Source organism: Xiphophorus hellerii, chromosome 24, assembly GCF_003331165.1.
Source record: "Xiphophorus hellerii strain 12219 chromosome 24, Xiphophorus_hellerii-4.1, whole genome shotgun sequence".
Classification (NCBI taxonomy): Eukaryota; Metazoa; Chordata; class Actinopteri; order Cyprinodontiformes; family Poeciliidae; genus Xiphophorus; species Xiphophorus hellerii.
In genome coordinates this window covers 12908973-12975853 of record NC_045695.1, presented here as the reverse complement: position 1 = coordinate 12975853, position 66881 = coordinate 12908973, and the positions used below count along the sequence as shown (strand labels likewise).

The 66881-nt window shown below is 40.1% G+C and overlaps 2 protein-coding genes and 1 long non-coding RNA gene across 3 annotated transcripts; all 3 read left to right on the top strand.

The window, feature by feature from the left end:
* The first annotated feature begins 6634 nt into the window (after window positions 1-6634).
* LOC116715951 (trifunctional purine biosynthetic protein adenosine-3-like) lies at window positions 6635-14276 on the top strand. The gene is made up of 7 exons (XM_032556726.1): window positions 6635-6653; window positions 12660-12704; window positions 12885-12975; window positions 13332-13404; window positions 13485-13634; window positions 13755-13850; window positions 13921-14276. The coding sequence occupies exons 5-7, from the start codon at window positions 13490-13492 to the stop codon at window positions 13962-13964; spliced, it is 285 nt and encodes a 94-aa protein (XP_032412617.1). The 5' UTR covers window positions 6635-6653; window positions 12660-12704; window positions 12885-12975; window positions 13332-13404; window positions 13485-13489; the 3' UTR covers window positions 13965-14276.
* A 7188-nt stretch (window positions 14277-21464) lies between these two features.
* LOC116715981 (uncharacterized) lies at window positions 21465-23246 on the top strand. Its single transcript, XR_004338317.1, has 3 exons — window positions 21465-21508; window positions 22494-22667; window positions 23204-23246. It is a non-coding gene; the product is annotated as an uncharacterized LOC116715981 (long non-coding RNA).
* Window positions 23247-52677: 29431 nt separating this feature from the next.
* Window positions 52678-62796, top strand: LOC116715918 (integral membrane protein GPR180-like). The gene is made up of 10 exons (XM_032556680.1): window positions 52678-52778; window positions 59814-59960; window positions 60036-60130; window positions 60223-60328; window positions 60440-60620; window positions 60948-60997; window positions 61102-61259; window positions 61426-61623; window positions 61699-61776; window positions 61858-62796. Exons 2-10 carry the CDS (start codon window positions 59900-59902, stop codon window positions 62011-62013), a joined length of 1083 nt encoding a protein of 360 aa, XP_032412571.1. The 5' UTR covers window positions 52678-52778; window positions 59814-59899; the 3' UTR covers window positions 62014-62796.
* Window positions 62797-66881: the final 4085 nt, after the last annotated feature.

Here is a 66881-nt window from a genome sequence, read left to right as displayed (position 1 = left end):
TGGTAGAACTTTATTAACAAAAACTGAATCCTTATCCAGGCTGACGTTTCCTGCATATTCCTTAGCCGTCCCTCCAAATATCATAAAACAGATTAACAGAATTAATTTTAACTTTATTTGGAAAAACAAGCACCATTACATCAGAAAAAGTGATTTGCTAAAAAAATTGAGGAAGGTGGTATCAAGGCAATCGATTTTGAAATTATGAAGGGTACTTTAAAAATTAGATGGCTTCAGTCCTTTTTAAAAAACGGTGATCTTATTTGGTTTGTTATACCGTCGTTTGTATTTCAAAAAGTTGGAGGTATTGAGCTGTTATTGAAATGTGATTTTGAATTATCAAAACTCCCTACAACTCTCTAATTTCCACCAACAGGTTTTGTTACAGTGGAAGTTAATGTTTAAATAACTTCAGTCTGTGGAACAACAGAGCCATTCTATGTGTAGAAATCTATTTTCTAGAAGATTGGTGGAATAAACAAATCTGGTCAATTACTCATTTACTGGATGGAAATGGTGAAATTCTAAGTTTGGAGGAATTTAACAGGAAGTATGGAGCTGATTGTTCACTAACAATTTATAAGAAAGTTTTACGTAGTATCCCTAATGTCCTCATTCAGTCACTTAAAAACAATTTACCTAATTTCTTTATAAGACTTCATAAGATTCAAATTGAGCATGTGGACATTAGAGATAATAAATGCAATAACAAGTTTTTGAATCAGTAATTCTATAAATATTATGTACCCAGGAGAACAAAAAGCACAGTTCTCTTACAAAATTTTAACAAATCTATGATAGTCAAAATTAGGACAAATTATTTGAAATTCCCAATTCCTCCTAAATATAAAGAATTACATTTTAAAATATAAATACATATATCCTTCAAATGAGTTCTTAGAGAGATTTAGGTTTAATGTTGAGAATTGTGGTTTTTGTAAAACTCAATTGGAAACAACTAAACATTTGTTTTATGAATGTAAAAGAAGTATTAAACTTATGGGATCAACTTCGAAACTTTCTGTCTTCTAACAAAATAAATGTGGATTTTATTTCCTTACAAAACATTAAATTCGGTTTATCTATCAAAGAAAATTTTTGTCTACATGCTCCACTGTTTCACCAGCAGGAAGTCAGAGGTGATCAAGACGTTTCTGGGAGAAAAATACAGAGAAACATCTCTAGATGAGTTCATGAAGAAAGTCATGGAGAAATCCCTCAGCAGTAAAAATGGCCACCTGGACCTGTTTGTCCGCTTCCTTCATGGTCTCACTGTGGAGTCCAACCAGAGACTCTTAGAAGATCTGCTGGGTCAGACAGAGAACAGTCCAGAAACCATCCAGAGAATCATCACCAACCTGAAGGAGATGAACACTGATAGAATCTCTACTGACAGAAGCATCAACATCTTCTACTGTCTGGTGGAGATGAACGACGTCTCATTTTATCAGGAGATCCAACGGCTGCTGGATTCAGGGAAGCAGCTCTCAGAGACTGACTGTTCAGCTCTGGCCTTCATGCTGCAGATGTCAGAGGTTCTGGATGAGTTGGACCTGGAGAAGTACAACACATCAATATGGACGACTGAGACTGGTTCCAGCTGTGAGGAACTGCAGAAAGGCTCGGTGAGTCCAGATGTTTTCATTGTGTGAATGCTGATTCAGCTCTATTGTCCTCCTGTTTCTTCTTCTTCTTCAAGTTGCTTCTGGATGTTTTTGGTCTTTAACTTCTTCCTTCATCCTCTGGACTATTTCAGCCATTCAACCATCTAAACATTCAGCTCATCCAGGACAGCTGCAGCTTCTGGTTTTAGACATTTTGATCATTTTAAAAATATTTATCTTTTTATCAGTTTTCATGTTTAAATGAATAGAAAACCCTGAACTCTAGAAAAAAATCTATTTTGTCTGAAAGATCCAATCAGCCAGAGAGACTTTTACACTTTAAACTCCTCTTCACTCATTGAGCCGCTACTCCTTTTAGGATCTTTGTCTTTTTTTAAATTATAAAATCACTGTTTAGGTTTGATGGACACTTTAAAATAACCCAATAATTGCTGCTGTTGTCATGGAAACCAGTTAGAAACTTAGTGAACCAACTTTTCTCCTCCCACTAGTTTCCTCTGAGTTTGTAAATGAGAGCAAAATGTGGTGATTGTTGTCTGGCTCCAGAAAAAGTCCTAGTTTCTGTCAGATCCTCCCAAAGCTCTGAGAACTCTGCTTCCAGAGCTGGAACCATTTTCCTCATCAACTCTTCATCTGCAGCTTTTGTTGAAGCTGTTAGCCATGAAGACCTGGAGAGACATGAGCTTCAACTCTTTAGACATCCCAGCCTCTTCTAGTTACTGGAGAACTTTCACTGCTTCACCATGAAAAATGCTGCTGGACCCAAACGCTCTGTTTTGGTCTTCAGCTCTTTAAGAGTTTAGCAACAATTTCTTAACATCCAAACCTTTGTTCCTCTGAGCCACACGGTCTAGTCCAAGTCCGAGCTGTGAGCAGTTCCTCCTCCTCTCCATCATCTCCAGTAGTTTCCTTCATCAGCTCAGTCAGCCTCTTCATCAGCTGCTTCAGCTCCTTTGAGGCTCTGATGCTGCAGCTCCATCAGATGCTGCAGAGAAAACTGAACTTTCCTTCACAGATGATAGAAGATCTTCAACATCTGACTGCAGCTGAAGGTCTGAGGACATGAAGCCTGGACCAGAACCAGAACCAGAACCTGGACTTTAACCAGGAACTGCACAGATTCTCTGTGGGGTCAAACTCAGTAAATTGAAGATCAGATGTTGATCAGATGATGACATCACTGTTATCATATTTTAGTCTGTTTATGATCCAGATTGATTTCATTAGAACTGAATTTATTTCTTCTCTAATCACAGACTTGGTGGCTGTTGGCTCCAAAAGGCTGAATGTGAAGTTTTGGCCTCGGCTCTGAAGTCCAACCCAGATCTGACTGAACTGGAAATAAATCAGATCACATAATGAAGGTGGAGACTCTGATCTGAAGCCTCTGGTTGAGATCCTGGAGAGTTCAGTCAGTAAAGTGAAGAATCTGAGGTTTGTTTTCTTTATTTATACAATAAAATCATTCATTTATACTTTAAACATTAGTTTAATTAATGCTTTTATTCTAATATATTTTTTATAACAACCTGTTTAAATGTCAGAATAAAATCTCTAAAACTTTTTACCTTAATATTATTTTTTTCTTTTCAGACTTTGAGATTATTGAACTTTGTTTTTCAGTTTTTTACTTTAAAATGTTTTTTACTGATGAACAAAATGAGTAAAATAATTCAAATGATGTAAATTAATGATGGAGATGTTTCAGTTTGGTTTGGTAAAGATTCAGATTGTTTTATTTCTCATTTCTGATTCTCATCTTTACATCCAGAATGAAATGTTGTTCCTCCAGAGTCGAGCCACAAACACTGACAAGTTCAAATCATCATTAATGACCAAATCTAAGAAATGACTGATTGTAGAAAAGCAAATCTAGATGAAATGAATGAAAGTGAGGTTTGCAGCAGCAGCAGGTTCCTCAGCTTTGTCCTGAAGCTGTGGTTCTGTTGGGCCGGGTCAGAGAGGAACCGTCCTCTTCAGTCTGACAGCTGTCAGTCGGTTGGAGCCTCGTCTCTGTGATGATGCTTCATCAGGTCACGTCTCCTTAGGAAATAATGGCCTCCATTGGCTTTCAGCAGCTTTAATAAGAACCCAAGGCCATTAATGAAGAAACTGAGTGGTTCTGATCCAGTTACCAAGTCGGGTCTCCAGCTGATGATCAGGAACCAGCAGAAATAGCTCAACTCATCCAGGCTGATAGAAAACTTTGAGTTTTTATTGATCAAATGTTCTGGTTCTGCTGGTTTGGACTCTTTAAACCAGTTTGACTGGATCAGATGTTAGAATCAGTTCATCATGTTTCTTTTACATTCAGGGAAATTAATTTTCTACATTTTTATTATTTATTTGTTCATGTTTCAGTTTTAACCTGCATCCTGTTGGCTTCAGCTCACATCTTTTATTCTTTATTCAGATTGATGACTGCAGTTTGTCAGAGACCAGCTGGACTTCTCTGTTCTCAGCTCTGAAGTCCAACCGACCCATCTGACAAACTGGAGCTGAGCGAACCAACCTGGAAGATTCTGGAGTGAAGGAGCTCTGTGGTTTTCTACAGACTGAAGGCTGCAGACTGACATGATTGAGTTTTAATTATATAATTATTGATATTTCTGTGAATAATTATATATAATTGATCATAAATCAAATTAATTTCTTCTGTTCTAATAAATATTTTCTGAGTTTGTTCCTGGACTTGGATCCAGAGTTTAATTTAGTCCCTCTGTGTAACTGAGTTGGACCTGCTGATCTGAGGTCAGAACAGGACAGCATTCGGACCCCCAGTGTGTAGAAATCCCCCTCATGTGAAGCAGGTCAAAGGTCATTCAACCCAGTCTAGAAAAGTGAATTCCTGGAATCTGACAGGAACAAATCAATAATCAATGATTGATGCTTCAACACTTTGATCAGAACCTGGAATGATTTTACTGACTAAAATCCTCCAACACAACATGACCCAGTACCAGGTTCTGGTTCTGGTTCTGGTTCTGAAGTCAGCAGGTCTTTATTGAAGCAGCAGCTTGTTGGCATTAATATTGATGAGAATCTTTAACTGGTTCTGTTGGACTGGTTAACCTGCATCCTGTTGGCTTCAGCTCACATCTTTTATTCTTTATTCAGATTGAGACTGCAGTTTGTCAAAGATCAGCTGTGATTATTTGGCCTCAACTCTGAAGTCCAACCCGACCCGTCTGACAAACTGGACCTGAGGAAACAACCTGAAGGATTCAGATGTTCAGCAGCTGAAGAATCTTGTAAAGACTTTAAGTAAGTAAATGTTTGTAGTGAGTCCAGCTCCTGTCAGCATATTGAACTAAACCCAGTTAGCATCAAAGCAAAGATCCAGTGTTCCCAGTAAAGCTGCAGCTTCTCAGTGGGAGGAGAATGGTTCAGGCTTCCTGATTGGACACAGAGACAGCAATCAGCCAATCAGAGGAGCAGCAGCTTGCTGTGTTCCTGCGTTTGTGTTGGTGTGAAGATGAGTGTTGTTGCTGTGTCCATGTCTCCAGGAAGTCCAGCTGGACTCCAGCGTCCAGCCGTCCAACATGTCTAGAGACAGTGGTCCTCATCCATCAAACTGTGGCAGCAGCAGATCTGATCTCAGATCTGTTTGTTCTCTCAGTTCAACAGGAAACAACTGATCAGGTTCATCTTGGTCACAGCTCTGAGATCAGTCTGACTGCAGCCTGGAAACCATCTAGTGGATGTGCTGCGTCACTGACTGCTGCTGGAGAGAGGCTGGAAACACTCACTGATCTGCTCTCTCCTTCCTTCTTCTCTCTGCAGGTTCTGATCTCTGTGAAGTAGAAAATGGTCTCAGTGTCCTGCTGATCCTCAGAGGTTGAAGCTGCAGCAGTTTGAGTCTAAAGAGACTCTGACTGGATCATGATGATGACCTCTGACCTCCAAGGTTTTCCTCCGTTTATTTTCTCATGTCTGTCATTTAGTGTCTGATATTGTTTGTCTCTTTGGATCAATAAAGATCCAATTCAAACTGGGCTCCATTTAGAGGCTTCATGGAGTTTTGATCTGAACTGGATTCAACTGGAAAGTTGATCTTTTTTCTCTCTGATTCATTTTCATCCTGGAACCAGAAATGGTCTGAGAATGGAAACATGGGAATCATTTTCAGTTCAGCTTTGAAGCCATGAAAGACACTTCAAACCTCTTTTCTCTGCTGCTTCTTCCTTCTGCTGACATGAAAATGTTCCTCAAAGCTCCACAGATAAAAAGATGCTTTACTGGAAACTGCAGAGAAACTTCAGCTTCCATCAGAGAAACCAGTTTAACCAGTTTAGAACTGGATGTCCTACAGAAACTCTGATCTTAGAGCAGTTTTCAGGAACATGTGGAACCTGGAAAAAAAAGATTTTATATATTTTATGTTCATTGTAAAAGCTAAATCTTGAAGTTTTACGTCATCATTGATTCTCAGCTTTAATTTCTCTCAGTTTGTTTTGGTTTTTACTTTTTTAACTCCATATTTCATGTTTTGAGTTTTCTAGAGAACTTCAGGCTCTTTACTGTGATTTTACTGATTTATTCAAACCTCAGAGAATCACTGGGATAATGTGCTGATTGGTTCATGTTTGATTTTCATAATTCTTCTAATGCAATGTGGGTTGCTGGATGTTTAACGACCAAATAAAGTTTTTAAAAAATCTTTGTGTATTTTTTATGCAGCTGACTGTGTACACATATAATAACTAAACCTTCATTTTAATCCTCCAGGCCATTTTTGCTGTATTATAAGTTTTCACATTTAGTTTCACAGCTTAAATTAGTAAAAGCAGAAACATCTCAAGTTGATTTCAGCTTTAAGCTACTAATTTAGCCAGCAGTTTATTTTTGCAGTATTCAGACTGAAGATGTTTTTTTAATAAAACAGATGAGAATCAATCTTTTCAATCAAAACTCGATTAATTAAATCAGCTATTGAATTAGAATAATAACTTGTATAAAACTGCCATTTCTGTCTGGTTAATGGTGCAGCAGATCCTGCAGGGGGCGCTCTGGGGCCTCAGTGTTCAGGTCGGTTACAGTCACATCTCCCAGACTCCTGAATCTTCTGGTTCCTTCCTGAAATGATTTCCTGCAATAAAATGTTGGTTGGAAATGAGCAGAAAACTGAGAAAAACCTGAAAAAGTTCAAATCTGACCTAAAGTTTTACAGCTCAACTCATACAAAGGAAAACATGAAAATAAAGGTGTTATTGTCACCTGGAAGGAGGCGGAGCCTCAGCTGGGTCAGGGGCGGAGCCTCAGGTGTGTCAGCTCTAGTCAGGTTTGGATCAGAACCGGTTCAGACTCCATGCAGCAGCAGAGCAGAGTCTGTATATTTTTGTTATTTAATAAATTATCTTAAGAAAACGAAATTGATAGAAAGGATATAAGGTTTCTTTTATTTTATTTTTTTGGGGGGTTTGGGGGAAAATATATGTAGCATCCCGATCCACACTCCATTCCAGTTCATGGCGGTAATGCACATCAATAAGTTGCTTGCCAACCGCCAAAGAAGAAGAAGAAGAAGAAGAAGAGCAGCGTCTGGATCAGGTGAGTGTTCACTTCTTGTTTTGCTGATGTTTTATTTACAATGTTTCAATGTGAAATTAATCCACAGCATAAACAACTAAGCAGGTGTAAGTGAACCAGGGTGTGATATTATTTAAAACATTGTGGTTGCAAGGAAGTAAATTTGGTAAGACTTTATTTGAAGGGGTGCACGTAAAAAGGACATAGGATTCTTTATAAATGTTGTCATGAAATGTCATTTTGTAAATAATGACAATTTTTTCATACAGGGTTTACACTTTTAATTGACTTTTTATGTAATGTTTTAGTGTAAGTGTGCATAAAAATCTCATTATTTACCAAAAAATTGACAAAGTTTACACTTTTACTGTGTGGATTATTGAACAAAACTATAAAGCTGCCCTTAGATCAAATATAACTCGGATTAAATTAATGAATGAAATATAAAATCAGTATTCCTGGATGTAGAAAATGTTTCTGTAAGGATGCTGTTGTGACCTCACACCACTAGGGGCGCTAGCGGCCGCGCTGTTTCTCTTCTCTCTTGGAATGGGCTCTTTGCACCTCAGCTTCCGCGTTCGGGGAAAAGCGGCTCAATCTTTTCCGATCTTTTGCAAAAGGCTCTTTCCACTGGGTGTTTGCAGGGCTTGTCCAAGGTAACAATTAATGATGTACATCGATCCGAAGCCCCGACAATAAGCTGGAGAAAGGTTTTAAGATGTTCGCCTCGTTATACGGAGATACGAAGGTGGGTTTTACTTTCTTTAAACTTCGTGGCTAACATTAGCTTTAGCTTATGCTAGACATTTTTCTTGTTAAAATGTGCTATTTAAGTATCTAAACATTTTTCATCCATTCTAACGGACAATGTTTTTACCTTGTTTTCAAGTACATTACGTGCGTTTATTGTCGTTAGTGTCAGAGACCAAGTAACGGGGGATTTTATGGTTCAGGCTTTTTGCTTCTGAAGCCTGAGGAACAACAAGCCCATAGCTTAACAGTAGAGCAGCTCTGGTGTCGGAGTTCTAGTTCAGCTGACTGTTCAGGTTCAAAGTTGTTGCTTTTAGAAAAATATGGCCGTGTTCAAAGGTCTCCGTGTTATTTCGCTTTATTAGTTTTGCATGTTTCTTGTGAAGCAGGACGGTGTTTACAGCAGTGTGTACAGGCGGATCAGTAGCTCGGCTGTCTGGCTCTGGTCTGCTCTCTCGTTCCCATAAACTCTTTCAGGCTGAATACAGAAGTGATTCCATGGAAATAACACAGGAAGCTCCTTTACCTTCTGCTCTTGACACCACTTTGTTAAAAAATGTAAATTCTGTTGCGACACCTCCAGGCACTGCAACCATCTTCTGATGTCTATTTATTTCTCATTTTTGTACTATTTATTTCTTTATCTTTGTATATTATGTATATACACATAACCTGCATCTTAACTCCAGTCGAGCAAATCTCAATCTCGTTGTAATCTGTTGATGACAATGACAATAAATCTTATCTTATCTTATCTTAAAGTTGTAGAAGTTGATCCGGAGTGAAGTGAAGCCTGTAAACTTTGCTGTGCGGCGTTAGCTTTAACTAGTAGCAACGAATATTTACAAGCCACCGTCTTCTTAATTCAGGATCGCTTGGAAATCCATGAAACCTTAAAAGCCCATTATATTTGGAAGACAATAATGTTCATAGTATTTTTTTATTTGCGTCTGAAATAAGACTTTGTCCTTTCTAGCTGTCATGGTAACTCAAAGCGGAAAAAAGAGAGCCGCATTTGCGCATGCGGTTGTGACGTCAGCGCAGCAGGCGCAAAGAGCCCATAGAAGTAGCGAGCATGTTACCGTGTACAGTGCGCATGCTCACTGAGCATTGTTGTTGTATTCAGCTGGTGGTTGTCATTCTGGCGAAAAGTGGAGAAAAATATCAAGTGAAACGGAGAAAAAGCCGAACGGATTGAAATATTTTACAGAAACGACAGTAGGTGGCGCTGTTTTCGCTTCATAACTAACAGTGGCGCTTAATTTTATTTAAAATTAGAGCAAGTTGATCGTTTCTCCGCAGGTGGAGCGCTCGGATGGAGGCAGAGCCGGAGGACCAGGAGGAGGAAGAGGCGGCTGCCGCCATGCTGTGGTCCATCCAGGAGGCTCTGGAGAGGCAGACAGCCAGAGATCGGAGCGTCGGCCTGCGGGGCCACAGCGGTGGTGGACGTCCTGAAGGCCCTCGGAGTGGATGTTGCGCCGGAAGAAGCTGACCGCTGCGTCCAGACCCGCCTGAGGAGGAACGAGTCTCCGCTGCCAGACTACCTGCTGTCCCGCAGCGAAGCAGGTGAGCTGCGGCCATGTTTATATTATGGGATGTTGGTGCGTGAAGAATAGTTTTGACATGTTTGCCAGCGAAATAATGTGCAGCTGTTTATTTCTATGAGACTAGAACGGATAGCAGTGACAGAAAATGTATTTTTGGTCATCATTTTCTGTATTTAAAAGCTGTTGATTGTGTTGGAGTACAGAGAGTAGAATGTAAATGGGCAAGTTTTAATTTGTAAATAATTTGAAGGGATCTGGATGAAGTATTTTTGTTCATATGACATCCGATCTTAATTGAGTTTCTCGTTTTTTTCTCTTAAAAAATGTCCAATGACAAGAGATATTTGTCTGGGAAGTTAGAGTGGGGTTACAAGAATATTCTTTTAATTTTATTTCTGAAAGTCCTCATAATAGTATTTGAAAAAAATTCAAAATTGTACTTGATAAAATATGAGCAAAAGTCGTTTTAATTAGGAAAAAAAGCTTGTAGTTATTAACATGTTATGATGTCTGTCATTAAAACAAACTAAATGAATTTTAGAGTTCTTCTGATATGATGGTGATGGTTAAAAAAACATCTGTAAAACTAATACCAAAGTAAAATTTCACATTTCTCATTTAAACCATTTTATTTTTTCTGTAGAAATTTTAAAGAAATTACTACAATTCTTGCTATAGAAAAGAAGTCACAGCTTCAACCTAATATTTTAATGTAGATCTGAATTCAAAGTCAAAATAAGTCGAACCAAGATGGCCGCCCTGACATCACTCTGAATGTTCTAAACACAAGGAGTGAATTAGTTAAAAAATAATGTAGATGTTCCATGAATTAATCTGTAGTGTGAATCTTTTTCTTGTTGCCGTTAGCGACCGGTCATGTTTACCTTCGTCCAGGTGCGACTCACGCTCAGCTGATCCGAGGCGCTCAGGAGGCCAGCGGCGGGAAGGCCGTCGGCCGCTTCTTCCACCTTTATCCACGGCGGCGCGTCAGGTTGGTTTCCTGGCTCGCACGCTGGATCAGGAAGGGCGCCGTTCCCGTGGCGACCATGAACATGCAGGTGGCCGTGCCCGACGGCGAGGAGGTGCCCGACGCTTGGCACCATCAGCTCATATTTGGAGTGGCGCCCAGAGCCGTTTTTATGACCAACCCTTTGGATGTAGGTGTGTAAGCCAGAAGATTTATGGTTTATTTTACCATATTGTACCAAAGCAGTCAACCTGTTGGTTTAGTTATTGGTTATTTTACTCTTAATTGCACTTACTGAACAAATGAAAGTTGTTTTTACATGCTGGGTGTCTTTAAGTGAGCTGTACTGGCGCAGAGTTGTCACATAAAATAGGATTTCAATACGTTTATCTCTGATTTTTGTTTCTAAATGGTTCAAGTCAAATCAGAATTGTTTTTCTGTATCAGAATTGAAAGAAGGGGATGAGCGCATCTCTGTTTTGTCATCTACTTTATCTGAACATAAAGAAGTTTGGTTCTGTTCTCTCTTTCAGTCGGTGAGGTCGAAGTTCACCAGCGACTCTGCAGCCAGTCGGTGCTGCTGGTTCGTCGGGAAGACGTTCTGCAGAGATTAACGCCCGACGGTCCGCCGTCCGACCTCTCCCAGATTCAGTCGGACCCGCGCTGGTGGCAGCTGGACGTCGAGGGTGAGGCGGCGACCTTCCTCACCCACCTGACGCCGACCTCTGACCTGGTTTGATTCTGGTTTTCTCTCCAGGTCAAGTGAGGCGGATGATGTTAGAGGAAGAGCTGGAGGACGGGCCCAGGACGGCTCACGTCAGCATCCCCGCGGCGTACAGTTCAGGGGTCACGCTGTTTGCGCTGACGGGTTCAGACGTGGCTCAGCAGCTCCTCAAGGCTCCTGAACTTCCTCTGCTGTGACGACGGAAAAACCGACTGGAGAAACGCTGGAAAGGAAAGCAGCTCTCTGATTGTTCTCCTCCAGTCAGCTGGAACGCTGATTATCTCAGTTCATTTATTTATTTCAGAAGCAATAAAAGCTTCAACTCCATCTTAGTTATGAGACTGAAATATGGAGTTGGAGTTAGTGAGCTTCGGTTCATTTTCTGCTCCGTTTCTTCCACTAAAGATGTAGAAATGTCGCATCTTTTGCTGTTTCTCCATCATGTTTTACATGTAATATTGTTACAATACTAATAATAAATGTTTTTGTGGAAATGTTCTGTGTTTCTTTAAAAAGTTCAAATATTAATGTTCAATGTGTAACTAAAATATAAACTCTCAAATGCTAAAAGCAGAAATATTTAAGTATACATGTTATTTATTTTAAATGTATAAGTTTGGAATCAGAGAGGAATTATCAAGCACTAAAAGCCAGAATACAGTTTCCAAATAATAAAATGTGTGGAGTCAAAATGAAAACAGTTGTGAAGTTTTACCATAATGAGCATTTGTAGGAGAAAAGGGGGAAGTTTGCAACTGAATAAGTAGGTTGCTTATACAAGTTAAAAATGTATATAGTTCTTAAAGAGATTTTAGGAAACGTTCCAAAAACGTTCCTGAAGATCAGCTGCATTTCTTTTTAGGGAACGATTCTCATGTTCAGGACCTGGCACTGCTTCAACATGTCTGAAGTAAAAATAAAGTATTTAGTGTGAAGGCTATAAGTGAAATAGATCTGATAATGTAGAATGACGTGCAGGTTCTTATGAAGTCAAAAAAGGTGTGCTGGTTATTTAATTTAATGTAGTGAAGCATTTAGGAAATAACAGATACGTTGAGGAATGAAGACATTTTTTCACAAAGGTAATCCTGGCAGCGAAGAAAAACGATGTGAAAGATGAATGAAGAAGATAAGATGGGATTTTGGAGGAATTGAAACGAAGGAAAGAATTATTAGAGTATGAAAATACTGCAAATGCAGTTAAATCATTACTGAAAGTACGTTTGTAAAATATTGTTGGATGAAATCCTCCTAAAAAAACTTCTAGAAGTAATGTTGTTAGTAACTTAAATCTGATAACAAAACTTCTTCCCTTTGCTGTTTGCTGGCCATAGATTTTAAACCACATCTATGGTAGTGAAATAGTTAAAATCCTATTTTAGCTCTAACGATGATTGAAGCTTCATTATTGCTTTAGAAAGTGTATTAAAGGTAAATGTTAACTATTTATTTTACAGTTTAGCTCAGCTGTAAAGGAACTACGTCTCCCGTGATGCTTTGCGCTTTCTCTCCCAAAGGAAGTAGTGGAATCCAAAAAGTGTTCCTCCCATCATTTGGTGAAGGTAAGACTCCACACGTGTCGACGGTTTTAGCTTCTCTGTTCTCTCTCTCTTTTTTTCGTTAGTAATTTAGTTTTTGTGCAAACTTTGCATGTTTTTCTCACTGTGACTCCACGCAGTGTGTGTGTGTGTGTGTGTGTGTGTGTGTGTTAATGTTTAGTTGCGTCACATGTGTCCCCGCAGCTTCCACGGAGGGTCAGTCCACCCACGGAGAGCGGGGAAAGCACAGCAGGCGAAACGGGCTGCGAGTAATTCTTGGTTCATAACAACAGAGGTTGGTAAATGTTGTGCATGTCGACGTCTTTTTGCTGCTAGATTCACTTTAAAGTCAACAATATTTAGAAAAGAAACGCTTAAAAGTGATGGATGCAAATAAAACCTTCATTATTTTCTAGCGGCATTTTAAATCTGCTCCCAGCTTATTATATGTACTTTTCTATCAGTTGGTTTCAGGAGGTCACATGAGCCCAGTGACTCCAATCAGAGTTGAACATGTTCAGCCAGGGTCCAACACTGGACTCTCTGTTATCCCAGAGATTGGCCCGTTTATCTTTACTCTGTTTCTGCAGTAATCTGGGGCTCCACATCAATGCCGATTGTGTTAAAAGTCCAGTTTCGTTTTTCTTCCAGCTCATTGGTTTGATCTCTACGATTTCATCGGACCTCCATCCCCTGGAAAAGGTCACGGCTCTTCCTGCTAAAGGTCAGCGCTTGCATAATTGCACGGTGGCTTCACACGGTGAGAGGAAATCCTCCTTTAAGTCGAATCTCTTGTGGTTCCAGTTGCGATGGCGGAGCGGGTTCTGGTGGTAGGAGGCGGGGGACGGGAACACGCGCTGGCCTGGAAGCTGGCCCAGTCGCCCCGGGTCCAGCAGGTTCTGGTGGCTCCCGGAAACGCAGGAACCGCCAGCTGCGGCAAGATCAGCAACTCTGGTACCTGAGGGGCTGTTGGACCTGCTAACTGCTCAACATAGGATGTATTTTAGCTGAAATCACTTGACAGAATTGAAAACCAGAGGTGAGCATCTGTAGCTTTCTGTTGCGTTTCTGCAGAGGTGTCGGTGAGCAACCACAGCATCCTGGCTCAGTTCTGTAAGGACCACCACGTCGGTTTGGTCGTAGTCGGACCCGAGGCGCCGCTGGCAGCAGGTGGAGTCGATTCCAGTTTCTTATTTTGGGATCGAACCTCAGGCGGTTCTGACCCGTATCGTCTCTGCAGGTATGGTGGACGATCTGACGGCGGATCTTTTCTTATTTCTGTAGACAGTCTTTAAAAACAGATAAAAGTATTTAAATGACATTAACAGCAGCAGCATAATATTGTATGTGTAATGCATTTATTTACAGATTAATTCAGTTCTACAAAAGACTGCAATTAACTAAGTAATATTAAGTACTAATAATTTAAACTTTATTAACTTTTTATATTTAATTTTTCTCTATTAGCCCCTTTCATCCTGCTTGATGCTCCTATCGCAGGTGATTGAATTTTATTTCAAACACATTTTTATTATTTATATTTTTTCAGGCCTTGAGTCTCAAAATTTCCCACAGTGAATCGTTTTTTGGAGGATTTTTATAGAATAAGTTTTATTTTCCATGTACTAACCCTGCAGTGACTCTTATTTAACATTAATGTAAGCTGATTTGATTTGGCCTGATAAAAGTGAAAATGAGATCAAATAAACTGTAATTAATATGAAGAGGAATATCTGTAGTTGCGATAGTTCACCACCAGAGGGCAGTGAGCGCTCATAGTCCTCCATCAAACGCCTGTTAAACTGCAGTTTGTTCTGCTGGTTTTCTGCTGAATCCATGAAAAAAGCTGCTCAGCTTCAGATCTGCTTCACTAACAGCAAAACAGAAATACTGAAGCTTTTCCATCTTCACTCTAGTTTTTTCACTCTGTTAAATCTAACTGAACTATTAATGTTTATTCAGATGAATCAAACTTTGGCTCTAGAGGAAAACACAAGTTACGTGACTTCCTGTGGAAAAAGAAACTGAAACCAACTTTGGTCTCCTTCAGATCAGCCTCCATTTTGAGCTGCAGGATGGAAATAACTTGCTGACTTGTTACTAGAGGTAAGTGTTGCCGCTCCGGGTCCCTCCGTGTCTCTCGGCTCTCTGGAGCCTTTCTAACCGATGAACCCACCGAGGCTTCCCGGGGCCTCAGTCACCTCGGCCTGGGTCGCTCGGCTCTCATAGGGCCTGGTCCCCGCAGCAGCGCTCTGTTTACTTTATTGAAGGCCTGATCTAGAAAGGAATTAGATCAAATGAAAAACTTTATTGTGAGACGTTGCTGCTTATAAAGTGATGCTAAGTGAGGTTACATTATGCGACTATAAGGAACAAAAAGAGAAATATTGAACACACTATAAACACACAGCTCAGTTACTGCGCAGTTAACCTGGTGAATGATCAGCTATGATCTACCATGACAGCAGCATCTAAAGCTGATCTGTTTGTGTGGAGCAATAATGAACTTTTCAGATTTAATCTAAATAAACTGAGAACTTAATGTAACTTTTACAGTCCATCAGTTCTTGCTGCAGCGACTCTCTCTGGTGTTTTAACCTAAAAACCAGAACTAAAACATTGTAAACTAGTTTCTCTGCTTGTTGAAATCAGCAGGAAGTGAATCACATCACTCCGTACCTCATCAGTCTGGGGTTCAGCAGAAACTGATGTTTCTCTTGTCTGTGGATCAGAACCGGCTTTAAGCCGTCCACAGATTTCCTCTCTTCCTCCTCACTGAGTTTGATCTTTTTCCAGGTTTTCCTCTTGTTGCTCCTTTCAGCAGGAAGAAACTCTTTGTCTCTCAAAGCTCTGCTGGAAAAATGCATCCAGATCCAGACTGACTCTTACCTGAAAGGTTGCTGTGTTTAGCAATCAGTATCTGCAAAATCGGAATCGATCAGCCAGAAAACTGCAGTCGGTTCAACCCTAAAAATAACAAAACTTTTAAATGGAGCAATAATAATAAAATAAATAATTTCACAAACGTTTTAGATCAGTTGTAACAAACTAGTTTCTAACTAAAAGAGTTGCATTAATGTGTCTCTTTATTTTGAAGTTCAATCAGATCAATAGACTAAATATGTTTCAGGCCTCGCTGAGTGTTTGGGGGCTTCATCCCCCTATTGAAGCAGCTGTTTACCCATGATTCCTTGCAGTGGGTCCAGCTGGTACCTCAGCTGGATGCTGTGGTCCCTGAAAGCTGCTTTGTGTCTGTTGAGCTGAGAGGAAATCCTGCTGAGCTGCACACAGAGGCTGACATGTTGCTGAGATCCCAGCTGGACCCGGTTCTGTCTGGAGGAGAGCTGTGGACCCGACCTGAGCTGCTGCTCCCTCAGAACCTTCTGCTCACTGACTCCCTCCATACAGAGCTACAATAGAGTCATGATGCGTTCAAGTCCACTGGGAGCTAAATAAGTTCACTAGTTCATAGGAAATGTTCACTCATTCATTCAAATGATTCACTCTGATCCTCTGAACACATGATGGGAACCAGCTTTCTGCTTCACAGGACAGTTACTGGAACCGGATCACTGGACTGACTGGTTCTGGTTTCTCTCTCCAAAAGGCCAGAAGATGGAAGATCAGGACAGAGCAGAACCTCCATCCTCCATCAGTCCATCTATGAGGAGTGACCGGTCCAAAGATTGGACTCCAGAGTTCAGTAATGAACCTGAACCATCAGACAGAAAGTAAGAAACCATTTTCTAACTGATTCATGTGAATCTATAGAGATAAAATCTAAATGATATTAACTGGTTGATCTCAGTGTTTTAATTAACAGTAACTTAATTTTCTTACTTCTTAATTTAAAGTTGGACATGAAGGATGTTGGTCAGTAAACCAGAGTTTGAATGAAAGTCTGAATGAATCAATGATGAAAATGTTGCATGAAAACAAAAACAACCAACAATGTGAGGAGCAACGACTCAGATTGTCTCTAAACCCAGTGAAGCACTGGAGCTTCCAGACTGGGAACACTGGTATCAGTCATGATACCAGATATGATACAATGAAGAACTTCAAACCAGAGATCATCAACGATCTCAGGTTCTGTTCTGACCCAGTTCTGGTCTCTAGTTTGTGGTGGACCTTCATGAACATGTTCAGCTCCAGCCTGTTGATAGTGAAATATTTCACTGATGAAGAAATGTCTTTACAGGAGCTGTGAGTGTGAAGAAAGACCCAGAACAGGAGCTGAACGGCCGACAGCCAATCAGAGCAGCTGTTCTCCAGGTGAGACTGAACTCCTCCAATCAGAGCCTCCTGTCGTCTCTGTTGGACCAGATCCACGTCTTTAGTTGAGATTTGGAAATTTAAGGTTTAAAAGTCTTTTAGTGATCAATTATTTCAGCTGGTGTAACTGGAACTTATGTGCTGGTGATGATAAAGAAAGGAGAAAAAAAGTGATGAAAATGTTTGTTAATCAGTCAATATTTTCATCACAATATTCACCAATAATATTGAGAGTTAACAGCTCCTTGATGACCTTCTATCAGATCGCGTCTTTAAACATTCAGAGATAGAAGGTAAACTTGAGAAGAACCAGAGCAGACAAGGACTGCAACAAATAGATGCTGTGATGAAGAAGAACAGAGAGCCTGCAGATTGATGGTCAAACATCTTCAGCACATGGATGAATTGAAGGTTTCAATTAATTTCCGTTTTTGGGATTGCTTTTTCTTATATTGTGCCTCCATATCTGGCTTGTCTTTATTTATTATCGTAGCTGCTTCAGGTTTGCTTTTGTTACATTGTGCAGCCGTGTTTCCTGGCCTATTCGCTCGTCGGTTTACGGGTCAAGAGTGGCGATTTCAGCTCGACCTGACCGAGTCCTGTGAGCGTGAGATGCTGGGTGTCTGGGGTCACTCTGGAGGCTATATGTGCAGCAGCCTCTTGGTCATCCCCAAATACCTTTGCTGGGTTTTACAGGGTTAACTGGGCCACCTTTCACCTGGGATCCTATCCCAGCGCTCATCATCATCCCAGTGAGGTGGGCATGTTTTCGGGGTTGTTTCTTTTCTGTGTGTGATTTCTCAGGACTCTGTCGGTAATCGTCATCCAGTGCTTTAATCACCGCCTCTGGCGGTCAGTAGGGATGAAATAGAACAAAAGTTTTGACTGTAACTACGGTTCTATGAATCCCGGATGACCGCCAGAGCGCTCGGTCCCTCAGAATCATCGTGTTTCACGAGAAGATTAAGGGACTGAGCTGTCATTGTCACGTGACTATATAGACTTACTGGTGTCACCGGGGGTCACATGTGACCATGTTGGTATAAGATTCTCGACCTGTGCAAGAGAGATCATTCAGTGCTTTAAGCACCGCCTCTGGCGGTCATCTGGGATTCATCGAACCGTAGTTACAGTCGTGACTTTTGTTATTCTTACCATGCAGAGTTTTTATAAAATTTGGGCTTTTTATTTATTGATTTACTTTTTTTTCATCCATTAAAGCTGATGCACAAATTGTCTCTGAGAATATCAAAAAATTATTGTTTTCCTTATGTTCAGCTGAAATGTCTCCTCTCCTGTCTTTGTCTCTTTCTTCAGATTTTGATATTCGGTGTCAGAGTGACCATAAAGCGTCTCTGAAGAAGAAGTTCCAGAGTCTCTCTGAAGGCGTCGCTGAACCTGGAAATCAAACCGTTCTGAACCAGATCTACACAGAGCTCCACATCACAGAGGGGTTAACTAGAGAGGTCAACCAGGAACATGAGGTCAGACACATTGAAACAGCATCCAGGAAACAAGAAACAATCAGAAGAGAAGACATCTTTAAAGTCCCACCTGGAAGAGATCAACCAATCAGAACAGTGATGACCATGGGAGTGGCTGGCATTGGGAAAACACTGTTAACACAGAAGTTCACTCTGGACTGGGCTGAAGGCAAAACCAACCAGAACATTGATTTCATATTTCCATTCACTTTCAGAGAGCTGAATATGTTGAAAGAAGAAAAGTTCAACTTATTAGGACTGATTCATAAATTATTTTCTAAAACCAAAGAAATCAGCAGCTTTGAAACGTTCCAGGTTCTGTTCATCTTTGATGGTCTGGATGAAAGTCGATTTACTCTGGATTTCAAGAACAATCCGATCCTGACTGATGTTACAGAGTCCAGCTCAGTGGATGTTCTGGTGACAAACCTCATCAGGAGGAAACTGCTTCCCTCTGCTCTCCTCTGGATAACCACACGACCTGCAGCAGCCAATCAGATCCCTGCTGAGTGTGTTGGCATGGCAACAGAGGTCAGAGGGTTCACTGACCCCCAGAAGGAGGAGTACTTCAGGAAGAGATTCAGAGATGATGAAGAGAAGGCCAGCAGGATCATCTCCCACATCCAGAAATCAAAAAGTCTCCACATCATGTGTCACATCCCAGTTTTCTGCTGGATCACTGCTAAAGTTCTGGAGGATGTGATGAAGACCAGAGAGGGAGAAAAACTGCCAAAGACTCTGACTGAGATGTACATAGCATTCCTGGAGGTTAACTTCGCAATCAAGAAGGAAAAGTATGATGGAGGAAAAAAGACAAGATCAATCTGGAGTCCAGATAACAAGAAGCTGATTGAGTCTCTAGGAAAACTGGCTTTTGAGCAGCTGCTGGAGGGAAACCTGATCTTCTATGACGAAGAGCTCAAAAAGTGCGGCATCAACATCAAAGATGCTGCGTTGTTCTCAGGAGTGTTCACTGAAATGTTTAAAAGAGAGAGAGGGACGTGCGACATCTCCGTCTACTCCTTTGTTCATCTGAGCATCCAGGAGTTTCTGGCTGCAGTCTACATGCTCCACTGTTTCACCAGCAGGAAGTCAGAGGTGATCAAGACGTTTCTGGGAGAAGAATACAGAGAAACATCTCTAGATGAGTTCATGAAGAAAGTCATGGAGAAATCCCTCAGCAGTAAAAATGGCCACCTGGACCTGTTTGTCCGCTTCCTTCATGGTCTCACTGTGGAGTCCAACCAGAGACTCTTAGAAGATCTGCTGGGTCAGACAGAGAACAGTCCAGAAACCATCCAGAGAATCATCACCAACCTGAAGGAGATGAACACTAAAATGAACACTATAACAATCTCTCCTTTCTCAGATATAATGAACACTGATAGAATCTCTCCTGACAGAAGCATCAACATCTTCTACTGTCTGGTGGAGATGAACGACGTCTCATTTTATCAGGAGATCCAACGGCTGCTGGATTCAGGGAAGGAGCTCTCAGAGACTGACTGTTCAGCTCTGGCCTTCATGCTGCAGATGTCAGAGGTTCTGGATGAGTTGGACCTGGAGAAGTACAAAACATCAGAATCAGGACGACGGAGACTGGTTCCAGCTGTGAGGAACTGCAGAAAGGCTCGGTGAGTCCAGATGTTTTCATTGTGTGAATGCTGATTCAGCTCTATTGTCCTCCTGTTTCTTCTTCTTCTTCAAGTTGCTTCTGGATGTTTTTGGTCTTTAACTTCTTCCTTCATCCTCTGGACTATTTCAGCCATTCAACCATCTAAACATTCAGCTCATCCAGGACAGCTGCAGCTTCTGGTTTTAGACATTTTGATCATTTTAAAAATATTTACCTTTTTATCAGTTTTCTTGTTTAAATGAATAGAAAACCCTGAACTCTAGAAAAAAATCTATTTTGTCTGAAAGATCCAATCAGCCAGAGAGACTTTTACACTTTAAACTCCTCTTCACTCATTGAGCCGCTACTCCTTTTAGGATCTTTGTCTTTTTTTATAAAATCACTGTTTAGGTTTGATGGACACTTTAAAATAACCCCAATAATTGCTGCTGTTGTCATGGAAACCAGTTAGAAACTTAGTGAACCAACTTTTCCTCCTCCCACTAGTTTCCTCTGAGTTTGTAAATGAGAGCAAAATGTGGTGATTGTTGTCTGGCTCCAGAAAAAGTCCTAGTTTCTGTCAGATCCTCCCAAAGCTCTGAGAACTCTGCTTCCAGAGCTGGAACCATTTTCCTCATCAACTCTTCATCTGCAGCTTTTGTTGAAGCTGTTAGCCATGAAGACCTGGAGAGACATGAGCTTCAACTCTTTAGACATCCCAGCCTCTTCTAGTTACTGGAGAACTTTCACTGCTTCACCATGAAAAATGCTGCTGGACCCAAACGCTCTGTTTTGGTCTTCAGCTCTTTAAGAGTTTAGCAACAATTTCTTCTAACATCCAAACCTTTGTTCCTCTGAGCCACACGGTCTAGTCCAAGTCCGAGCTGTGAGCAGTTCCTCCTCCTCTCCATCATCTCCAGTAGTTTCCTTCATCAGCTCAGTCAGCCTCTTCATCAGCTGCTTCAGCTCCTTTGAGGCTCTGATGCTGCAGCTCCATCAGATGCTGCAGAGAAAACTGAACTTTCCTTCACAGATGATAGAAGATCTTCAACATCTGACTGCAGCTGAAGGTCTGAGGACATGAAGCCTGGACCAGAACCAGAACCAGAACCTGGACTTTAACCAGGAACTGCACAGATTCTCTGTGGGGTCAAACTCAGTAAATTGAAGATCAGATGTTGATCAGATGATGACATCACTGTTATCATATTTTAGTCTGTTTATGATCCAGATTGATTTCATTAGAACTGAATTTATTTCTTCTCTAATCACAGACTTGGTGACGGTTTGCTCCTAATGGATGAATGTGAAGTTTTGGCCTCGGCTCTGAAGTCCAACCCAGATCTGACTGAACTGGAAATAAATCAGATCAACATACATGAAGGTGGAGACTCTGATCTGAAGCCTCAGCTTGAGATCCTGGAGAGTTCAGTCAGTAAAGTGAAGATTCTGAGGTTTGTTTTCTTTATTTATACAATAAAATCATTCATTTATACTTTAAACATTAGTTTAATTAATGCTTTTATTCTAATATATTTCATTTTAAAACATGTTTAAATGTCAGAATAAAATCTCTAAAACTTTTTACCTTATATATATATTTTTTTCTTATTTCAGACTTTGAGATTATTGAACTTTGTTTTTCAGTTTTTTACTTTAAAATGTTTTTAACTGATGAACAAAATGAGTAAAATAATTCAAATGATGTAAATGAATGATGGAGATGTTTCAGTTTGGTTTGGTAAAGATTCAGATTGTTTTATTTCTCATTTCTGATTCTCATCTTTACATCCAGAATGAAATGTTGTTCCTCCAGAGTCGAGCCACAAACACTGACAAGTTCAAATCATCATTAATGACCAAATCTAAGAAATGACTGATTGTAGAAAAGCAAATCTAGATGAAATGAATGAAAGTGAGGTTTGCAGCAGCAGCAGGTTCCTCAGCTTTGTCCTGAAGCTGTGGTTCTGTTGGGCCGGGTCAGAGAGGAACCGTCCTCTTCAGTCTGACAGCTGTCAGTCGGTTGGAGCCTCGTCTCTGTGATGATGCTTCATCAGGTCACGTCTCCTTAGGAAATAATGGCCTCCATTGGCTTTCAGCAGCTTTAATAAGAACCCAAGGCCATTAATGAAGAAACTGAGTGGTTCTGATCCAGTTACCAAGTCGGGTCTCCAGCTGATGATCAGGAACCAGCAGAAATAGCTCAACTCATCCAGGCTGATAGAAAACTTTGAGTTTCTTTATTGATCAAATGTTCTGGTTCTGCTGGTTTGGACTCTTTAAACCAGTTTGACTGGATCAGATGTTAGAATCAGTTCATCATGTTTCTTTTACATTCAGGGAAATTAATTTTCTACATTTTTATTATTTATTTGTTCATGTTTCAGTTTTAACCTGCATCCTGTTGGCTTCAGCTCACATCTTTTATTCTTTATTCAGATTGAGGGACTGCAGTTTGTCAGAGACCAGCTGGACTTCTCTGTTCTCAGCTCTGAGGTCCAAACTGACCCATCTGACAAAACTGGAGCTGGACGGAACCAACCTGGGAGATTCTGGAGTGAAGGAGCTCTGTGGTTTTCTACAGACTGAAGGCTGCAGACTGAAGACATTGAAGTATGTAATTATATAATTATTGATATTTCTGTGAATAATTATATATAATTGATCATAAATCAAATTAATTTCTTCTGTTCTAATAAATATTTTCTGAGTTTGTTCCTGGACTTGGATCCAGAGTTTAATTTAGTCCCTCTGTGTAACTGAGTTGGACCTGCTGATCTGAGGTCAGAACAGGACAGCATTCGGACCCCCAGTGTGTAGAAATCCCCCTCATGTGAAGCAGGTCAAAGGTCATTCAACCCAGTCTAGAAAAGTGAATTCCTGGAATCTGACAGGAACAAATCAATGATTGATGATTGATGCTTCAACACTTTGATCAGAACCTGGAATGATTTTACTGACTAAAATCCTCCAACACAACATGACCCAGTACCAGGTTCTGGTTCTGGTTCTGGTTCTGAAGTCAGCAGGTCTTTATTGAAGCAGCAGCTTGTTGGCATTAATATTGATGAGAATCTTTATCTGGTTCTGTTGGACTGGTTAACCTGCATCCTGTTGGCTTCAGCTCACATCTTTTATTCTTTATTCAGATTGATGGACTGCAGTTTGTCAGAGACCAGCTGGACTTCTCTGTTCTCAGCTCTGAAGTCCAACCCGACCCACCTGACAGAACTGGACCTGAGCGAAACCAACCTGGAAGATTCTGGAGTGAAGGAGCTCTGTGGTTTTCTACAGACTGAAGGCTGCAGACTGGAGACATTGAGGTATTTTAATTCTATAATTATTGATATTTCTGTGAATAATTATATATAATTGATCATAAATCAAATTAATTTCTTCTGTTCTAATAAATATTTTCTGAGTTTGTTCCTGGACTTGGATCCAGAGTTTAATTTAGTCCCTCTGTGTAACTGAGTTGGACCTGCTGATCTGAGGTCAGAACAGGACAGCATTCGGACCCCCAGTGTGTAGAAATCCCCCTCATGTGAAGCAGGTCAAAGGTCATTCAACCCAGTCTAGAAAAGTGAATTCCTGGAATCTGACAGGAACAAATCTATAATCAATGACTGATGCTTCAACACTTTGATCAGAACCTGGAATGATTTTACTGACTAAAATCCTCCAACACAACATGACCCAGTACCAGGTTCTGGTTCTGGTTCTGGTTCTGAAGTCAGCAGGTCTTTATTGAAGCAGCAGCTTGTTGGCATTAATATTGATGAGAATCTTTAACTGGTTCTGTTGGACTGGTTAACCTGCATCCTGTTGGCTTCAGCTCACATCTTTTATTCTTTATTCAGATGGCAGTTCTGCAGTTTGTCAAAGATCAGCTGTGATTATTTGGCCTCAACTCTGAAGTCCAACCCGACCCGTCTGACAAAACTGGACCTGAGAGGAAACAACCTGAAGGATTCAGATGTTCAGCAGCTGAAGAATCTTGTAAAGACTGTAAAGTAAGTAAATGTTTGTAGTGAGTCCAGCTGCTGTCAGCATATTGAACTAAACCCAGTTAGCATCAAAGCAAAGATCCAGTGTTCCCAGTAAAGCTGCAGCTTCTCAGTGGGAGGAGAATGGTTCAGGCTTCCTGATTGGACACAGAGACAGCAATCAGCCAATCAGAGGAGCAGCAGCTTGCTGTGTTCCTGCGTTTGTGTTGGTGTGAAGATGAGTGTTGTTGCTGTGTCCATGTCTCCAGGAAGTCCAGCTGGACTCCAGCGTCCAGCCGTCCAACATGTCTAGAGACAGTGGTCCTCATCCATCAAACTGTGGCAGCAGCAGATCTGATCTCAGATCTGTTTGTTCTCTCAGTTCAACAGGAAACAACTGATCAGGTTCATCTTGGTCACAGCTCTGAGATCAGTCTGACTGCAGCCTGGAAACCGTCTAGTGGATGTGCTGCGTCACTGACTGCTGCTGGAGAGAGGCTGGAAACACTCACTGATCTGCTCTCTCCTTCCTTCTTCTCTCTGCAGGTTCTGATCTCTGTGAAGTAGAAAATGGTCTCAGTGTCCTGCTGATCCTCAGAGGTTGAAGCTGCAGCAGTTTGAGTCTAAAGAGACTCTGACTGGATCACGATGATGACCTCTGACCTCCAAGGTTTTCCTCCTGTTTATTTTCTCATGTCTGTCATTTAGTGTCTGATATTGTTTGTCTCTTTGGATCAATAAAGATCCAATTCAAACTGGGCTCCATTTAGAGGCTTCATGGAGTTTTGATCTGAACTGGATTCAACTGGAAAGTTGATCTTTTTTCTCTCTGATTCATTTTCATCCTGGAACCAGAAATGGTCTGAGAATGGAAACATGGGAATCATTTTCAGTTCAGCTTTGAAGCCATGAAAGACACTTCAAACCTCTTTTCTCTGCTGCTTCTTCCTTCTGCTGACATGAAAATGTTCCTCAAAGCTCCACAGATAAAAAGATGCTTTACTGGAAACTGCAGAGAAACTTCAGCTTCCATCACAGAAACCAGTTTAACCAGTTTAGAACTGGATGTCCTACAGAAACTCTGATCTTAGAGCAGTTTTCAGGAACATGTGGAACCTGGAAAAAAAAGATTTTATATATTTTATGTTCGTTGTAAAAACTAAATCTTGAAGTTTTACGTCATCATTGATTCTCAGCTTTAATTTCTCTCAGTTTGTTTTGGTTTTTACTTTTTTAACTCCATATTTCATGTTTTGAGTTTTCTAGAGAACTTCAGGCTCTTTACTGTGATTTTACTGATTTATTCAAACCTCAGAGAATCACTGGGATAATGTGCTGATTGGTTCATGTTTGATTTTCATAATTCTTCTAATGCAATGTGGGTTGCTGGATGTTTAACGACCAAATAAAGTTTTTAAAAAATCTTTGTGTATTTTTTATGCAGCTGACTGTGTACACATATAATAACTAAACCTTCATTTTAATCCTCCATGCCATTTTTGCTGTATTTTAAGTTTTCACATTTAGTTTCACAGCTTAAATTAGTAAAAGCAGAAACATCTCAAGTTGATTTCAGCTTTAAGCTACTAATTTAGCCAGCAGTTTATTTTTGCAGTATTCAGACTGAAGATGTTTTTTAATAAAACAGATGAGAATCAATCTTTTCAATCAAAACTCGATTAATTAAATCAGCTATTGAATTAGAATAATAACTTGTATAAAACTGCCATTTCTGTCTGGTTAATGGTGCAGCAGATCCTGCAGGGGGCGCTGTGGGGCCTCAGTGTTCAGGTCGGTTACAGTCACATCTCCCAGACTCCTGAATCTTCTGGTTCCTTCCTGAAATGATTTCCTGCAATAAAATGTTGGTTGGAAATGAGCAGAAAACTGAGAAAAACCTGAAAAAGTTCAAATCTGACCTAAAGTTTTACAGCTCAACTCACTGAGAAAACAAAGAGAGGAAACATGGAAGGAAAGGAATTTAATATCACCTGGAAGGGGGCGGAGCCTCAGGTGAGTGAAGGGGCGGGGCCTCAGCTCTAGTCAGGTTTGGATCAGAACCGGTTCAGACTCCATGCAGCAGCAGAGCAGAGTCTGGATCAGGTGAGTTTTCACTTCTTCTTGTTTTCCTCTCTGGGTTTTCTCTCTGTGGAGGAACCAGAACTCGGCCCGGTTCTCCTTCAGAGCCAAGTTGCTGGCTTCATGGAGCTGTGGTTCTGGTCGGGTTCTGGTTTCCTGCTGATCAGAACTAACAAACTGACAGCAGATTTCTACAAGCTCTCTTAAAGCTGCAGTTTCCTGTTGCTGAGCTGAACTGGTTCCAGTATCTTTACTGGTTCTGCTGCTCTTCCTCCTGCTTCATTTTGCGTGTCGGTTTTCACAATAAAAGCGTGATGAGCCGCTGCTTCATGGGTTATTGTATTTGATCGCATCAGAGGAATATTTGTCTTCATCAGTGGCCGAAATAAAAGGAACCTTTTATAGTTCATGTGTATTAATGATTTTGATGATGGCTTCACAAATGTAATGTTTGTTACCAGTTTTCTCAATGGTTGATTATTTTGTGACTTTATATTTGTGTGTTTTTATTATGTAAAACACTTTGACTGCATTGTTGCTGAAATGTGCTACACAAATAAACCTGATTGAAAAGGAGCCAGCAAGAAGAAAAAAATCAGGGAAAACTTGATATGTTCGCTCACAAGATTCTTCAAAAACAATAATTAAACCCTTCACCTCCAAAATTCTCATCTTCTTGAAATTATTTCCACTATTTCTTTGCTCTGCAAAAATATATCAGTCTTGCACAGCAGAAACGACTTAAAGCTGCTGGAAAAGTAAAATTCTGGCTGATGAGTAAAAATATAAGGGATCAGATCAGAGAGCCAATAGAAATCCAAGAAAAAGAACTTTTGAAGAATTTTAGTTTTTCAGGAGGCAAATCAAAACTCAAAGAAAACTGTTTGCCCCAACAAGCGCTGCACTCCGAATCCACTAAAACAAATATTTATTGTCAAATCAGTCAGTGACAAAAGAAAACAGCCACTGACCGTCAACATATATCAGGATTGACTACAAATTATTGTAATAACTAATAAAGATGAGTTAAATAGGATTTAATTGACTCTCCTGTTACTAAACGTGAGTTTGACAAGAACTTTGACAATATTGCATTTACTAATTGTTTTTAAATATGTCTATCTGAGTGACAAGGCTGCCACAGTTTCACCAGCAGATGTCACTAGTGAGAAATGAATGAAGCATCGAGTTATGAACTTTTGGGCAAAGCAATGGGCCGGGAAGCTTCATTGCTTCATGAGGCTTCATTTGACCATCACTACTCTTTAGACACTTTGTCTCATGCAGAGCAACAACCAGCCTCTGATGACATCACTAGAGGCGACCAATCAGAGGCCTTCAGGTCACATGATGGAGGTTTTTGTGTCCACACAATGAAAGGTCATCTTTGTAAATCATGTCAGTGGTTTTATCGTGTCGGCGACACTTTAAGTTTTTTGCCAACTTCCATAAAAATAGAAAAAGAAGAAAAAAGTGCAGATGTGCTTCGTCTGCAGAGGATTCTTCAGGTCAGAGGTCACATCTAATTAGAAACATTTCTCTCCTAGATTCATATGGAGGAAACTAGAAAGAACAAGAGACTCTGCAGCTGCAGCAGGAATGAGAAGCAAAGAATCTGGTTCAGCCTGTCAGTGGCGACGGGATTAAAACTTTCTGCAGTTTTTGCTGTCAGGAGTTTCCAGTTGGACATGGAGGTGAGAACGATTCATCTCAGCCGCTTCACTGAAGCTCAATGGGTTTTTCAGCTACAATGCAGCTTGATGCTGCTTTAGTTTTTCATTCTGGTTTGAAGTTTTGCTTTTAAAACATCTTCTGTTCTCTGAGGCCACCAGCTGGAAACATGGCAGGAGAAAAATCTGAACATTGTGTGGATTAAATCCCTGGTTTTATTCCAGAATGTTACATGGAATAACAGGAACAGGATTAAATCATGTTCTGGCTTCATGGCTTTAAAACACTTTTCTCTTTTTATTGGCTTTTTATTTTGTTTTTATTACAAATTCAGATTCTTTTTTGTCATTATTATGAAGTATTAATTTAATTTAAAAAGCTTTAAAGAGCATGTTAATGGGGCAAAATGTCCTTTTATTTATATAAGTGATTTACTTTTGTGTGTTTTTGTCAGGCAGAAATTTATTTATACCCCCTTAGGGTCCAACAGGTTAAAGGATTTGTAAAATCATTTTTATTCGACATTTTATCGACTTTGTTAGGAACTTTCTGGTGTCTGAATAGAAGTTGATTGGATCATGGAAATAACTGTTTGAAATGCATCACTTTGTGTAAAAGTGATGCATAAGAGTTTGAGTTTTGTAAGATATCCGGTGACATAACACTTAATAAACGTAAACATGCGGCAAGTAGTTTTTTGGGTTTTTTTAACCTTTGTCAAACAGCAGAGGGCGCTGCTGCATTCATATTTACTCAATGGGTGTAATTCATATTCCTTTATTTAATCAGGTAAACCCCGTTGAGATCTAGATCTCATTTTCAAGAGGGACCTGAGCAAAAAATTTGCAATACATAGCAACCTGGTTACAAGATAAAAACAATTAATACATATGCACAAGTATAAAACAATAAAAACAATGACACTGTTTCATAGAATCTTGTTGCCTATCTTTAATTTTTTTTTTAATGTCTCTTCTCTACCGGAAAACAAGCCATTTAAAGGTGGGATGTTCTCACAATCTGTGAAAAATAAAAATGAATAAAAACCAGAAAATCCTGGGAGTTTGTCTTTGAATGTGAAGATTCGACATGAAGATGACAGAAAAAGAGCTACAGAAAATAAAACAATTGAAATCTGTATTGCTTTAAATGAACCCTTAGCTTTTTCTTTATCTTGAATATGTTTATCTGTATTTGTTTTTTCTTGAGGCAGAACAAATGAGGCATAACTCTGTCGTTATACAGTGTGTCTGCGAATAAAGTAAAAAAAAAAAACAACATCCGCCCCCCCTCTCCCTCCCCCTCACCCAACAGACTTCTTGTGGCTTTGACGTGAAGCTGTGATGTCACTCATCCTGTCTGTGACATCACAGCCGCCTGTCTTTGTATTCCCAGGTTCCACAGAGAAATTCATTTGCAGTCTTCAATCTCAAACAAAACTGAACGATGGCGGGACGAAATGTATTGATGGAGAACGTGGAAAGTTTGGAGAAGAGCTGCCGGAAGCTTACAAAAGAGAACAAGAAGCTTCAGAAAACTGTCGAAAATCTGAGGCTGAAGATTGAGAGACTGAATGCCAGGAAAAAAGATACCTGGCAGGTAGAGAATGAAAGGCTGATCAACAAAAATGATTATTTGAAAAAACAATTCAGCACTTTGAACAGTGAATTGGACGAGGCTAAAGCGACAGTTGAACAACTGCAATCAGAAAGCAAAGCCTTGTCAACCCATAATAGGAAGATACAATGGGGAACAATGGTCGATAAAAGAAACTTTAACAATTCAATAAAAGAGAAATCGCAACAGTTGTACTGGATCGGCAAGGTGAACGAAGAGCTCACTCAAGAAATTGCTGGACTTAAATTAAAGATGGACAGACTTAAAGCCAGGGAAGAAAATTTAAAGGCTGACAAAGAAAAGATGGACCAAACAGAGACTCAGACCCCGGATGAAGAAACTAAAGAAGAGAAATCAAATATATTTCAGATAATTGGGAGAACGTTCATCAAAATGTATCAATCAGGGACTTTGAGGTATTGGGTGCCACCCTGGATATTTTAATTTCGAAAAAACATTAAATAACGACCACAAAAGCAGGGCTAGACTCAGATGAAGCTTGAGAGCAGAGGCAGAAATCTGCGGCTTCCAGAGGGAGGAACGGACATCAGAAGACCGTGACCACCGCAGGCTCCTAGGAGTCTCACAGATCCTTTCCAGGACTGTGTCTCCGACCCGCCTGCTGGAAACTATCCGTCGGACAGTCGAACCTCGGATTCAGGAAGAGCAGTGTGGTTTTCGTCCTGGTCGTGGAACACTGGACCAGCTCTACACCCTGCAGGGTCCTGGAGGGTGCACGGGAGTTCGCCCAACTAGTCTACATGTGTTTTGTGGACTTGGAGAAGGCGTTCGACCGTGTCCCTCGGGGAGCCCTGTGGGGGGTTCTCCGGGAGTATGGGGTACCGGGCCCTTTGATACGGGCTGTCAGGTCCCTGTATGACCGGTGTCAGAGTCTGGTCCGCATTGCCGGCAGTAAGTCGGGCTCGTTTCCGGTGAGAGTTGGACTCCGCCAGGGCTGAGCTTTGTCACCGATTCTGTTCATCACTTTCATGGACAGAATTTCTAGGCGCAGCCAAGGTGTTGAGGGGATCCGATTTGGTGGCCTTAGGATCTCATCTCTGCTTTTTGCGGACGATGTGGTCCTTTTGGCTTCATCAGGCCGTGATCTGCAGCTCTCGCTGGAGCGGTTCGCAGCCGAGTGTGAAGCGGCCGGGATGAGGATCAGTGCCTCCAAATCCGAGGCCATTTTTTTGAGCCGGAAAAGGGTAGAGTGCCTTCTCCGGGTCAGGGGGTTTGTCCTGCCTCAAGTGGAGGAGTTCAAGTATCTCGGGATCTTGTTCACGAATGGGGGAAGAAGGGAGCGGGAGATCGACAGGCGGATTGGCGCAGCGTCTGCCGTCAAGCGGGCGCTGTACCGGTCCGTCGTGGTGAAGAAAGAGCTGAGCCAAAAAGCGAAGCTCTCGCTTTACCGGTCGATCTACGTTCCCACCCTCATCTATGGTCATGAGCTTTGGGTCGTGACCGAAAGAACGAGATCGCGGATACAAGCGGCAGAAATGGGTTTTCTCCGTAGGGTGTCTGGGCTTTCCCTTAGAGACAGGGTGAGAAGCTCAGTCATCCGGGAGGGACTCAGTGTAGAGCCGCTGCTCCTTCACATCCAGAGGAGCCAGTTGAGGCTCGGGCATCTGGTCAGGATGCCTCCTGGACGCCTCCCTGGTGAGGTGCTCCGGGCACGTCCCACCGGGAGGAGGCCCCGGGGAAGACCCAGGACACGCTGGAGGGACTATGTCTCTCAGCTGGCCTGGGAACGCCTCGGGATTCCCCCGGAGGAGCTGGAAGAAGTGGCCGGGGAGAGGGAAGTCTGGGCCTCCCTTCTGAAGCTGCTACCCCCGCGACCCGACCCCGGATAAGCGGAAGAAGATGGATGGATGGATAAATTGCTCCTTCGAAGCCGGAGTCCGATACGCCTGCTGGAAACCAACGGCTGACGGGACGTCCGTGAAGGGGGGACATGTGAGTAGCGTTTAAATTAAAAAGTGAGCGAACGATTGAGGGTCTTTGGGGTGTAAAACCCCATGAATCCTAGGCACTGATAGGAAACAGAAGGACGGCGGAGTCCGCGTAAACTGAAAAACCTTAAAAAGCTTTAAAGAGCATGTTAATGGGGCAAAATGTCATTTTACTCTGTTGTGGTGAAAAAACTTGAGCTAAAATGAGACATGATAGCAGCTCTATAGATTCAGAGCCAAACACTAAAACTTCCTCCGGATCTGTAGCATTAAATCCACTTCAGAACAGATCCAGACGTCCTGAGCAGATCCTCCAGAGAAAAGAAACACAAGATTTGAACTTGGATCATTTGTGACTCAGCTGCTTGGATGTGTGTTTGGCTTTGAAAGGTTTTGTTGTGAAGCAGAAAGTTGATGAAGTTCACAGTGAAGACGACTTCAGTCCACCTGAAACCTGGTTTCACTCAAACCGTCTGATTCACTTTAAGGACGGGAAGTTTCTGATGCAACAGGAAGGAACAAAAGGTCAAAGTTGAAATGAAACAAAGATAAACTCCATGTTGCTCACAGATCTGATGGGATCAGTTTGCACAGCTGATGTTCAAGTAGAACAGTTTTGTTTTCCAGCTTTTGTTGACGGATGAAAATTTACATTAGAAGATGAGATAATAACCGACTTTCTTTGGTTTATTTGTGTGGATTTAAAGTTGTACAACTTTAAAGAAAAGCAGTAAAACCTTGAGGAGGAACCTGAGCAGGTTCTGACAGACCAAACACTGAGAGGAACCAGAGTTTGCATCGTCAAAGTGACGACTGTGAAATCATCTGAATCTTGTGACTCGTTTCCCATCAAATCCCAGACAGGAGAAGCAAAGCCTCACGTCTCCAACATGAAGATGGAACAGGATGCAGGACTTCCACCGAGCGTCACGTCACTCACAGCAGATCAGGAGTCTGGCTCTTCACCTCGACACTACCTCAAACCTGGGACAGCGAGGGGTTAAAGGTCATCTCCAGCACCTTAAACGTGCAACATTTCACTTCATATGAGAGCGTCTCAGTTTAGAGGCCAAAACCAGCCAAGAAGCTTCAGAGTTTTCCTGCAACGTAGCGCTGGTCTATTGGCCTCAGTGAGGCTGGTTTTACTGAAGATGTGTTCAGGGCAGCAGGAAAATTCAGCGCTAATACGGACGGGACCAACGACTCCACCTATAATGATGCTTGGATATGAATTTATATGTTCAGATCTACATGAGATGAAACAGTCGATTTTCATCACATATCAGCACATTCTCCATCGGTCACCCTGCTGTCTTTCTGGATTTATTCATTATTTACATCATCAATGGAAATTGTTCAACCAAATATTTATCTTTATTTTAATTTAATTCAGATCAAGTCAGCTTACATTACTGTCGTTAAATAAGAGTCACTGCAGGATTTTATTCAGTCTGACCAGAAAAATCTTCCTGTAAGAGTTTAACACAGCAGCTGCATTTTATTATTTTTAAACTGTTTTTATTACATATATAACTCCAAAAAGTGAATTAAAAAATGTCAGGATAATATGTGAGTCAGTAAATTGTCAATATGACTCAGGAAGACTGTTAGTTTTTCTCTAAACTCCACATTAAGTGGATATTAAATGTAAACAATGCAGCATTATCAGGACTGTAGTTCCCTCTATGGCCACCAGAGGGCGGAAATTCCCCGCTCTGAATATAGAAATGAGTTTGTAGAGCTGCAGCTGGTTTCTGACTTCTGTTAAGTTGATCACGTTTTGTCGAGGAAAATTATTGATTTTGGTGCTTAATGCAGTTAATTTTACGCATGTGTAAAAGGGTATGTTTGATACTCTTGTTTTGAACCGGACAGACAGGGGTTAGAATGCAGATCACTAAATGGGGCCGCTTGCAGCCCGGCCAGAACACAGAAACATAAATTAACATTCTTGCAGGCAGTTGGGGAGAACTGCTGGAGGCCAGCATCTGCGATGGTGTAAAACTAATGCAAAATAGAAGATTGAAACCCCGTAACATTTAACTTCTAAGTATTAATACCATGTTTACTGAAGATTGTATTATCTCATTTAAAAACTATTAAAGGATGAATGTATTTGAAAACTGTATTATCTGTGACGATATTAGAAGCAAATGGAAATTGTTTGAATGAAAATGTTTTTTTTTACTATTAGAAAATGGCTCAGGAATTATACTTTATTTTGTCCTGTGGATTTTATGTATTATTTTGGCAGAACTTAATCTTTTGGGGGGCTGAATGTTCAAAAGCAAAACTGGGGTTTGTAAAGATAACATTTTTTGAAAATTACCAGATGCAAGTCTCTTCGAGAACGTTAGGAGAGATAATGGAAGAGACGTCAGATTTATGGGTGTCTGCGAAATCTTATCTTAAGACTCTCGGCGCCGGGGACATTCGTACCTGGTATCGTCCAAGATTAACTGGTCCGCCTTTGTCTCTCGACAGAAACCAGACGCCTTTGGAACTTCGTTGTAAATTGGGAGACTTCTCAAGTTTCCTGTAGTTCCTACGGGAGTTTCTAATTGGTTAAAGAGCGGAACGCCTTAGTTGAATATATTAAATTGAAGAAACGCCCACTCAGTATAAAACTTCATGTAAACGTTAAAAATTCAGAATGCTACCACTGTTTTGCTTTTTGGCATAAAAAAAGCTTTCTCCAAAGACGCGTCTTTGCCCCCCTTGTTTCTTTGTGTTTCTTTTTTCGATTTGTTTCCTGTTACAGGTAATGAATATATCTCTATATCTCTGCAGCTTTGTTAATTGATTCATGCGTTATTTTGTGTGGAATTAAACTCTGTGATCTGTGACGGCAACGCGCAGTGTCGTGGTTTCACTTCCTCCAGCCGCAGTCCGCCTGCCAGAGATCCGTGGACTTTAAGGAAGAAGGAGCCAAACTTTTTGTCCAAAGTTAATGTTAATTATTCTTCCTTAATAGTTTATATCTTTCTCATTATAAATACTAATATTATTATGGTCTGTCTAAAGGACTGACAGCTGATTTAATATATAGATGTGTTATTTACACACAGATAACTCATCTATATATCCTAAATAAATTACATATTAATGTTTCCTGATGAAATAAATAACTGGTTTGTTTACCAAGATGCCGAGTTTCCGTTTTAGAGTCAGGAGAATTTTTATGATATATTATTTTCTTCTGGAAAACAGAATAATTATGATAATTTTGCTTCAGAGCCCAATTATATAATTTATATCACATCCTAAGAAAATTACACATTTATGCTTTCTGATAATATAATAAACTAACAAGCTAAAATGTACTTAGAGGAGAATTTAGTTCCTTGTGTTTTACTTTGAAGGAATCCACAGGAAGTGCTATTCACATATCAACTCTCTAGCTTTACTCTGGTTGTATTTACATACTGCGTCCACTAGGGGGCAGAAGGCTAAGTTAGCAGCTAGCTAGTTTCCCGCTCCTGATTGGCTAATGTAGCCCGTGTTGCTTTCTTCGTGTTTCTGCGGTTTTATTTCTTAAATCTTCTTTCTACTTTAACATGAAATCAATGTTTTATCTGTCAGTGTGAACTAGAAGCAGCTCCACAGAGATGAAAACAGCCCGCAGAGACTCTGAGCGGAGCTAACGATGCTAACGATGCTAACAGGCTCCAGCAGCTGGTTTTACACACAAACTGATTATCAGCAGCTGCAAATTTAAACTCTGATGCTGAACAGCAGCGACTGTCCTTCAGTTCACTGATAATCACTCATTAATTTATTATTAAACTAGTATAAAGGACAAAGGAAATTAATAATCACTCATTAATTTATTATTAAACTAGTATAAAGGACAAAGGAAATTAATAATCGCTCATTAATTTATTATTAAACTAGTATAAAGGACAAAGGAAATTAATAATCACTCATTAATTTATTATTAAACTAGTATAAAGAATTTTAGTGTGTAGTTACAGTGTCTGACCACAAGAGGGCGGTAGAGAGCGAGTCTCTTCCAACAAATAAAAGTTAAATAATCTGTTTACTACAGTGTTCAGATATATTTAAAAGCTTCATTCACGTTTTAATTTGATTAATTGTCCTTTAGATGGTTTTATCCAGCTTGATGCTCTGATCTCAGCTGATCACTAATAAATATATTTTTCATAATATTTGTAGTTTTTTGAGACTTTGATTCTCAAAATTACCCACAGTTAATATTTCTGGGATTTTTACAGAATAAAATGTAATTTTTTTCCAGCTAAATTTTCATCTACAGTAATAGAAATTGTTACTTTCTAAGTAGTTGTTGTTCACTTTGTCTCTAAATTATTTTAATAATTAATCGCCATATCTAATAACATACAGATATAAAATATATAGATTATTATTCATAGGATTAAGTTAATATTGCTGTTGTTATTAGAAACTATTTAGTGAAAAGTTTAAAGTTTATCAGTTTTATGATGGTTGGTTGAGTTCTTACTGCCCTCTGGTGGTGAACTATCATAACTACAGACGTTCTTCATGTAAATTGTTCAACGGGATTTTTATCTTTGTTTTAATTTTAAATTTTATGAAGTCAGATCAAGTCAGCTTACATTACTGTCGTTAAATAAAAGTCACTGCAGGATTTTATTCAGTCTGACCAGAAAAATCTTCCTGTAAGAGTTTAACACAGCAGCTTTATTTTATGATTTTAAACTGTTTTTATTACATATATAACTCCAAACAGTGAATTAAAAAATGTCAGGATAATATGTGAGTCAGTAAATTGTCAATATGACTCAGGAAGACTGTTAGTTTTTCTCTAAACTCCACAGTAAGTGGATATTAAATGTAAACAATGCAGCATTATCAGGACTGTAGTTCCCACTATGGCCACCAGAGGGCGGAAATTCCCCGCTCTGAATATAGAGGTGAGTTTGTAGAGCTGCAGCTGGTTTCTGACTTCTGTTAAGTTGATCACGTTTATGTCTTTCTCATTATAAACACTAATATTATTATGGTCTGTCTAAAGGACTGACGGCTGATTTAATATATAGATGTGTTATTTACATACAGATAACTCATCTATATATCCTAAATAAATTACATATTAATGTTTCCTGATGAGCTGTGGCTCCTAAACTGGAGCTTCAGGTCCAACAGAGCTGAATCAAAGCTCTACAACTCTGGTTTAGACGCTAATATGCTGAGCTTCCGGTCTGAAGGTAGGAAAATATTTATGAAAAGTTAAATTATCCTGGAAACAGTCAGAATGATGTTGATGTTTTAGCTGCAGAGCCGCGAACTGAACTATTATTATCAGAGCAGGGCGGGTTTTGCCCTCTAGTGGACACAGATGAGAGGAAAACACAAGTTACGTGATTTCCTGTGAAAATAGAAACTGAAACCACCTTTGGTCTCCTTCAGATCAGCCTCCATTTTGAGCTGCAGGATGGAAATAACTTGCTGACTTGTTACTAGAGGTAAGTGTTGCCGCTCCGGGTCCCTCCGTGTCTCTCGGCTCTCTGGAGCCTTTCTAACCGATGAACCCACCGAGGCTTCCCGGGGCCTCAGTCTCCTCGGCCTGGGTCGCTCGGCTCTCATAGGGCCTGGTCCCCGCAGCAGCGCTCTGTTTACTTTATTGAAGGCCTGATCTAGAAAGGAATTAGATCAAATGAAAACCTTTGTTGTGAGACGTTGCTGCTTCTAAAGTGATGCTAAGTGAGGTTACATTATGCGACTATAAGTAACAAAAAGAGAAATATTGAACACACTATAAACACACAGCTCAGTTACTGCGCAGTTAACCTGGTGAATGATCAGCTATGATCTACCATGACAGCAGCATCTAAAGCTGATCTGTTTGTGTGGAGCAATAATGAACTTTTCAGATTTAATCTAAATAAACTGAGAACTTAATGTAACTTTTACAGTCCATCAGTTCTTGCTGCAGCGACTCTCTCTGGTGTTTTAACCTAAAAAGCAGAACTAAAACATTGTAAACTAGTTTCTCTGCTTGTTGAAATCAGCAGGAAGTGAATCACATCACTCCGTCCCTCATCAGTCTGGGGTTCAGCAGAAACTGATGTTTCTCTTGTCTGTGGATCAGAACCGGCTTTAAGCCGTCCACAGATTTCCTCTCTTCCTCCTCACTGAGTTTGGTCTTTTTCCAGGTTTTCCTCTTGTTGCTCCTTTCAGCAGGAAGAAACTCTTTGTCTCTCAAAGCTCTGCTGGAAAAATGCATCCAGATCCAGACTGACTCTTACCTGAAAGGTTGCTGTGTTTAGCAATCAGTATCTGCAAAATCGGAATCGATCAGCCAGAAAACTGCAGTCGGTTCAACCCTAAAAATAACAAAACTTTTAAATGGAGCAATAATAATAAAATAAATAATTTCACAAACATTTTAGATCAGTTGTAACAAACTAGTTTCTAACTAAAAGAGTTGCATTAATGTGTCTCTTTATTTTGAAGTTCAATCAGATCAATAGACTAAATATGTTTCAGGCCTCGCTGAGTGTTTGGGGGCTTCATCCCCCTATTGAAGCAGCTGTTTACCCATGATTCCTTGCAGTGGGTCCAGCTGGTACCTCAGCTGGATGCTGTGGTCCCTGAAAGCTGCTTTGTGTCTGTTGAGCTGAGAGGAAATCCTGCTGAGCTGCACACAGAGGCTGACATGTTGCTGAGATCCCAGCTGGACCCTGTCAAGAAAACCCGAGCTCATCCCACTTCCCCATGCTGGAGATTTTAGTTTAGCAGTAATAATAAATAAAGTTATCTTTAAAATGAATCACTCAAGTGACTTCTAGGCCCAACAGTAGACTTAAGTGTCAATAAAATAAATCTGGTTGTGTGTGTTGTTTTTGTCTCATGCAAACTTTGCTTTAATTCTACTTTTTTCTATCTAATCATAAGAAATCATAGTCAGTCAGAGAGAGTCATTAAACAGGAAAAGCAGGTTTCCTGGAAAAAGAGGAAGTTTCCAGCCTGCAGATTTATAAAAATAGCTGAGACTATTACTTATTTTAAAACATGAAAGTTTTAAAGAATGAAATCTAAAACATTTTGAGTAATTTGATAAGATTCAAAGTAAAATACTTATATTAATAATGGTTTACTTGTAATAATACTTACAGTTACATTTGTGAGAACACTTACAAGAAAAACAAGTAACTGTAACTTTAGTATTAAATAATTAGAATCATGTATTATTCTTGGTTTCTTTTCAGAAAAACATCTGTAATAACTCACATTAGGATTATAATAAGTATAATTAATAAGTTATGGTTATAAAATCATAAATGAATGATAAATCAGAGAAGCTGAAGAAAATAAATGTGATATAAGTTATGGTTATAAAATTATAAATGAATGCTAGATCAGAGAAGCTAAAGAAAATAAATGTGATATAAATGTGATTTTGACATTGAACTTGAAATGGTGTAAAAGGTGTAACTGCAATTAAACATCACTGATATGTTGGAGGTAGAGGAGAGTAGGTGAAAGGTGAAAGGCAAGGAACTAACAGGAGAGCAGAGATGATCAACGCCTTATTTAGGTGAAAGGTTGTGAAGACAACGGACATAGGAGGTTGAGCAACCCTGAGACATTAGCACAGACATCAGGACATAATGTCTGTAAGACAGTGATGGATGTGAGGTCATCTGTCTAAGCAGACAGCCAATGAAAACGCCCCAAAAGGGTGGATAAACCCTATAAAAGGTGGGTGCAAAAGAGGAACCTTTTGTTGGATCCTCCGGGCAGCTTCGAGCCAAGATCGAGATGGACAAAGAACTCTGCAGCTGAAGAAGAGCCGGGGCCACGGAGCCGAAGACTGTCCTTCTCATGGAGACCAACCCGTCAGCCCCACAATCTGTGGCTTCAAATCGCACTTCTCTCATCGGCTGGGTTCAGACCCCAAAGACAAAGATGAAGACAAAGACAAAGGCAAAGACAAAGAAGAAGAACTGGTGCCTTTTTTCCTGCCAGCACCAAGTCCTGTGTGACCTCACCATCCATGCGGAGAAGAAGCTCATCAGACCTACAGAGATTCCGGCCTTCATCGATCGGCGTCTTCCTCCTGCTGCAACACCTTCTTCATCATCAAGCCAGGTCTGGGGTTCGAAACGTCAAACTCCGTCCGTCTCTCTCAAAGGTTCCCTTTTTCAGTTTTCAGTATCAGCAGTAGGGAAAGATAGACTAGATGATTGATTTTACTTATTTGATTATTTCTGCTACTGAATTAAGCTGTACTGACCCTTGCAAAAATGCTTTACTAATAAAATATTTAGCATAAAGAAAATCTAAAAGATGTTGTGGACATTCAGTTAATGAGTCACCTTAAAGTTCTTTGATGGTTGTAAAATAGCTGTGATGTTTGATTCTGGAGAGGAAAAAGTTTAAAATGTTTTTAGGTTGCTGGTAGCCCAAATTTAAAACGTCATCCTTGGGACTCGCCCGAGTCACTAAAACCTACCTGGTTCAATAACAAATGCAAGTTGTAAAATAGAGAACGAGCGACCGTTAACAGGTGTGCTCTGTGAAACTAGTTGGCTGTAGGCTGCTCAGTCTGGCTAATTCACAGGGGGAAGAAGGGTGGGACACCTGGATGTAGGCCGTCAGAAACCAGGCGAATCGTTTCTCGAAACCAGCTTAAACAGAGTTTACTTCAGTTCTGGACAGGGTAAATCCCAGCAGATTTAGGAAACTCAATTAACCCGTTAGAAGGAGAGCTGGTAGCACATCTCCTCTCTCAGAAGAGGAAGCAGAGAGTGAGAGAGTAGAGACAGAAAGGAGGGGGGGGGGTGTTGCGCAACAACAACCCGGTTCTGTCTGGAGGAGAGCTGTGGACCCGACCTGAGCTGCTGCTCCCTCAGAACCTTCTGCTCACTGACTCCCTCCATACAGAGCTACAATAGAGTCATGATGCGTTCAAGTCCACTGGGAGCTAAATAAGTTCACTAGTTCATAGGAAATGTTCACTCATTCATTCAAATGATTCACTCTGATCCTCTGAACACATGATGGGAACCAGCTTTCTGCTTCACAGAACAGTTACTGGAACCGGATCACTGGACTGACTGGTTCTGGTTTCTCTCTCCAAAAGGCCAGAAGATGGAAGATCAGGACAGAGCAGAACCTCCAGGACCCATCAGTCCATCTATGAGGAGTGACCGGTCCAAAGGTGATCCTCCAACGTTCAGTAATGAACCTGAACCATCAGACAGAAAGTAAGAAACCATTTTCTAACTGATTCATGTGAATCTATAGATATAAAATAAAAGATATTAACTGGTTGATCTTCAGTGTTTCAATAAACAGTAACTTAATTTTCTGAGATATTAATTTAAAATTAGTCATGAAGGATGTTGGTCAGTAAATCAGAGTTTGAATGAAAGTCTGAATGAATCATGATACCAAATATAATTCAATGAAGAACTTCACACCAGAGATCATCAATGATCTCAGGTTCTGTTCTGACCCAGTTCTGGTCTCTAGTTTGTGGTGGACCTTCATGAACATGTTCAGCTCCAGCCTGTTGATAGTGAAATATTTCACTGATGAAGAAATGTCTTTACAGGAGCTGTGAGTGTGAAGAAAGACCCAGAACAGGAGCTGAACGGCCGACAGCCAATCAGAGCAGCTGTTCTCCAGGTGAGACTGAACTCCTCCAATCAGAGCCTCCTGTCGTCTCTGTTGGACCAGATCCACGTCTTTAGTTGAGATTTGGAAATTTAAGGTTTAAAAGTCTTTTAGTGATCAATTATTTCAGCTGGTGTAACTGGAACTTATGTGCTGGTGATGATAAAGACAGGAGAAAAAAGTGATGAAAATGTTTGTTAATCAGTCAATATTTTCATCACAATATTCACCAATAATATTGAGAGTTAACAGCTCCTTGATGACCTTCTATCAGATCGCGTCTTTAAACATTCAGAGATAGAAGGTCAACTTGAGAAGAACCAAACCAGAGCAGACAAGGACTGCAACAAAATAGATGCTGTGATGAAGAAGAACAGAGAGCCTGCAGATTGATGGTCAAACATCTTCAGCACATGGATGAATTGAAGGTTTCAATTAATTTCTGTTTTTGGGATTGCTTTTTCTTATATTGTGCCTCCATATCTGGCTTGTCTTTATTTATTATCGTAGCTGCTTCAGGTTTGCTTTTGTTACATTGTGCAGCCGTGTTTCCTGGCCTAATCGCTCGTCGGTTTACGGGTCAAGAGTGGCGATTTCAGCTCGACCTGACCGAGTCCTGTGAGCGTGAGATGCTGGGTGTCTGGGGTCACTCTGGAGGCTATATGTGCAGCAGCCTCTTGGTCATCCCCAAATACCTTTGCTGGGTTTTACAGGGTTAACTGGGCCACCTTTCACCTGGGATCCAATCCCTGCGCTCATCATCATCCCAGTGAGGTGGGCATGTTTTCGGGGTTGTTTCTTTTCTGTGTGTGATTTCTCAGGACTCTGTCGGTAATCGTCATCCAGTGCTTTAATCACCGCCTCTGGCGGTCATCTGGGATTCATCGCACCGTAGTTACAGTCGTGACTTTCGTTCTTCTTACCATGCAGAGTTTTTATAAAATTTGGGCTTTTTATTTATTGATTTACTTTTTTCTCCTCCATTAAATCTGATGCACAAATTGTCTCTGAGAATATCAAAAAATTATTGTTTTCCTTATGTTCAGCTGAAGTGTCTCCTCTCCTGTCTTTGTCTCTTTCTTCAGATTTTGATATTCGGTGTCAGAGTGACCATAAAGCGTCTCTGAAGAAGAAGTTCCAGAGTCTCTCTGAAGGCGTCGCTGAACCTGGAAATCAAACCGTTCTGAACCAGATCTACACAGAGCTCCACATCACAGAGGGGTTAACTAGAGAGGTCAACCAGGAACATGAGGTCAGACACATTGAAACAGCATCCAGGAAACAAGAAACAATCAGAAGAGAAGACATCTTTAAAGTCCCATCTGGAAGAGATCAACCAATCAGAACAGTGATGACCATGGGAGTGGCTGGCATTGGGAAAACACTGTTAACACAGAAGTTCACTCTGGACTGGGCTGAAGGCAAAACCAACCAGAACATTGATTTCATATTTCCATTCACTTTCAGAGAGCTGAATATGTTGAAAGAAGAAAAGTTCAGCTTATTAGGACTGATTCATAAATTATTTTCTAAAACCAAAGAAATCAGCAGCTTTGAAACGTTCCAGGTTCTGTTCATCTTTGATGGTCTGGATGAAAGTCGATTTAATCTGGATTTCAAGAACAATCCGATCCTGACTGATGTTACAGAGTCCAGCTCAGTGGATGTTCTGGTGACAAACCTCATCAGGAGGAAACTGCTTCCCTCTGCTCTCCTCTGGATAACCACACGACCTGCAGCAGCCAATCAGATCCCTGCAAAGTTTGTTCACATGGTAACAGAGGTCAGAGGGTTCACTGACCCCCAGAAGGAGGAGTACTTCAGGAAGAGATTCAGAGATGATGAAGAGAAGGCCAGCAGGATCATCTCCCACATCCAGAAATCAAAAAGTCTCCACATCATGTGTCACATCCCAGTTTTCTGCTGGATCACTGCTAAAGTTCTGGAGGATGTGATGATGACCAGAGAGGGAGAAAAACTGCCAAAGACTCTGACTGAGATGTACATAGCATTCCTGGAGGTTAACTTCGCAATCAAGAAGGAAAAGTATGATGGAGGAAAAAAGACAAGATCAATCTGGAGTCCAGAGAACAAGAAGCTGATTGAGTCTCTAGGAAAACTGGCTTTTGAGCAGCTGCTGGAGGGAAACCTGATCTTCTATGACAAAGAGCTCAAAAAGTGCGGCATCAACATCAAAGATGCTGCGTTGTTCTCAGGAGTGTTCACTGAAATGTTTAAAAGAGAGAGAGGGACGTGCGACATCTCCGTCTACTCCTTTGTTCATCTGAGCATCCAGGAGTTTCTGGCTGCAGTCTACATGCTCCACTGTTTCACCAGCAGGAAGTCAGAGGTGATCAAGACGTTTCTGGGAGAAAAATACAGAGAAACATCTCTAGATGAGTTCATGAAGAAAGTCATGTATAAATCCTTCAGCAGTAAAAATGGCCACCTGGACCTGTTTGTCCGCTTCCTTCATGGTCTCACTGTGGAGTCCAACCAGAGAGTCTTAGAAGATCTGCTGGGTCAGACAGAGAACAGTCCAGGAACCATCCAGAGAATCATCACCAACCTGAAGGAGATGAACACTGATAGAATCTCTACTGACAGAATCATCAACATCTTCTACTGTCTGGTGGAGATGAACGACGTCTCATTTTATCAGGAGATCCAACGGCTGCTGGATTCAGGGAAGAAGCTCTCAGAGACTGACTGTTCAGCTCTGGCCTTCATGCTGCAGATGTCAGAGGTTCTGGATGAGTTGGACCTGGAGAAGTACAACACTTCAGAATCAGGACGACTGAGACTGGTTCCAGCTGTGAGGAACTGCAGAAAGGCTCGGTGAGTCCAGATGTTTTCATTGTGTGAATGCTGATTCAGCTCTATTGTCCTCCTGTTTCTTCTTCTTCTTCAAGTTGCTTCTGGATGTTTTTGGTCTTTAACTTCTTCCTTCATCCTCTGGACTATTTCAGCCATTCAACCATCTAAACATTCAGCTCATCCAGGACAGCTGCAGCTTCTGGTTTTAGACATTTTGATCATTTTAAAAATATTTATCTTTTTATCAGTTTTCATGTTTAAATGAATAGAAAACCCTGAACTCTAGAAAAAAATCTATTTTGTCTGAAAGATCCAATCAGCCAGAGAGACTTTTACACTTTAAACTCCTCTTCACTCATTGAGCCGCTACTCCTTTTAGGATCTTTGTCTTTTTTTTAAATTATAAAATCACTGTTTAGGTTTGATGGACACTTTAAAATAACCCCAATAATTGCTGCTGTTGACATGGAAACCAGTTAGAAACTTAGTGAACCAACTTTTCCTCCTCCCACTAGTTTCCTCTGAGTTTGTAAATGAGAGCAAAATGTGGTGATTGTTGTCTGGCTCCAGAAAAAGTCCTAGTTTCTGTCAGATCCTCCCAAAGCTCTGAGAACTCTGCTTCCAGAGCTGGAACCATTTTCCTCATCAACTCTTCATCTGCAGCTTTTGTTGAAGCTGTTAGCCATGAAGACCTGGAGAGACATGAGCTTCAACTCTTTAGACATCCCAGCCTCTTCTAGTTACTGGAGAACTTTCACTGCTTCACCATGAAAAATGCTGCTGGACCCAAACGCTCTGTTTTGGTCTTCAGCTCTTTAAGAGTTTAGCAACAATTTCTTCTAACATCCAAACCTTTGTTCCTCTGAGCCACACGGTCTAGTCCAAGTCCGAGCTGTGAGCAGTTCCTCCTCCTCTCCATCATCTCCAGTAGTTTCCTTCATCAGCTCAGTCAGCCTCTTCATCAGCTGCTTCAGCTCCTTTGAGGCTCTGACGCTGCAGCTCCATCAGATGCTGCAGAGAAAACTGAACTTTCCTTCACAGATGATAGAAGATCTTCAACATCTGACTGCAGCTGAAGGTCTGAGGACATGAAGCCTGGACCAGAACCAGAACCAGAACCTGGACTTTAACCAGGAACTGCACAGATTCTCTGTGGGGTCAAACTCAGTAACTTGAAGATCAGATGTTGATCAGATGATGACATCACTGTTATCATATTTTAGTCTGTTTATGATCCAGATTGATTTCATTAGAACTGAATTTATTTCTTCTCTAATCACAGACTTGGTGGCTGTTTGATCCAAAAGGCTGAATGTGAAGTTTTGGCCTCGGCTCTGAAGTCCAACCCAGATCTGACTGAACTGGAAATAAATCAGATCATCATAGATGAAGGTGGAGACTCTGATCTGAAGCCTCTGGTTGAGATCCTGGAGAGTTCAGTCAGTAAAGTGAAGAATCTGAGGTTTGTTTTCTTTATTTATACAATGAAATTATTCATTTATACTTTAAACATTAGTTTAATTAATGCTTTTATTCTAATATATTTTATTTCATAACAACCTGTTTAAATGTCAGAATAAAATCTCTAAAACTTTTTACCTTATATATTATTTTTTTCTTATTTCAGACTTTGAGATTATTGAACTTTGTTTTTCAGTTTTTACTTTAAAATGTTTTTTACTGATGAACAAAATGAGTAAAATAATTCAAATGATGTAAATGAATGATGGAGATGTTTCAGTTTGGTTTGGTAAAGATTCAGATTGTTTTATTTCTCATTTCTGATTCTCATCTTTACATCCAGAATGAAATGTTGTTCCTCCAGAGTCGAGCCACAAACACTGACAAGTTCAAATCATCATTAATGACCAAATCTAAGAAATGACTGATTGTAGAAAAGCAAATCTAGATGAAATGAATGAAAGTGAGGTTTGCAGCAGCAGCAGGTTCCTCAGCTTTGTCCTGAAGCTGTGGTTCTGTTGGGCCGGGTCAGAGAGGAACCGTCCTCTTCAGTCTGACAGCTGTCAGTTGGTTGGAGCCTCGTCTCTGTGATGATCAATCAATCAATCAATCAATCAATCAAATTTTATTTGTATAGCACATTTCAGCAGCAAGACATTTCAAAGTGCTTTACATCATTACAAACACAGAAACACAATGCAATATAGAATCAATAATCAAAACAAAGCATTAAGTCAAGTTCCATCCATAAATTTGTAATTGATTACATTTCAAATACAATTCTAAACAGGTGGGTTTTTAGTTGAGATTTAAAGGAAGTCAGTGTTTCAGCTGTTTTACAGTTTTCTGGAAGTTTGTTCCAAATTTGTGGTGCATAGATGCTGAAAGCTGCTTCTCCTCGTTTGGTTCTGGTTCTGGGGATGCAGAGCAGACCAGAACTGGAAGACCTGAGAGGTCTGGAAGGTTCATACAACAACAGCAGATCTTTAATGTATTGTGGTGCTGAGCCGTTCAGTGATTTATAAACTAACAACAGTATTTTAAAGTCTATTCTTTGAGCTACAGGGAGCCAGTGGAGGGACTTTAAAACTGGTGTTATGTGCTCTATCTTCCTGGTTTTAGTGAGAACGCCAGCAGCAGCATTCTGGATCAGCTGCAGCTGTTTGATTGATTTGTTGGAGAGACCTGTGAAGACGCTGTTGCAATAATCAATACGACTGAAGATGAACGCATGGATAAGTTTCTCTAGATCTGGCTGAGACATTAGTCCTTTAATCCTGGAAATGTTCTTCAGGTGATAGAAGGCCGACTTTGTAACTGTCTTTATGTGGCTCTGGAGGTTCAGGTCAGAGTCCATCACTACTCCCAGGTTTCGGGCTGATCGCTGGTTTTCAGTTGTAATAACTGAAGCTGTGCATTGACTCTAGATCTATAATTCTAGATCGTTCCTCTTTAGGTCCAAAAATAATAACTTCAGTTTTGTTTCTGTTCAACTGGAGAAAGTTTTGGCACATCCACACATTTATCTGTTCTAAGCATCTGTTCAGTGATTGGATGGGGTCAAAGGTCACCTGGTGACATCATAATGTAGAGTTGTGTATCATCTGCATAGTTATGGTAGCTAATATTATTTCCTGTTATAACCTGAGCTAGTGGGAGCATATAAATATTGAATAAAAGGGGTCCTAGGATTGAACCTTGGGGTACCCCACATGTGACCTTTGACCTCTTTGATGAAAAGCTTTCAATTGAAACAAAGAAATCCCTGTTCTTTATGTAGGATTTAAACCAGTTAAGCACTGGACCGGAGAGTCCGACCCAACTCTCCAGTCGATTCAGTAATATGTCATGGTCAACAGTGTCAAAAGCTGCACTGAGGTCCAACAGAACCAGCACTGTGGTTCTGCCACAGTCCGTATTTATATGGATGTCATTGAACACTTTTACGAGGGCGGTCTCTGTGCTGTGGTAACCATGGAAACCAGACTGGAAGGAGTCAAAGAGATTGGTTATAGTTAGGAAGCTAGTTAATTGTTTACACACAGCTTTTTCAATAACTTTGCTGATGAATGGGAGGTCAAAGGTCGGCCTGTAATTCTGCATTAGTGATTTGTCCAGATTGTTCTCTTTTATCAGTGGTTTGATTACTGCTGTTTTCAGAGCCTGGGGGAAAACGCCTGATGAGAGCGATGAGTTTACTATTTGGATCAGATCAGCAGCAATAACAGGCAGGACTTTCTTAAAGAAATGTGAGGGTAAAACATCCAGACAGCAGGAACTGGAGCTTAGTTGACTTATAATTTCCTGTAGGGTTTTATAATTAAGTAGTTGAAATTGGGTCATTTTTCCTGTATTTGTTTTGTTTGGGCACAGCATTGGTACTGACTTTATAGTGGATGTGCAGATTAATGCTCTGATTTTTTGAATTTTCTCTGAAAAGAAGCTGGAAAACTGGTTGCAGGCAGCAATACATTGGAATTCAGGCGGTAACGTCACAGGAGGGTTTGTGATTCTGTCAACTGTTGCAAATAAAGCTGGAGCATTGTTAATGTTTTTGTTTATGACATCTGCAAAGAAAGGCTCTCTTGCATGTTTTAGTGTTAAATGATAGTTACGTAGTCTTTCTTTATAGATGTCACAATGAACGTGGAGTTGAGTTTTACGCCATTTTCGTTCTGCCCTGCGGCAGAGTTGTCTTGCAGATCTAACTGTTTGTGCATTTCTCCATGGAGATTTCTTTTTACCAGACAAAACCTTCATTTTAATTGGGGCAATGGAATCAATAATATCTGAGACTTTAGACTGAAAATCATTTACCAACTTATCTACGTCATTACAGCTTAAGGGTGAGGAAGAAGAGTAGATTTGATTAAAAGTTTCTGCTGTGTTTTCAGTGAGAGAACGTTTTGTGATGGTTGCTGTTTGTCCAAGTGGGTTAAAAGATAAAAACTTTCAAAGATAACAGCGAAATGATCCGACAGGCGACATCAGTTACAGAGACACTGGAAATATTCACACCCTTACTGATAACCAGGTCCAGTGTGTGTCCTTGAGTGTGTGTTGCTTGTTTGACATGTTGTGTTAGACCAAAAGTCTCTAAAATATTAGCGAGCTTTTTGCCCCTCTGTCTTGGGGGTTGTCAACATGAATGTTGAAATCACCAACAATTATTAAACAATCATAATCAATACATATAAGAGATAGAAGTTCATTCAAGTCAGTAAAGAAATTTTCCACAAAAGTTGGAGTTTTGTATAGAGTTACAGTCAAAGTTCGTTTGTGGCCTTTAACCTCAATTCCAAGATACTCAAAAGAGGTGAAGTGACCCAAAGAGATTTTAATTTATGGTATTCTTAAATATTGAAGCCACGCCTCCTCCTTTTTTGTGTTTTCTATTCTCACTGAAGAAATTGTAGTTAGGAGGCACAGATTCAATTAGTACGATCGATTCATTATTATCATTCAACCATGTTTCTGTCAGAAACATAACATCGATATTATGCTCAGTGATGAAATCATTAATTAACAGAGCTTTAGCACAGAGAGATCTGGTATTTAAAAGAGCTAGTTTAAGTGACTTGGAGGCCAAGAAATCTTCAGTCTGATGTTCCTTTAGGCAGGGGAACAGTCTGATGTTTGAATTAGGTCCCCTATATTTTATGTTTCTGTTTCTTGTAAATTTTCTTGTAGTTATCCGGACAGGTAATGTCCTGTTCTGCAGCGCCGAGGGGCCAGACACATTCTGGAGCAAGAAGGGTGTAAAGATAAAGTCTGGACCCCGGCCTCAGACCTCAGAAACGCAGAGTGATGGATCCTCTGGGACGTTAGAGTCAGGTGGCTTAAATGAAGTGAGGTCTGCTACGTGAGCGCTAAGGAGTGACGTCCCAAGTACAACCTGTTGATTCATTCCATCTGTAAATTTAAAAAACTCCGGTCCAGAAGACATTTCTCCATGTGTATCTTGTGAATCCTGTGGATGAGTGGGTGAGCAGAGAGGGAGGGGAGAAGGAGGACGGGAACCAGTCGTTCCGTCTTCAGTCGATGTATCAACTTGTTTTTGTTCCTGATAAGGTTTCTTCCAAACTCTGACGTGACCTGATGCTTCATCAGGTCACGTCTCCTTAGGAAATAATGGCCTCCATTGGCTTTCAGCAGCTTTAATAAGAACCCAAGGCCATTAATGAACAAACTGAGTGGTTCTGATCCAGTTACCAAGTCGGGTCTCCAGCTGATGATCAGGAACCAGCAGAAATAGCTCAACTCATCCAGGCTGATAGAAAACTTTGAGTTTCTTTTGGATCAAATGTTCTGGTTCTGCTGGTTTGGACTCTTTAAACCAGTTTGACTGGATCAGATGTTAGAATCAGTTCATCATGTTTCTTTTACATTCAGGGAAATTAATTTTCTACATTTTTATTATTTATTTGTTCATGTTTCAGTTTTAACCTGCATCCTGTTGGCTTCAGCTCACATCTTTTATTCTTTATTCAGGTTGTGGAACTGCAGTTTGTCAGAGACCAGCTGGACTTCTCTGTTCTCAGCTCTGAAGTCCAACCCGACCCATCTGACAGAACTGTGGCTGATCAGCACCAACCTGGGAGATTCTGGACTAAAGGAGCTCTGTGGTTTTCTACAGACTGAAGGCTGCAGACTGAAGAGATTGATGTATGTAATTCTATAATTATTGATATTTCTGTGAATAATTATATATAATTGATCATAAATCAAATTAATTTCTTCTGTTCTAATAAATATTTTCTGAGTTTATTCCTGGACTTGGATCCAGAGTTTAATTTAGTCCCTCTGTGTAACTGAGTTGGACCTGCTGATCTGAGGTCAGAACAGGACAGCATTCGGACCCCCAGTGTGTAGAAATCCCCCTCATGTGAAGAAGGTCAAAGGTCATTCAACCCAGTCTAGAAAAGTGAATTCCTGGAATCTGACAGGAACAAATCAATAATCAGTGATTGATGCTTCAACACTTTGATCAGAACCTGGAATGATTTTACTGACTAAAATCCTCCAACACAACATGACCCAGTACCAGGTTCTGGTTCTGGTTCTGGTTCTGAAGTCAGCAGGTCTTTATTGAAGCAGCAGCTTGTTGGCATTAATATTGATGAGAATCTTTAACTGGTTCTGTTGGACTGGTTAACCTGCATCCTGTTGGCTTCAGCTCACATCTTTTATTCTTTATTCAGATTGTTCAGCTGCAGTTTGTCAAAGATCAGCTGTGATTATTTGGCCTCAACTCTGAAGTCCAACCCGACCCGTCTGACAAAACTGGACCTGGGAGAAAACAACCTGAAGGATTCAGATGTTCAGCAGCTGAAGAATCTTGTAAAGACTTTAAAGTAAGTAAATGTTTGTAGTGAGTCCAGCTGCTGTCGGCATATTGAACTAAACCCAGTTAGCATCAAAGTAAAGATCCAGTGTTCCCAGTAAAGCTGCAGCTTCTCAGTGGGAGGAGAATGGTTCAGGCTTCCTGATTGGACACAGAGACAGCAATCGGCCAATCAGAGGAGCAGCAGCTTGCTGTGTTCCTGCGTTTGTGTTGGTGTGAAGATGAGTGTTGTTGCTGTGTCCATGTCTCCAGGAAGTCCAGCTGGACTCCAGCGTCCAGCCGTCCAACATGTCTAGAGACAGTGGTCCTCATCCATCAAACTGTGGCAGCAGTAGATCTGATCTCAGATCTGTTTGTTCTCTCAGTTCAACAGGAAACAACTGATCAGGTTCATCTTGGTCACAGCTCTGAGATCAGTCTGACTGCAGCCTGGAAACCATCTAGTGGATGTGCTGCGTCACTGACTGCTGCTGGAGAGAGGCTGGAAACACTCACTGATCTGCTCTCTCCTTCCTTCTTCTCTCTGCAGGTTGTACTGATCTCTGTGAAGTAGAAAATGGTCTCAGTGTCCTGCTGATCCTCAGAGGTTGAAGCTGCAGCAGTTTGAGTGTAAAGAGACTCTGACTGGATCATGATGATGACCTCTGACCTCCAAGGTTTTCCTCCTGTTTATTTTCTCGTGTCTGTCATTTAGTGTCTGATATTGTTTGTCTCTTTGGATCAATAAAGATCCAATTCAAACTGGGCTCCATTTAGAGGCTTCATGGAGTTTTGATCTGAACTGGATTCAACTGGAAAGTTGATCTTTTTTCTCTCTGATTCATTTTCATCCTGGAACCAGAAATGGTCTGAGAATGGAAACATGGGAATCATTTTCAGTTCAGCTTTGAAGCCATGAAAGACACTTCAAACCTCTTTTCTCTGCTGCTTCTTCCTTCTGCTAACATGAAAATGTTCCTCAAAGCTCCACAGATAAAAAGATGCTTTACTGGAAACTGCAGAGAAACTTCAGCTTCCATCAGAGAAACCAGTTTAACCAGTTTAGAACTGGATGTCCTACAGAAACTCTGATCTTAGAGCAGTTTTCAGGAACATGTGGAACCTGGAAAAAAAAAGATTTTATATATTTTATGTTCATTGTAAAAGCTAAATCTTGAAGTTTTACGTCATCATTGATTCTCAGCTTTAATTTCTCTCAGTTTGTTTTGGTTTTTACTTTTTTAACTCCATATTTCATGTTTTGAGTTTTCTAGAGAACTTCAGGCTCTTTACTGTGATTTTACTGATTTATTCAAACCTCAGAGAATCACTGGGATAATGTGCTGATTGGTTCATGTTTGATTTTCATCATTCTTCTAATGCAATGTGGGTTGCTGGATGTTTAACGACCAAATAAAGTTTTTAAAAAATCTTTGTGTATTTTTTATGCAGCTGACTGTGTACACATATAATAACTAAACCTTCATTTTAATCCTCCATGCCATTTTTGCTGTATTATAAGTTTTCACATTTAGTTTCACAGCTTAAATTAGTAAAAGCAGAAACATCTCAAGTTGATTTCAGCTTTAAGCTACTAATTTAGCCAGCAGTTTATTTTTGCAGTATTCAGACTGAAGATGTTTTTTTAATAAAACAGATGAGAATCAATCTTTTCAATCAAAACTCGATTAATTAAATCAGCTATTGAATTAGAATAATAACTTGTATAAAACTGCCATTTCTGTCTGGTTAATGGTGCAGCAGATCCTGCAGGGGGCGCTCTGGGGCCTCAGTGTTCAGGTCGGTTACAGTCTCATCTCCCAGACTCCTGAATCTTCTGGTTCCTTCCTGAAATGATTTCCTGCAATAAAATGTTGGTTGGAAATGAGCAGAAAACTGAGAAAAACCTGAAAAAGTTCAAATCTGACCTAAAGTTTTACAGCTCAAATCACTGAGAAAACAAAGAGAGGAAACATGGAAGGAAAGGAATTTAATATCACCTGGAAGGGGGCGGAGCCTCAGGTGAGTGAAGGGGCGGAGCCTCAGCTCTAGTCAGGTTTGGATCAGAACCGGTTCAGACTCCATGCAGCAGGGGGTGGGACGGAGCAGGGAGCCCAGGCTGGTTTTGTGAGACGGAGTGCGGCAAAACAAAACACATATCGGAGTTGGAAAAGGCGGATTTTGGCATAAACTGGTATGTGAATGGTTTGGTTGGAAATGGAGACAGGAAATGAGGAAGACATGGATTTTGAAGGGTGGACGCCAGTGGGGAGAGGAAGAGGGAGAGGACGGGGAAGGCATAAAACAGATGAAGGAAAGGAAATGGGTGATATTCAAGGAAATAAACGAGAACTGGAAGGAAGTAGTTCAGAAGAAGAAAGGATAGTTAGGAGGAAAGTTGTGAGGGAGGAATTTAAAATAATATTAAAACTTAAGAACGAAGAAGAACAGGATAACATCAGCCCCATTGTGGTGTCAAGAGAAATAAAAAAGAAAATTGGAGATGTTGAAATGGTAAAGATTTTGAGAGATGGAAACCTATTGGTAGTTTGTAAAAATGAAGAACAAAAAAATAAGGCTTTAAATGTGGATAATATATGTAAAAAAACTGTGTTGGAGAAAAAAATTGTGGGAGAAAATAAAAAAACTAGAGGAGTGATTTATGGGATCCCTCTAGATGGAGATCTTGATAAAATTAAGCAAAGTATTGTAGGAGCAAAAGTAAATAACTTGAAGAGATTGTCAAGAACAATAAATGGAGAAAGAGTAGGAAGTTTGTCAATCCTCATTGAATTTGAAGGGAAAGAATTGCCACAAAACATCAAAATAGGTTATCTTAGTTTTCAGGTCAGACCTTATATCCCTCCACCACTTCGTTGTTTCAAGTGTCAAAGATATGGACACATAGCAGCAGTTTGTAAAGGGAAGCAAAGATGTCCAAAATGTGGTGAAGATCACAAATTAGAAGAGTGTAAAGAAGAAGCACAAGAAAAATGTTGTAACTGTGGAGGGCAACATAGAGTTACGTATGGAGGATGTGAGGTAAGGAAGAAGGCAAAAGAAATTATACAGATTAAAACAACTAAAAACATTAGTTATGCGGAAGCTGTTAAAAATGTGAAGGAGCAGACAACAAGAAAGAGTGAACAAATAGCGAGCCAAATCCCACAGCAAAACAAAGTACAATCAGAAGATAATATCACAGTATCAGTAGAAAAACTAATATTATTTGCAGCATATGTTATCAACTGCACTGACCAAGCCAAGCATAAAACTGAGAAAATTAAAATAATAGTGAGAGGAGCTGAAAAGTTTTGGGGTTTAAAGAGGGATCATGGGAGAACATAAACAAAAAGCTGGAGGTAGATGGTAGATCAGGACCACCAGGTGAAAATAATTAATGCTAATATTACAATGGAATGCAAGAAGTTTAATTGCTAACGGACAGGAACTTAAAGGTTATGTTGATAGTCTTGAGGATAAACCAGAAATTATTTGTGTTCAGGAAACATGGTTAAAAACAACATTAGATTTTGTGATTAAAGGATATAATAGTGTTAGAAGAGACCGACAGGAGGAGAGAGGTGGAGGAGGATGTGGAATATTTATAAAACAAGGGATACAATATCAGGTATTAGGGAAAGGGAAAGAACTTGAATATATAGTAATTGAAATATGGGAACAAGAAGGCAAATTTAAAATAATAAATTTTTATAATCCATGCAAAACATTATCAATTGAAATATTGGAGGAGTTAACCGAATATTTGGAAGGGAAAATAATTTGGTGTGGGGATTTTAATGCAAATAGTACATTGTGGGGTAAAAGTAATGATAAAAATGGACAAGTTATAGAAGAATTAATGGGAATGAAAAATCTTGTATGTATTAATGATGGGAGGGGAACAAGAATCAATGATGGAATCAGTTATTGATTTAACAATTGTTTCAGATGTTTTAGCTGGTATTTGTGAGTGGTTCATTGATAAAAATTCAACAATAGGTAGTGATCATTATCCCATTATAATAAGACTAGGATTAAATTTAAATAAGAATATAAAGGTCAATAAAAAACTGAATTTTAATAAGGCAGACTGGATTAAATTTAGATACTTGAGTCAAATAAATTTAGAGAAAGTAGATATGACAATGGATATAAATGATATAAATTTAGAAATTAGTAAAATAATTATGGAAGCAGCAGATAATTCTATAAAGAAAACAGGGTGTAGAAATGATAAGAAAATGGTGCCATGGTGGACAAATGAATGTAAAAAAGCAATAAAGTTAAGAAATAAAGCATTTAAAGTACTAAAAGGTAACCCAATTTATAAGAATTTAATTGATTATAAAAGAAAGCAAGCAATGGTAAGAAGAACTATTAAGAATGCTAAAAGAGAATATTGGAGGAATTTCTGTAGCACAATAGGGAAAGAAACCAAAATAGAAAAAATTTGGAAAATAATTAAAAGAATGAATGGCATAAGGAGAGAGTTTGAATATCCTATATTAAAAATGGATAATATAAATATAGTAAGAGATGAAGATAAAGTTGAAATATTGGCAAGAACATTTAGTAAAATTCATAGTTCAAATAATATTAGTGAAGAGGGAAGAAAAGGGAGAGAAAATACAAAACTTAAATATAAAGAGTTAGTAGAGAGTGTTGAAGAAACAAATAATCTGTTAAATGTTGAGTTTACAAAAGCTGAATTGAACTCTGCACTCAGGAAGACAAAAAATACAGCACCGGGTAAAGATCGGATTTATTATAGAATGATAAGACAACTTAGTGAAAAATCAAAAGATATAATATTGCAATTATATAATAAAATTTGGGAGGAGGGAAAACTACCATTGAACTGGAAGGAATCAATTATAATACCAATAGCAAAACCAGGAAAAGATAATTCAAACCCAGAAAACTACAGACCGATAGCTTTAACATCCAATATATGTAAAATAATGGAAAGAATGATTAACAATAGGATCGTATATTATTTAAATAGTAAAGGATATATATCAAAGTTTCAGAGTGGTTTTAGAAAAGGGAGGAGCACTAATGATCCAACGTTATTCTAGAGCATGAAATTAGAAAAGCACAAGTACATAAAGAAAGTGTAGTGGCAGTATTTTTTGACATAGAAAAAGCATACGATATGATGTGGGTTGAGGGATTATTAATTAAATTATATATGTTTTTAAATGGATTAAAGACTTTTTAACAAATAGAAAAATACAAGTTAGAATTGGTGAAGTGATCTCAGGAAAATATAAAGTAGAAAACGGAACTCGGCAAGGAAGTATTATAAGTCCGTTATTGTTCTTAATTATGATAAATGATGTATTTAAAGATATTGGAAAAGAAATTGGATGTTCACTTTTTGCAGATGATGGAGGTGTTTGGAAAAGAGGGAAAAATGTAGATTTCATTGTAAGAAAATTACAAAAGGTTATTATTGAAATAGAAAAATGGGCGTTGCACTGGGGATTTAAGTTTTCAGTTGAAAAAACAAAAGTAATGATATTTACTCAGAAAAAATTAAACAAGGAAATAAAATTAAAATTATATAATCAAGAATTAGAGCAAGTAAAGTGTATAAAATTTTTAGGAATATGGTTCGATGAAAAACTAAAATGTAATATTCATATTCAAAAAGTGGTAGATAAATGTAAAAAGATCTTAAATATTTTAAGATGCTTGGCTGGCAGTGACTGGGGAGCAGATAGAAAATCACTAAAACAGATTTACACTGGAATGATAAGATCTAACATACACTGTAAAAAAAAATTCTGTTGTTTTTACAAAAAAAAACCTGGCAGCTGTGGTTGCCAGAATAATTCTGTAGAAAACACAGTGAACATGTAAACTGTTTTACTGACCAAACAGTAATTACAACAGTGTTAAATTGTGAAATGAACAGATTTTCCCATAGTTTTGCACAAATTTTTACTGTGATTTGAAAAGGGTTATTTTTGTAATAAAACAGTTTTATCAAGTAATTTTAACCAACTTTTTCTGATGAATTATCATAATAATGCTGTTATTTTACACTTTTTTCCAGTAAGATTTACCCAGTTTTTGTTTGTTGTACAAAAAAACTTCATTTAGTCCTACTGATAAAATACCTTTAAATAACAGATTAAAACTGTTAAAATGTCAATTTAAAACATTTTATTAATACTTTCTGAAAAACAGAAATTTGCTCTAAATTTTTTTCTTTTTACTAATAATTATATTTTTAAATATCTATAAGCATCAAACTTCAACAAACATTTCCCACTTAAAGGAAACTTTAAAACACAAGGAAGCCCAATATAAATTGTATCTATGATAATCTTTAAAAAATAAACATACACTTACATGCCTTTGAAATATTTATTTTCTCATTTGTCTTTTCTGAACATCATGAAGCACATGAAGCAAATGCACCTGCTGAATAGATATAAATTTCTTCAACCTTTTTAACTTTATCAGAAACAGTATGAGAACCAACTTTCACCCCCTTTTTTGGAGGGGGGGCTTGAAGATTATAACATACAATACATTTCTATTTCCAGTATACATTTTAATAATATTGGCTAATTTGCAATGTTTGTTTGCTAATACTAAGCCTTGTATGTTACAGTTCACGATGGCCAAAGTGATGGCAGTGGTCAGAGGCCACTCTTCAATAAAACAAGTATAAAAGGAAGAAGTTTGGTTATTTTTAGCGTCGTTGTCTGGCTGTCTAGCTGCTGAAAAATTGAAAATCAGGGCGAGAAAAGCACAGTAAACATCAATTTAATGCAACATTGCACACTTGTAATGTTATACTACTTTATATAAATATAAAACGGTGTGTTTTATAACAAAATTTTTTACCCCAGAATAATCCAAACCTAAATGAAAACATTTATGCGACGGAAAAGACAATAAATGAATCTTCGTCACGAACAGGATTCGAACCTGTGCGGGGAAACCGCATTGGATTTGGAGTCCAACGCCTTAACCTGTCGGCCAAAAATGGGGCAAAAGAGACAATTAGAGGTTGGGGGAGGAAAAGAGGAAAAATCTGAAGCTTCTACTCAAGTACATGTTTCAGCAGCATTCATGTCATTTTAGTAATAATACCTGTTTCATGCTCCACGAAGCATTTTTTTTACACTAATTTCAAGTTCAATATAGCATAACATCCAAATTACTGTTTATTCTGAATTATTGAATTACTATACTGTTGATAGTATCACTTTTGAGAGGGCCAACAAAATTATAGAGCACACAAATAAATGATCATTGACATTTCCTCACTCTTACACACCTACATTTGCAGAGGGCTAACAATATACCTCAACATGTATAAAGCAACGCCTAAAACCATAAACTCAGCAGATCCAAGTGCAAACCAAAATGATAAAGGGAGTGTCAAATTCTTCCATTCATTTTCTTTTCTCTGTATTAGTTTTTTGCAGTGTTTATTATTAATCTATTATTAATCTGGTCAGGTCGCCAGTCAGGTCGCAGAGACAGACAGGAAAACAACCATGCACACACACACACACACACACACACACACACACACACACACACACACACACACACACACACACACACACACACACACACACACACACTCATACCTAGGGAGAATTTGGAGAGACCAGTTAATCAGTGTTTATATCAACAAAGCTTAATAACATGTAATTTTTCTGTAGCTAAACACAGAATATCTCAGATTTAGTTTGATACCAAATTTCAGCAATATAAAGAAACAGAGTGATTTGACTGAAAGTTCAGTTTCTATAGCTACAAGGTGATTTAGCGTCATGAAAAACTGAGGTCACAAAAAATTACATGTATCGAAAAAAGGTTGAACAGTTGTTTGCAATATTACATGTGCTATTATGTAATAAAGAGGAATAAAGACCGCTGCAGTTATTAACTAAGCCCTCATAACATGGCAGCTGTCCTGTTGAAATTTAAAAACAATTCTGGGCTTTAAAACAAAAGTGATGGCATGATATTAAAAGATGAAAACTACAAAGAAAATCTTTCAAACAGTCACTGCTTCCCAAGAGACAAAACAGTCTGTCCAGAGGCTGGACAGTATCGTTTCCCCTTAATCTGTGTGTGGCCAGTGCTTTTGTTTTTTGATCGACCACAAACTGGACACTGACAGTGGTAGTCCTGCTTCCATTGGCGCTTTTTCTGAGGCTCCCCTCTTGCCAGGCGTTCCTGGTCCTCTAATTCTCAGTTCTGGGAAAGAGGTGTCACAGCCACGGATACCTTAGGAGGAAGATTCACACCTTGGAGAAGATTGTCCCTGTCTGTTCTCTTCCGCCGCTCATGTAACCTGAAAGATAATACAACATAAGCTGCTCTGCACCCGTCATGATTCCCTTTCAACTCCTTCGAGACTTAGTGGTTGTCTTTGAGGTGTCTAATCTTGCTATTTCTTAATGAGTTAATTAATAAAATACAAAAATGAAATAAAATAAGATAAAAAATATTTGAACAAAAGTCTAGAAAAAGACTAAATCAGAACTAACCCAACACATCTACCATGAGAGGCACAACTCTTTAAAATATATTATTATTATTATTAGTAGTAGTAGTAAAAGGAGGAGGAGAAGTACAGTAGTACTCAATACTACTGTATTAAGTCAGACAGTAAAGAATGTATGTGACAGAAAAGGACTTGGTGGTGAGATGAGTTTACCTCTCTGGTAAACGAATGCTTAGCAATTCTGAGTTTTATTATTGGCTAAATGTCACATTCATCGTAGCAAATTCACTGAAAGGAAACCATGTTTTACTGCTTTTTTCAATGGAATTAAATATTATATCAGATCTAACAATAAATTGGGTGTTTAAACGTTTGAAATATGCAATGCTTTAAATGTACTATTTGAAACCTAAACCCCCTAGCTTTTTCTTTTTATTTGCTTATCTGTACTGTTCTTTTCTGAGACATGTAAATATATTCAGTCAACGTTGTCCTATGTTGTTATACTGTAGATCTCATTCTTAATTGTTTATTTCATATTAACGTAGTATTTAGTCTCACCTTGTCTTTATTTCTTTAACTTAATAAACTGCCCAACTAATTTGATTGGTGCTGATGTAGTCATTCCTTTATTGAAATCTTGTTTTATCTATCTTAATCTGTAATAAAATATTACTCGATGTTAAAATACACTTTAAAAAAAGTAGAAAGTGTCTGATATTTTCTTGACTTATTTAATTTTAGCAGGTGACGGCGGGCTGCTGGTGTGTCGGCTGGACAACCCATCCCTGGGAACAGAGAAGGAGGCCAGGCTGCTGCTGTACCAGGACATGGACTCAGACCTGGACAACCTGAGCTGCTCCCAGCGACTCAGCAGAGCCCAGTTCACCAGTAAGTGTTCTAGTTTATTACTACGAAGAGATCAAGAGGCCATTGACTGACTTTTCTCCCCACCACCTGCTTCAGTTTCCCTCAGCCAGGACGAACACAACCAGACTATCCCTCGTCAGTCTTCGCCCACAGCCTGGCAGGTGCTGTACGCTGACAGATACACGTGCGAGGTAACTGGGAATGTTGCGTGTTTCCACGGACATAAAATTCAAATACAACCGTTGGGATGAGGAAATATTCCCGTTGTTTGTTTTCTTGTCAGGAAAACTCAGCAACGCCGTCGTTCGCTGACCTCGGCTTCACTCTCCTGCTGTTCAACCCCGACTCTGCTGGGAACCCGCTGGATCACTTCAGCGCAGAGGAAGCAGGTCAGACGACTCTGACACACGATGTCGGTTTAGGAGGACGGCCATGTTTTTAGTTGTTCCAAACTCTTCCTGGGGTTTCGTTTTTAACCGTACACAAATGTGTTTCCTCAGGGCTGCACAGTTTCTACTTCCTCCTACTGCTCGCCTACTTCATCGCCTGCTGCATCTACTTCCAGCCTCTGTATCAGGCGCTGAAGAAAGGGGGCCCCATGCACACGGTCCTCAAGGTGCTGACCATGGCCCTGGCTCTGCAAGGCTGCTCTGCCCTCTGCAACTACATCCACCTGGCCAGGTAGCCTCCATCCAACCGTCCTATAGAAGTGTCCACCGTCAAGTCAGTATATAATGAGTTTTACGTTCAGAAATGAGCGATTAGAAAATATTCAATTCTTTCACGATATTCTATCTATGTGTTTGATTGCTGTAATGCACACAAATGTTTATCCACTCATTATTGACGCCACAATGTCAATACAATGTCAGTTTTTTGCTTTTGAACATTCTCCTGTTTCCTGTGGAGAAACGAAAACAATCAGAACTAAGCTTCAAATATGAATGGCTTTGAACCGAGCTTTATTCTTTAAGTTGAACTAAAAATGAGTAATCTGGTGTCCGGCAGGTATTCCAGAGACGGTACTGGGATCCCCCTGATGGGCAGCCTGGCAGAGTGTACGTTGCGCTCCGCGCCTCACCTTAACTCTACTCACACATCAATTAAACAACGCCACCTTTAGTCACGTCTTCTTTGCGCTTCTGTGTGTGTTGCCGTGCAGTCTGGGACATGGTGTCTCAGGTGTCCATGCTGTACATGCTGCTGAGCCTGTGTATGGGCTGGACTCTGAGTCGAGGCAGGAAGCCGCAGTCCAGACCGCTGCAGTGGGAGCGCTCCCCGGCGTCCACGGCCGTCGCTGTCGGCGGCGTGGTCACACAGGTACCAGCTTTTGTTTTTATGTGGCCAGAGTTTGTTACTAGAGAAGCTTCTCGATGTTCTGGTGGGGATTGGTGTTGTCCACAAAGAAGTTGATATCGGCAGTCATGACTGGCAGAGAGCAATCCGATGCGTAGCCTTACACATTGACCCGATCTGTGGTTCCCAGGGGGTCCTGCTGCTGTGGGAGCAGTACTCTGAGTCAGAGAGCGAACACCACAGTTATCACGCCCAACGAAGCCTAGCAGGTCTCCTCCTCCTGGCTCTGAGAGTGGCGCTGTCCCTCCTGCTGGCCTCCGTCCTCTACCAGATCGTCTCCACAGAGAGGAGCACCCTGAAGAGAGACTTCTACCTCTGCTTTGCTAAGGTGACGACTCTGAGCTCCACCAGCAGCCTCTGAGCCTGACAGCCGCCTGACCTCCAGGTTGTCTTCTCTCCACAGGGCTGCTTCCTGTGGTTCCTTTGTCACCCCGTCCTCGTCCTCATGTCTGTGGTCTTCAACGACCACCAGAAGGAAAAGGTGCGAGGCCACAACTTCCAGAATTTGACTGTCCGTTACCTGAAATCTTCATTACCTCTGTCACTACCTTTTGTTCTGTAGGTCATCACCATCGGCGTGATCCTCTGTCAGTCCATCTCCATGGTGATCCTCTACCAGCTCTTCCTGTCCCGCTCGCTCTACTGGGAGGTGTCCTCCCTCTCCTCCGTGTCTTTGCCGCTCACCATGTCCAGAACGAACCACAGGGGGCGCCTATGAGCACAGATACCGAGGTTACGGTGAGAACTGAAGCGTCTCTGTCAGACGCAGCAGGAGATGTCCCCCTGCACCGTCCTCTGTCCCACGTTAGAGCTACCACTGAGCCGTGGACAGAGGACAGTACTTACTGCAACATACTACCTCTGACTTCTAACTGGAGCCTCTGGGATGCAAAATGCATGGCCAAGCATGCATCAGCTGGCGAGGTAGACGTCAGCAGAAAACCATGATGAAGAACTTGAGAGAGTGCAAAATCACAAGCAATCACAATTAGATTGTTTTTAAAGGCTTTACCTGCAAATCGCTGAGTCAGCCACGATTGGGGCAGTCTGCATGTAGATAGGCTTCCCTGCAACAGTTTTCATTCCCCTTTTACCACAAGCTTGAGCTTATTTTATTAGCATTTTATGTGATAGACCAACATGAATTAAAGTGGAGCGTAACTGTGAAGTGGAAGGACAAAAACATGATGTTCAGGGGTGTCAGTTTCAGTTTCCCAATAAGCAAAACTTCAATTCTGGTCTCACCTGAGGCCTTCGCAGAACATCTGGATTTATTCTGAAATGTAATTACAAATTAATGGATGCTGTTTGCTAATTGCTAGTAAAGACAGTGGCTTGTATTCCAGGGTATCATCAGGGTTAAGGGAGATGAAAACAAATGTACGCCACTTCTATGTTGGTGTGCAATAAATTTTTAGACCCATGTACAATTTTTATTGCGTTCTAGCTAAACTTCTCTTTTTCCTAATGAAATCCTAATAAAATGTGGTTCTAGTGAGTATTTAAGAGGAAAAAGAAATCTCCAATACTGACGTTTTTCCTCTCAAAATTCAGACTTGTAGCGTAAAATTCTAACTTAAATCATAGAATGTCAGAAGTCTGACTTTTTTTCTTGATTTTTTCCAGAATTTTGTCATTAATCTGAGAATTTTTTTTTTTTTTTTTTTTTATTCTACACTGAATCTCAGAATTCTAACTTTTTTCTCTCAGGATTCTGATGTCAGAACTATTTTTGTCTCAGCAAGATTAGAGACTTTGAGAGAAATTAAAGCAGCATGAGTCTTTGCATAGCCAAAGTGATTTTTATGTTATGATTATTTCTGTCACAAAAGCTGTACTGTTATGTAACTGTCAACATAAATGTATGAGCTGACAGCCTGTGAGGTGCAAACCATTGAAACGACATTAACTCTCTGTAGCTGCAGCGAACTGCATGACTCTGAATGGGCAGAAATGGTGAGTTTTCTAAAAAAATCATTTTTACAAGAGCTCCACTGTGTAAATACATTCCTGTGATTTTTCGTTTACTTCTGTCATCGGGCTAAATCTGACTTACTTTAGTGTCAAAACAAAACGGAGGACGGTGGGATCATATAATTTGAAAAACAAACATGCAGAACAGGTGCCAAGAAAGAAACTGACCTATTTATTTGTCTGTTTGTTTATTTTTTAAGTGATTTAAAAAAAAGAAAAGAAAAAAAAGAGGCAGCATCCAACACCACTACTTCTCATTCTGTTTGGTCAGAGGCGATATTTAAAAATATACTTGAATGTAAAGCCTTTGTCAGCTGTTATAAATGCGCAAAATGATATCAGCTCATATTGCTTTGCACTGAAACAGTGCATGTGTCAAACGTTGCGTTATGTTTTGTATTGCAGCACAGAGACAATCTAATATTTAGTGGGTTATGTAATTATTCAAACTTGAATGTCCATAATTTATGTCACTTGTGGAAATAAAACGAGCAAACATGGCAACTGTAACGAGTTCACTGAAATTGGTTCATTTAAAAAATTAAAAGCTGTAAACCTTTTTCAATTAATATGGCCGTGGAGACCACATGGTGAGGAGCTGCAGAGACTCTGCTCAGGTGGGATCCTGCATGCTGTTACGAGACACAAGTCACTATTTTTGCTTTTCGAAAAGCATCCAATTTAATATATTTTCTTATTCCGTAAATTTGTCTTAAATAGTTACCATAAACATCGATTTAATGCAACATTGCAAGATTTTTGGTGACCATTCTTACCCAAACTAAAGATTAACAGCAGTTTTGTGTATATTTGTATAGAGGAAATAACTTTTGTAATTACTTGTTTTAGAAAAAAAAAAATCTAATACTAATCCATCATGGCTCAAAGTAAAGTGAGTTTAAAGGATTTGTAAAATCATTTTTATTCGACATTTTATCGACTTTGTTAGGAACTTTCTGGTGTCTGAATAGAAGTTGATTGGATCATGGAAATAACTGTTTGAAATGCATCACTTTGTGTAAAAAAGTGATGCATAAGAGTTTGAGTTTTGTAAGATATTCGGTGACATAACACTTAATAAACGTAAACATGCGGCAAGTAGTTTTTTGGGTTTTTTTAACCTTTGTCAAACAGCAGAGGGCGCTGCTGCATTCATATTTACTCAATGGGTGTAATTCATATTCCTTTATTTAATCAGGTAAACCCCGTTGAGATCTAGATCTCATTTTCAAGAGGGACCTGAGCAAAAAATTTGCAATACATAGCAACCTGGTTACAAGATAAAAACAATTAATACATATGCACAAGTATAAAACAATAAAAACAATGACACTGTTTCATAGAATCTTGTTGCCTATCTTTAATTTTTTTTTAATGTCTCTTCTCTACCGGAAAACAAGCCATTTAAAGGTGGGATGTTCTCACAATCTGTGAAAAATAAAAATGAATAAAAACCAGAAAATCCTGGGAGTTTGTCTTTGAATGTGAAGATTCGACATGAAGATGACAGAAAAAGAGCTACAGAAAATAAAACAATTGGAATCTGTATTGCTTTAAATGAACCCTTAGCTTTTTCTTTATCTTGAATATGTTTATCTGTATTTGTTTTTTCTTGAGGCAGAACAAATGAGGCATAACTCTGTCGTTATACAGTGTGTCTGCGAATAAAGTTAAAAAAAAAACAACATCCGCCCCCCTCTCCCTCCCCCTCACCCAACAGACTTCTTGTGGCTTTGACGTGAAGCTGTGATGTCACTCATCCTGTCTGTGACATCACAGCCGCCTGTCTTTGTATTCCCAGGTTCCACAGAGAAATTCATTTGCAGTCTTCAATCTCAAACAAAACTGAACGATGGCGCGACGAAATGAATTGCTGGAGAACGTGGAAAGTTTGGAGAAGAGCTGCCGGAAGCTTACAGGAGAGAACAAGAAGCTTCAGAAAACTGTCGAAGATCTGAGGCTGAAGATTGAGAGACTGAATGCCAGGAAAAAAGATACCTGGCAGGTAGAGAATGAAAGGCTGATCAACAAAAATGATTATTTGAAGCAACAATTCAGGACTTTAAATAGTGAATTGGACGAGGCTAAAGCGACAGTTGAACAATTACAATCAGAAAGCAAAGCCCTGTCAACCCATAATAAGAAGGTAAAATGGGGAACAATGGTCGATAAAAAAAACTTTAACAATTCAATGAAAGAGAAATCGCAACAGTTGTACTGGATTGGCAAGGTGAACGAAGAGCTCACTCAAGAAATTGCTGGACTTAAATTGAAGATGGACAAACTTAAAGCCAGGGAAGAAAATTTAAAGGCTGACGAAGAAAAGATGGACCAAACAGAGACTCAGACCCCGGATGAAGAAACTAAAGGAAGAGAAATCAAATTATTTCAGATAATTGGGAGAACGTTCATCAAAATGTATCAATCAGGGACTTTGAGGTATTGGGTGCCACCCTGGATATTTTAATTTCGAAATAAGATTAAATAGCGACCACAAAAGCAGGGCTAGATTCAGATGAAGCTTGAGAGCAGAGGCAGAAATCTGCGGCTTCCAGAGGGAGGAACGGACATCAGAAGACCGTGACCACCGCAGGCTCCTAGGAGTCTCACAGATCCTTTCCAGGACTGTGTCTCCGACCCGCCTGCTGGAAACTATCCGTCGGATAGTCGAACCTCGGATTCAGGAAGAGCAGTGTGGTTTTCGTCCTGGTCGTGGAACACTGGACCAGCTCTACACCCTGCAGGGTCCTGGAGGGTGCACGGGAGTTCGCCCAACTAGTCTACATGTGTTTTGTGGACTTGGAGAAGGCGTTCGACCGTGTCCCTCGGGGAGCCCTGTGGGGGGTTCTCCGGGAGTATGGGGTACCGGGCCCTTTGATACGGGCTGTCAGGTCCCTGTATGACCGGTGTCAGAGTCTGGTCCGCATTGCCGGCAGTAAGTCGGGCTCGTTTCCGGTGAGAGTTGGACTCCGCCAGGGCTGCCCTTTGTCACCGATTCTGTTCATCACTTTCATGGACAGAATTTCTAGGCGCAGCCAAGGTGTTGAGGGGATCCGATTTGGTGGCCTTAGGATCTCATCTCTGCTTTTTGCGGACGATGTGGTCCTTTTGGCTTCATCAGGCCGTGATCTGCAGCTCTCGCTGGAGCGGTTCGCAGCCGAGTGTGAAGCGGCCGGGATGAGGATCAGTGCCTCCAAATCCGAGGCCATTTTTTTGAGCCGGAAAAGGGTAGAGTGCCTTCTCCGGGTCAGGGGGTTTGTCCTGCCCCAAGTGGAGGAGTTCAAGTATCTCGGGATCTTGTTCACGAATGGGGGAAGAAGGGAGCGGGAGGTCGACAGGCGGATTGGCGCAGCGTCTGCAGTCAAGCGGGCGCTGTACCGGTCCGTCGTGGTGAAGAGAGAGCTGAGCCAAAAAGCGAAGCTCTCGATTTACCGGTCGATCTACGTTCCCACCCTCATCTATGGTCATGAGCTTTGGGTCGTGACCGAAAGAACGAGATCGCGGATACAAGCGGCAGAAATGGGTTTTCTCCGTAGGGTGTCTGGGCTCTCCCTTAGAGACAGGGTGAGAAGCTCAGTCATCCGGGAGGGACTCAGAGTAGAGCCGCTGCTC

What these genes read in the sequence shown, in the direction of transcription:
- LOC116715951 (XM_032556726.1), top strand. Translation starts at nt 13,490, where the DNA reads ATGGCGGAGCGGGTTCTGGTGGTAGGAGGCGGGGGACGGGAACACGCG. An exon ending in CGGCAAGATCAGCAACTCTG is followed by an intron (nt 13,635 to 13,754) that starts GTACCTGAGGGG and finishes GCGTTTCTGCAG; the next exon opens with AGGTGTCGGTGAGCAACCAC. An exon ending in CGAGGCGCCGCTGGCAGCAG is followed by an intron (nt 13,851 to 13,920) that starts GTGGAGTCGATT and finishes TCGTCTCTGCAG; the next exon opens with GTATGGTGGACGATCTGACG.
- LOC116715918 (XM_032556680.1), top strand. Translation starts at nt 59,900, where the DNA reads ATGGACTCAGACCTGGACAACCTGAGCTGCTCCCAGCGACTCAGCAGA. An exon ending in CTGACAGATACACGTGCGAG is followed by an intron (nt 60,131 to 60,222) that starts GTAACTGGGAAT and finishes TTTTCTTGTCAG; the next exon opens with GAAAACTCAGCAACGCCGTC. An exon ending in TCGGCGGCGTGGTCACACAG is followed by an intron (nt 61,260 to 61,425) that starts GTACCAGCTTTT and finishes TGTGGTTCCCAG; the next exon opens with GGGGTCCTGCTGCTGTGGGA.